The sequence below is a fragment of the Rana temporaria genome, chromosome 3 (assembly GCF_905171775.1).
Source record: "Rana temporaria chromosome 3, aRanTem1.1, whole genome shotgun sequence".
NCBI classification, from domain to species: Eukaryota; Metazoa; Chordata; class Amphibia; order Anura; family Ranidae; genus Rana; species Rana temporaria.
Genome location: NC_053491.1, coordinates 476305954 through 476367238, shown reverse-complemented (window position 1 = coordinate 476367238; position 61285 = coordinate 476305954). Strand labels below are relative to the sequence as shown.

The 61285-nt window shown below is 44.1% G+C and overlaps 1 protein-coding gene across 1 annotated transcript; it reads right to left on the bottom strand.

Moving 5' to 3' along the window:
• Positions 1-5285: 5285 nt before the first annotated feature.
• On the bottom strand, positions 5286-18821 carry LOC120930718 (olfactory receptor 2C3-like). The gene is made up of 2 exons (XM_040341894.1): positions 17948-18821; positions 5286-5453 (listed from the first exon to the last, which is right to left on the bottom strand). Exons 1-2 carry the CDS (start codon positions 18668-18670, stop codon positions 5286-5288), a joined length of 891 nt encoding a protein of 296 aa, XP_040197828.1. The 5' UTR covers positions 18671-18821.
• Between the last annotated feature and the right edge of the window lie 42464 nt (positions 18822-61285).

Genomic DNA, 61285 nt, shown 5'->3' with positions numbered 1-61285 from the left:
CCTTCATCAAAATGAATCAGGCTTGGATCAACACCAGCTACCAAGCACCTGATGCAGATGTAACAGAATATTTTTTTTAAAATGACAGATCTCTTAAAGACTGCCTATGCTGATGCTGAGTGACTGTCCTGTTATGCTGCTGATTGAATATCCTTTTCCTCCTCACTGATCTTGCTGATAGCTAGTAAGAACATTTTTGGTTCTGGGCTCCGTCACCAGTGCCTAAGGCCCAATGTTTCTGCCCCTGTTTAACAATTTTTAATGCAATACTTTGCATGTGGCTCTTTTCTGCGCTCCAATTAAAGTATATGAGGGGTTGCAGTGTTGTGGTGTGCCTAAGGCCCAATGTTTCTGCCCCTGTTTAACAGGGGCATCTAATAACAATTTTTAATGCAATACTTTGCATGTGGCTCTGTCATGGATCTGCCACTTAAGGGTTAATGGTGCAGACTGATTTCAGTGATTAACAGCAGGCTGCCCTATTTAAACACTTCAGCAGCACAGGGTCTTTGCTGCCTGATCTGCAGTTCTGACGTGGATCCTATCTGAGACCTGTTTGCTATCTGAAACCTGATTTGAACACTGAACTTGGCTTGTTTTGACTACTCTACCTGAAACCTGATTTGAACACTGAACCCGGCTTGTCTGACTCCTCTCATCTCTCCTATCCTGACCCGGCTCCGTTTGACCATCCACCTGCTTGACTTCACTGCTGCCAGATCCACCTGCTTGTTTACCGACCATTCTTCAGTCATCTTTCTGCACGATCACCTGTTATGACCCGGCTTTTTTGACCCTGCTTTCCCGGTATACCTGAACTATTACTAACTTGTGCCGCTGTAGTCGCAGCTTCTGTGCGGGTCGCTGACCCATCCTACCTGAACTGTTACCAACTTGTGCCGCTGTAGTCGCAGCTTCTGTGCGGGTCGCTGACCCATCCTACCTGAACTGTTACCAACTTGTGCCGCTGTAGTCGCAGCTTCTGTGCGGGTCGCTGACCCATCCTACCTGAACTGTTACCAACTTGTGCCGCTGTAGTCGCAGCTTCTGTGCGGGTCGCTGACCCATCCTCCGCTGTACGTTCAGCATCTACTTGCCAGAGGTATTCGTCCACCTGCTTCTACACATCACCACCCGGCACTCCTACCCCTCTGTGCTCCGAGCCCGCTGTCCCATATCCAGTGGCTCGCGAACCAGAGTCGTAAGAGAGGCTACCCTGCATCAGACTCTACACACCAGGTACGTTACAGTATCAGGCAGCCATGACAGAGTCTGCAGGTGTAGTTCCGGCCATGGAAGAGGTGTGTAAACATCTAGCTTCCCTTACCCAAGCCGTGAAAAATCTGCAAGATGGCTATCTAAGGTTGGAGGGACAAGTTCAGAACTTAACAGCATCTGGGGACGCAACTTCAGCATCTGCTGCTAGACCATCTACATCTTCATCCGCTTCTGGTCCGTCAGTAGTGATGTTACCGCCCGAACCCAGGGTTCCCATGCCCGAACGATTTTCTGGAGATCGAACCAAATTCCGGGACTTTCGCAACTCCTGTCAGTTGTATTTCGCCTTGCAACCTCGCACATTTTCTTTGGAAGCTACCAAAGTAGGATTTGTTGTTTCTTTGCTTCAAGGGGAACCTTTGAATTGGGCACATCGATTACTGGAGGAGAACAGTGTCCAAACCGAGACTTTGCCATTCTTTTTCCAGGCCATGGCGCAACTTTATGACGACCCTCAGAGAACTGCCACAGCTGAAGCGGCTCTACTCGCTCTCCAACAGGGGCGAAGGGCCGTAGAGGACTATGTTACAGATTTCCGCCGCTGGAGTGCGGACACTCAGTGGAATAGCGCAGCCTTGCGCCATCAATTTCGTTTAGGTTTGTCCGAAGCTTTAAAAGACGAATTGGCCCGTATTGGGGTACCTGACACCCTGGATGACCTGATCGATAAAGCTGTGCAGATCGACCGACGATTAAGGGAGCGCCGAGCAGAACGATCTTCTCAGCCAAGTCGCCCAGTCTGGGTCACTACCCGAGCTCCTTTGCCTCCTTCTCGTTATCAGCCACCAACTTCTTCTAACTCTACTGGCTCTTCCTTGGACACTCCTGAATCCATGCAGTTAGGAGTGATGCGACCTACCTTACCGCCAGAAGAACGCATTCGCCGCCGCCAGCTGAACTTATGCCTGTATTGCGGTGAGGCCGGCCACTACGTTCACAATTGCCCTGTTAAACTACGTAAGTCCCGATCATCAGTTCCTGGTAACATTTCTGCTATCTCTACCAATACCAACCTTCTCCATATCTCCCTTTTGTTACAGCTTCCAGGAAAGACGGTGTCGGTCAAAGCCATCGTTGATTCAGGTGCGTGCAGCTGCTTTATTGACTCCTCATTTGCCGATATGCACAACATCCCTGTCCGCTTAAAGAACTTTACACTTTCAGTTTTTTTGGCTGATGGCTCACATATCAAATCCGGGCAAGTCACCCAGGGAACCTTTCCTTTACCTGCCATCACTGCCTCCAATCATAAGGAACTTTTGATTTTGGACGTTATCTCGTCTCCTTTGTTCCCGGTGATCCTGGGAATACCTTGGCTTAAAGCACATAATCCTCAGATCGACTGGATATCCAAAGAAATCTTGTTTTCATCCCCCTACTGTCAAGTACACTGTCTACCTGGACGCCCTGATCCATCTTCTGCCCTACTTTGTTTGAATACCGATCCAAGTCTGCTACAATCCGTCCCTAAACCATACCACCAATTCCTGGATGTCTTCAGCAAGAAGGGAGCTGACTCCCTTCCACCTCATCGGCCATATGATTGTCCGATCGACCTCCTTCCCGTGGCTGAGATTCCCTTCGGACAAATTTTTCCACTCTCCGAAAAAGAACAGGACGCATTAAAGATCTACCTGGATGAAAATCTGGAAAAGGGATTTATCCGCCCGTCCACTTCACCAGCAGGTGCCGGAATATTTTTTGTTACAAAGAAAGATCAATCTCTCCGTCCCTGCATTGACTACCGGGAACTCAACAATGTTACAGTGAAAAACCGTTACCCCTTACCCCTAATACCGGAACTCTTCCAAAAGCTAAGGTTTGCCGTCATTTTCACGAAATTAGACCTGAGGGGAGCGTATAACCTAATACGTATCAAAGACGGACATGAGTGGAAGACAGCATTTCGTACCCGTTATGGCCACTACGAGTACTTGGTCATGCCCTTCGGGTTATGCAATGCGCCTGCTACATTCCAACATTTTGTTAATGACGTGTTCAGAGATTTCTTGGACATTTTCGTTATTGTTTATTTAGATGACATATTAATTTTCTCTCGTTCCTTAGAAGAACACCGAGGACATGTCTGTAAAGTTTTGGATCGTCTTCGCCAGCACAGTTTGTATGCAAAAGCAGAAAAATGCGAGTTCGAGCAGCAAACCATTCAATTTTTAGGCTTGGTAATTTCTCCAACAGGAATTGAGATGGATCAAAAGAAGGTATCTGCAATCTTAGACTGGCCAACACCTCTAGATAAGAAAGGGGTACAACGCTTCATAGGATTCGCAAATTTTTATAGAAAATTTATTAAAGGTTTTTCTGCTATTGTCGCCCCCATCACACAACTCACAAAACAGAACCTTCGCTTCCGTTGGAACCCTGAAGCCCAGAAGGCCTTCGACACTCTAAAAATACTTTTTACTTCAGCTCCAATTCTCAGACACCCCAATCCAGCGTTACCCTTCCTCCTCGAAGTAGACGCCTCTGAAGTTGCCGTTGGGGCCGTCCTCTCCCAACGTTTAGGAGATAAAGATCTAATACATCCAATAGGATTCTTTTCTCGAAAGCTTTCCCCCACAGAAAAGAACTACGACGTGGGAGATCGGGAATTACTAGCCATTAAGACCGCCTTAGAGGAATGGAGATATTTGCTAGAAGGCGCCGCTCACCCTGTTCTGATCTATACAGATCACACAAATTTGGAATACTTAAAAACTGCCAGATGCCTTAAACCTTGACAAGCTCGTTGGGCTCTTTTCTTTTCTCGTTTTTGTTTTCACATTACTTACCGGCCAGGATCTAATAACGTGAAACCGGATGCATTATCCCGAATGCACGACAATCCGAAGGATGCATCCACTCCTGATACCATTTTACCGGACAACAACTTCCTACTGTTACATACCGACCTACTCTCTATGATCAGAAGGGCCTCTTCCGATCCCTCTAATATCTTACTAACCTCTAGAGACGGACTATTTTGGAGAGGAAGTCAGGTTTTTGTACCAGAAGATATCAGAGTCGAGGTCTTGAAACTTTGCCATGATCATCCATTAGCAGGCCACTTTGGAGTTAATAAAACTCTTGAATTAATACGACGCACATTCTGGTGGCCCAATCTGGAGGACTTCTGTAGGTCATACATCAATTCTTGTCCTATATGCAATCGAAATAAAACACCCCGAAAACAAGCTTGGGGTTTACTAAAACCGTTACCAGTACCCAACCGACCATGGGAAATGATCGCAATGGATTTCATTGTTGAACTTCCTCGTTCCGAGGGATGTACGGCGATCTTTGTTGTTGTGGATCGTTTCACCAAAATGGCCCATTTCTTGCCCCTGAAAAACACGCCTTCTGCAGCGGAGACGGCCCGCGTGTTTATCAAGGAGATTATCAGATTGCATGGAGTACCTTCTAATATCGTCTCTGACAGAGGGGTTCAGTTTACTTCCCGATTCTGGAGAGCTCTCTGCGAAACACTACAAATTCAACTGTCCTTGTCCTCTGCCTATCATCCTCAGTCCAATGGACAAACGGAAAGGACGAATCAAACATTAGAGCAATATATTAGATGTTTCACAACCTTCTCCCAAGACGATTGGGTCTCCCTGCTACCTTTGGCAGAATTTGCATACAACAATGCCAATCATTCAGCTACTGGGCAATCTCCTTTCTTTGCTAATTATGGATTCAATTGAACATTTTTGCCAGATTTCTTTTCAGAGTCACCAGTTCCAGCCGTACAAAGTACTATGGACTTTCTCAGACGCAACAATCAACTTTTGCATGACGCAATTACCAAGGCTCAGGCGGACAGCAAATTTTTTTTCGATAAGAAGAGAAGGGGTGACTTGGATCTAAAACCGGACGATCAGGTATGGCTATCTTCAAATAACCTCAGATTACCTTGTCCGTCTAAAAAGCTAGCACCTAAGTTTTTGGGTCCTTTTCCAGTCAAAAGAAAAATTAATGTAGCCTCTTATGAACTGTTTTTGCCTGACACCCTAAAGATACATCCTGTGTTTCACGTCTCTTTGCTCAAGCCTGCAGTTGCCGATCCTTTTCCCAACAGAGGGTCTAAACCTCCAGAACCCATTCATGTGGACGGATGGGAAGAATACGTGGTAGAAGCCATATTGGACTGTCGGAAGCGACAAGGCCAGAATCAGTTCCTAGTCAAATGGAAGGGGTACGGCCCAGAGGATAATTCTTGGGAGCCAGAAGGTAATATACATGCCAAGAGGTTGTTACGTGCTTTTTTCCTTGCTCATCCTGACAAAGAAGCCTGACTGGGCATCCGGAGGCTGCCCCTTGGGGGGGGGGGGCAATGTCATGGATCTGCCACTTAAGGGTTAATGGTGCAGACTGATTTCAGTGATTAACAGCAGGCTGCCCTATTTAAACACTTCAGCAGCACAGGGTCTTTGCTGCCTGATCTGCAGTTCTGACGTGGATCCTATCTGAGACCTGTTTGCTATCTGAAACCTGATTTGAACACTGAACTTGGCTTGTTTTGACTACTCTACCTAAAACCTGATTTGAACACCGAACCCGGCTTGTCTGACTCCTCTCATCTCTCCTATCCTGACCCGGCTCCGTTTGACCATCCGCCTGCTTGACTTCACTGCTGCCAGATCCACCTGCTTGTTTACCGACCATTCTTCAGTCATCTTTCTGCACGATCACCTGTTATGACCCGGCTTGTTTGACCCTGCTTTCCCGGTATACCTGAACTATTACTAACTTGTGCCGCTGTAGTCGCAGCTTCTGTGCGGGTCGCTAACCCATCCTACCTGAACTGTTACCAACTTGTGCCGCTGTAGTCGCAGCTTCTGTGCGGGTCGCTGACCCATCCTACCTGAACTGTTACCAACTTGTGCCGCTGTAGTCGCAGCTTCTGTGCGGGTCGCTGACCCATCCTCCGCTGTATGTTCAGCATCTACTTGCCAGAGGTATTCGTCCACCTGCTTCTACACATCACCACCCGGCACTCCTACCCCTCTGTGCTCCGAGCCCGCTGTCCCATATCCAGTGGCTTGCAAACCAGAGTCGTAAGAGAGGCTACCCTGCATCAGACTCTACACACCAGGTACGTTACAGGCTCTTTGCTGCGCTCCAATTACAGTATCTGTGAGGGGTTGCAGTGTTGTGACACCGCCACCAGTGCCTAAGGCCCAATTTGTCTGCCCCTGTTCTAGTAATGTTCTTGGTTTGATTCTTTTCTAATTTGAGTCATTCTAGCTTTCTCCTACGTTCTCATAGGGGCTGATTTACCAAGCCTTTACTCCATGACTCATGGAGTAAAAGCAGGAGTAGCAGCCGTTTGGCCATTTACTAAAGAAATACGCTGCTAGTGCAGTGTATTTCCCTAGTTACTAATGTGCTCCGTGCGCCCAGGAGAGGGTGCATTGTGCACCAGTACAGACCTGGCGCACGGCACATTAAACTGTAAATTGCGGGGGTTCGGGCGGGAGTTTATTAGGGGGGAGGTGGGGGGATGCAGGGGAAGTGAAGTGACATGTGTTTTGAAGTGTTTGGCGGGCCGAATTGAAAGGGAAAGTGTTTTTTGAAAACAGATCCCCGTACGCTTGCACAGTGCGCCTGAACCTCGGGAGGTTCATTTGCATACTGGGCATGCACAGAGAGAAAAGTCAGGAATTCCCGTGCGCCTTGTCAGTACGCCGTGAAAATCTTGGTAAATACCAAGCGGCGTACCCGTGAATGCGCTGCGTGACGCGGAGCACGGGAATCTCCGAGCTGTTTTCAGCCCTGAAGGGGAACTCCGCGCCAAATTTCAAACTTGAAATCGGCGCGGGTCCCCCTTCAGGGCTACATTAGGCTCTTAGGCTTGGTCCGGAACGTGAGGGGTTAAACCCGCGCCGATTCGGCGCGGGGGTCCCCCCCCCAGATCCAAACCAAGCCCTCATCCCAAGCATGCAGTCTGGCCCGGACAGGAATGGGGGCGGGGACGAGCGAGCGCCCCCCCCCTCCTGAGCCGTACCAGACCGCATGCCCTCAACATGGGGGAGTGTGTGCTGTGGGGGAGGGGGGCACTGCCCCCCCACCCCACAGCACTCTTGCCCCCATGTCGATAGGGACAAGAGCCTCTTCCCGACAACCCTTGCCATTGGTTGTCGGGGTATGCGGGCGGGGCTAATCGGAATCTGCGAGCTCCCTTTAATAAGGGGGCCCCCAGATGCCGCCCCCCCACCCTATGTGAATGAGTATGGGGTACATCGTACCTCTACCCATTCACATGGGGGAAATGTAAAGTAAAATAAAACACCACACAGAATAAAATATTTTATTAATCTGCTCCGGAGCCCCCCCTTTCTTCTTTAGCTCTCTTAGAAGGGGGGGTTTCTTCTCTCCCGATCTTCTGCCGGGACCCTGGGCTTCGGTGATTTCTGCCGGGGGAGGGCGCCATCCCTCGGTCCTCTCCGGAGCCTTCCGCCGGATGCCCCCACCCCATTTAAGCTCTTTTTCATTAGGGAGGGGCATCCGGACTTCGGGGTCTTCTGCCAGGGGATGGCGCCTATCCCCCGGTCTTTCCGGTGCCTTCCGCCAGGGTTCCGGTCTTCCTGGTCTTCTGCCGGGGGTGCGCCAACTCCCCGGTCTTTTCTCTGCTCCCTCTTCTGCCTGGCTCCCCCGCGGAGCCAGGGCTTTCTTCCGTCTTCTTTCTTCTCTCTTCCTTCTTCTGCCTGTCTCCTCCGGGAGCACAGGGCTTGTCTCCGCTGTCCTCTCCCTTCTCTTCCATTGGATGTTGACATGACGAGGTTCCGCGCTGACATGCCGTGTCAGCGGCGGGCATGGACTTATATAGGGTAATGCCACCATGTGACCTCAACCCATGTGACATCACATTCCCTGGGCATGATGGGAATGTGATGTCACATGGGTTGAGGTCACATGGTGGCATTGCCCTATATAAGTCCATGCCCACTGCTCAGACGGCATTCCAGCGCCGGACCTCGTCGTGTCAACATCGAATGGAAGAGAAGGGAGAAGACAGCGGAGACAAGCCCTGTGCTCCGCGGAGGAGACAGGCAGAAGCGGAAGGCATCGCAGAAGCCCGTGGGTGTCGCCCCCCGGCGGAAGACACCGTACAAGCCCGGGACCCTCCCCCAAAGGCAGGAGCCTCACTGGTGAAGGGGGTCCCGGTGAATTACGTCGCTGAAGACGGGGGTGGGGTGCCAGTGCACCCCCCCCCGCAGAAACCGTTGTGGAAGCCCGGGACCCTCCCCCAAAGGCAGGAGCCTCCCTGGTGAAGGGGGTCCCGGTGAATTACGTCGCTGAAGACGGGGGTGGGGTGCCAGTGCACCCCCCCGCAGAAACCGTCGTGGAAGCCCGGGACCCTCCCCCAAAGGCAGGAGCCTCCCTGGTGAAGGGGGTCCCAGTGAATTACGTCGCTGAAGACGGGGGTGGGGTGCCAGTGCACCCCCCCCCGCAGAAACCGTCGTGGAAGCCCGGGACCCTCCCCCAAAGGCAGGAGCCTCCCTGGTGAAGGGGGTCCCGGTGAATTACGTCGCTGAAGACGGGGGTGGGGTGCCAGTGCACCCCCCCCCCACAGAAACCGTCGTGGAAGCCCGGGACCCTCCCCCAAAGGCAGGAGCCTCCCTGGTGAAGGGGGTCCCGGTGAATTACGTCGCTGAAGACGGGGGTGGGGTGCCTTTCCCCCCCCCCCCCGCAGAAACCGTCGTAGTAGCCCGGGACCCTCCCCCAAAGGCAGGAGCCTCACTGGTGAAGGGGGTTCCGGCAGAAGATGGCGAAGCCCGGGGCCTAATGGGGTGGTGGTGGGGGGCCCCGGCAGAAGACCCCCGGCTGACTAATAAATTAATTTTTAAATGTGTGTGGTGTATTATTTTTTTCCATTTTTTTCCCCAGGTGAATGGGTAGGGGTACAATGTACCCCATACTCATTCACATAGGGTGGGGGGCTGGAATCTGGGGACCCCTTTATTAAAGGGGTCTCTCAGATTCTGATAAGCCCTCCGCCCGCATACCCCGACAACCAACGGCCAGGGTTGTCGGGAAGAGGCTCTTGTCCCTATCGACATGGGGACAAGAGTGCTTCGGGGTGGGGGGGCAGTGCCCCCCTCCCCCACAGCACACACTCCCCCATGTTGAGGGCATGTGGTCTGGTATGGCTCAGGAGGGAGGGGGGCGCTCGCTCGTCCCCACCCCCATTCCTGTCTGACCAGACTGCGTGCCTGGGATAAGGGCTTGGTTTGGATCTTGGGGGGGACCCCACGCTATTTTTTTTAGCGCGGGTTTAACCCCTTATGTTCCAGACCAAGCCTAAGAGCCTGGTATGCACCTGGAGGGAACCCATTTTTTTGGGGGGGGTCTGGAGTTCCCCTTCATGAACAGCGATCTGTCATTTACACATGTAAGTCCCACCCCCCCCTACAGTTAGAACACACCCAGGGAACATATTTAACCCCTCCCTCGCACCTAGTGTTAACCCCTTCCCTGCCAGTGGCATTTTTAGAATAAGCAATGCATTTTTACAGCACTGATCGCTAGAAAAATGCCAATGGTTCCAAAAAAGTGTTCGATGTGTCCGCCATAATGTCGCAGTACCGATAAAAATCGCTGATCGCCCCAATAACTAGTTAAAACAAAAAAATATATATTTTGTAGACGCTATAACTTTTGCCAAAACCAAACACTAAACGCTATTTGCGATTTTTTGGAACCAAAAAGATGTAGAATACGTATCGGCCTAAACTGAGGGTTTTTTTATTTTTTAGAATATATATTTTTGGGGATATTTATTAGAGCAAAAAGTAAAAATAATTTTGACATATGTGGGCAGGACTTACGCAAGTCCCGCCCACATATATAAACATCGTTCAAACCACACATGTGAGGTATTGACGCGTGCGTTAGAGCGAGAGCAATACTTTTACCACTAGACCTTCTTTGTAACTATAAACTGGTAACCTGGAAAAAAAAGAAAAAGGTCGCCTATGGGGATATTCACGGAATTCATTTTGGCCCCATTGCAGGAGTGTTTCCAATAGTAAAGCGTGACATGTAAGGTATCTATTTACTCAGTGTAACATCATCTTTCACATTATCCCCAAAAATTGGGCTCACCTTTGTGTTTTGTTAATTTTTAACCACTTGAGCCCGGACCATATTTCTGGTCAATGACCGGGCAAGTTTTTGTGATTCGGCACGGCGTCGCTTTAACTGACAATTGCGCAGTCGTGCGACGTGGCTCCCAAACAAAATTGGCAACCTTTTTTTTCCCACAAATAGATTATTAAATGTGCGTGTTTACTTCTGTCTTTAACACCTCCCCTTCAGGCTGAAAAGCATCAGATCAGGGGAAACACAAAAAAAAAAAAGCTCTCATTCCATTGCAGCTTGGTTCCTACATGTGTGATGAACTGAGCATGCTCAAACACTTAGAAAAAAAATATCCTTTCTTTTTAAAAGGTGAAAAACATTCCTTGGATGCTCATAGAGCGTGGTTTGGGTTAATTGCAGGCGTGCCCAATTACAAGCTCACCCAAACTAGAGACTGCAATTTGTTCATGTGATTTCAATTGCTTCATTACTAGCACTGTTATAAAAATCTTGGATCGATCAGTCCTCAGCTGCCCTCAGAAGGGGCAGGCTGGCAGAAATGCTGTTGCTAAACACAAATGTGGTTTGTTGCATGGGTTTTGTTTTATTTTGCCAATGGTTTTGGTTTATTTTTAAATGATGTTCACTTTGATGTATTTGTCTATGTGGACTTATTTTATGAAAAATGTGTGAAGCTATGGTTATTTAGAATTTTGAAATGTATTTTTGTTTGTGTTTGTTTGTTTGTCTTTTTTTGCTTTCCTTGTTTTGTTGACCAATAAAAATTACTTTAAAATTTTTAAGTTTGTCTTTTGTTACTTTTTCATGCTACATATGTTGACAGCTGCAGCAGAAATCGGTTTGGGCCTAACAAATTATGTGTGATTTTTGTCTAAGCTTCTTTCCTGGTGTGTAATCATGAAATGTTTGCCATGTTTATTCTCCATGACTTTAAAGACAAAACTGGTAATTATTTTCTTTTTTCTGCAGTGGTCCTCAGCCCTCAAGTACCCCCGACAGGACATGTTTTGTGGATTTCTCTTATCAAGAATTGCTGTCCAGACTGTATTTTAAAGCACATGTGCAAGATGAAGGAAAACCTGCAAACATGGCCTGTGTGGGGGGGGGGGTTGCTATTGGTGGACAGGCTTGACGTGCTGATTTACAGCACTGTGCTTAAATCTAGCGCAAGGCAATCCTATTCAAATTGTGGGTGTTTGAGGGAAGCCAAGTGAGTGTTAGAACCCCTGCTTTGTGTTTTTTTTATTTTTGGGTTGAGCTTTGTGTCCCTTTTCTTAAAATTGGCTTCACTTCCTGTCACACAGCTGAACAGGAAGTGAGGTTAAAACCCTACCAGTGTCATTTCTTGGGGACACAGGTCAATCTAACTAGTGTCCCCATTAGGCAAATTGCACTCCAGCACTGCTGTGTACACCCCAAATCATGGGTCTTCAAACTACGGCCCTCCAGTTGTTCAGGAACTACAATTCCCATCATGCCTAGTCATGTCTGTGAATGTCAGTGCATTACAAGGCCTCATGGGATGTGTAGTTCTACAACAGCTGGAGGGCCGTAGTTTGAGGATCCCTGCCCCAAATGATTATTTAGTTTGGGGTTTAGTAAAGGCAAAGCCACTCTGCAGTACAAGCATAGTTGCTGAAAATCAGAGAGGAAGCACTGATGGTTTTAACATCCAATCCTGTAGAAGCAAAGTTGTTTTGTTTTCTTCCTTGCTTTGCACTTGTAGGAGTGGATTTGCCTTTAGTAAATGGACCCCAAAGTCCAAGATCCCTAATAATTTGGGGTGTACACAGCAAAATGCTAGAGTGCAATTTACATAATGGGAAACTATTTAGATTGATCTCTGTGTCCCCAAGAAAAGATATTAGTAAGGTTTTACCCTCACTTCCTGTTTGGCTATGTGACAGGAAGTGAATGAATTAGAAAGGGTGTAGACACCTCACAAATGTTGTCACTATCAGGGGTGCAGACATCCCCAAAAAAATGAGCAGATAATACTTATTTACAAATTAATAATTTTTTAGTTAACATTGGGTGGGGTGCTCTAACACACACATTCCTACATATTAGCAACGCTGTATCCTGGCCTATTGGCATGGTTATATTTTCTTAGGGCTCTCAATAAAACTCGATGAAATTTGTGCTTAAACTAGAACCAGGGGCGGACTGACAACTCATGGGGCCCCTGGGCAATAGAAGATTATGGGGCCCCTCTGGCTTACAGATGACCACCACGCCAGGAGGTAGTGCAGAGGCGGGCAGCTAAAATCTTGGGATATTCACATTAAAAGCATGTCATTTTCGGACATATCAGGGACAGATCTAAAAAAAACACAGATTTTTACATACTGTCCCTGGTTTTACTGAGCCTGGCAACCCGGATGGGGCCCCCTAGTGGCATGGGGCCCTCGGGCAGTGCCCGAGTGACTCAATGGTCAGTCCGCCCCTGACAAGAACTATAATCAACAAGTTTTATTTTCTTTAATTTTGGATAGAGTGAGGGAGGGTTATAGGCCCTGTCAGTTTATTTTGTATTATCTGTGTCCAATTGGGGAGATTTGCCTTCACTTCCTGCCCCATAGCCAAACAGGAAGTGAGAGAAAAACTATGCAAATTAACCACTTCCCGCCCAGCCTATGGCCGATTTACGTCCGGGAAGTGGTTACACAATCCTGACAGGACGTCCTGCAGGATTTCATGCCGCGCGCGCCTGTGGGGGCACGCAGCGTGGCGATCGGTGATGCGGGGTGTCAGTCTGACACCCTGCATCTCCGATCTCGGTAAAGAGTCTCTCACGGAGACGGAGACTCTTTACCACGTGATCAGCCGTGTCCAATCACAGCTGATCACGATGTAAACAGGAAGAGCCATCGATGGCTCTTCCTCACTTGCGTCTGACAGACGCGAGTATAGGAGAGCCGATCGGCGGCTCTCCTGACAGGGGGCGTTCGCGCTGATTGTTTATCAGCGCAGCCCCCCCTCGGATCACCACACTGGACCACCAGGGATGCCCACCCTGGACAACCAGGGTGTGGAAAAAAAAAACAAAAAGAAAAAAAAAAAAAAAAAAAGCATAAAAAAAAAAGAAAAAATATGCCAATCAGTGCCCACAAATGGGCACTGACTGGCAACCTGGGAAAATCAGTGCCACCACAGTGTCCATCAGTGCCACCCCACAGTGTCCATCAGTGCCACCCCACAGTGCCCATCCATGCACAGTGCCCACCTATCAGTGCCCACCTGTGCCACCCATAAGTATCCATCAGTGCCACCCATAAGTGCCGCCCATGAGTGCCCATCTGTGCCGCCCATGAGTGCCCATCAGTGCCGCCTATGAGTGCCCATCAGTGCCGCATAGCAGCGCCGCCAATCAATGCCACCTCATCTGTGCCCGTCAGTACTACCTCATCGATGTCCATCAGTGCCATCTCATCGGTGCCCATCAGTGCCGCCATATCAGTGCCCGTAATTGAAAGAGAAAAACTTATTTACAAAAAAATTAACCTAAAAAAATAAAAACGTTTTTTTTGTTTCAAAATTTGCAGTCTTTTTTTAGTTGTTGCGCAAAAAAAAAAATTGCAGAGGTGATCAAATAACAACAAAAGAAAGCTCTATTTGTGGGGGAAAAAGGACGCCAATTTTGTTTGGGTACAGTGTTGTATGACCGCGCAATTGCCATTCAAAGTGCGACAGTGTTGAAAGCTGAAAATTGGCTTGGGCGGGAAGGTGCGTAAGTGCCTGGTATGGAAGTGGTTAAGGGAATCCAGTGCCCCCCTCCCCCCCCAGAACTAGTGTGTGGGTCCCCTGAAAATTCCTGGGCGGGTCATACAAAACAGGGTGTGACCTTGACAGGAAGGGGTGGGTCATTTTTCTATTAGGAGGTGCAGATATGTAGTCAGGCCTAGGGCAGAACAAAACCTAAATATACTACTGCATATTAGGGCTTATTTAGACCGGATCCGATTTACAGCGTGTTTTTATATTGTGGGAGGAAACCCACGCAGGCACAGGGAGAACATGCAAACTCTATGCAGATGCTGTCACGGGCGGGATTCGAACCAACGACTCTTTTGCTGCTAGGTCAAAGTGCTATACACTACACCACTGTGCTGAACGAACATGATTGCAGCTGAAAGCATGAGAACTTTTATTTTTTTTTTCAATACCATGCTTTCCAGCCTTATTGACCCCGCCTCTCTCCATAAAGAGGACCTGTCACACACTAGTCCTATTACAAGGGATGTTTACATTCCTTGTAATAGGAAGAAAAGTGATCCAAAATCAAAAAAAGTGTCAAAAAAGTGCAAGAATAAAAATATGAGGTAAAAAAAATAAAAAAATAAATAAAATATCGCCCCTGTCCCTAGAAGCTCGCACTCAGAAGCAAATATGCATGTAAGTCCCGCCCACATATGTAAACACCATTCAAACCACACATGTGAGGTATTGACGCGTGGGTTAGAGCGAGAGCAATAATTCTAGCCCTAGACCTCCTCTGTAACTCTGAACTGGTCACCTGTAAAAAAAAAAACAAGCATCGCCTATGGATATTTTTATGTCCCGAAGTTTGGCGCCATTCCATGAGTGTGTACAATATTAAAGCGTGACAAGTTAGGTATCTATTTACTCGGTGTAACATCATCTTTAACATTATCCATAAAAATTGGGCTAACTTTACTTTTTTTTTTTTTTTTTATTCATGAACCGTGTTTTTTTTTTGGGCCAAAAAAAAGGCGTTTGAAAAATTATTGCGCAAATACCGTTGGAAATCAAATAAAAAATGACCGCTAACTTTATTCCCTAGGGTGTCTGCTAAAAAATTATATATAATGTTTGGGGGTCCTGATTAATTTCCCAGGAACAAAATATAATTTTTACATGAAGGAGAGAAGTGCCAGAATAGGCGCGGTATGGAAGTGGTTAAAGTGAAATAATAAAAGTGAAATATTCCTTTAAATTTCATACAGGGGGGGAGGGGGGTACACACATGTTTCCCGTGCTTAGAACTGTCCCTGTACAAGATGTCATTTCTGAAGTGAAACAAAAAAAAGGAAGTTTAAAGTACTCATGGCTATAAAGAATACAGTCATTGCTCATTAAAAAAAAAAAACAAAAAAAAAAAAGGGGGTCCCTCCAAATTAAATTACCAGGCCCTTCAGGTCTGGAATGGATATTAAGGGGAACCCCGCCGTAAAACCCCAAAAAAAAAAAGACGTGCGGTTCCCGGCAAATATCCATTCCAGGCCCTTCAGGTCTGGTGTGGATTTTAAGGGGAACTCCACCCCAAATTGAAAAAAAAATGGCGTGGAGTCCCCCTAAAAATCCACACCAGACCCTTATCCGAGCACGTTGACCTGGCCGGCCGCAGAAAAGAGGGGGGGACAGAGTGCGCCCCCGCCCCCTCTCCTGAACCGCACCAGGCCACATGCCCTCAACATGGGGAGGATGTCCCCATGTTGATGGGGACAAGGGCCTCATCCCCACAACCCTTGCCCGGTGGTTGTGGGGGTCTGCGGGCGGGGGGCTTATCAGAATCTGGAAGACCCCTTTAACAAAGGGGACCCCCAGATCCTGCCCCCCCTATGTGAAATGGTAATGGGGTACATTGTACCTCTACCATTTCACCCCAAAAAAATGTCAAAGTGTTAAAAATGACAGTAGCCGGTTTTTGACAAATCTTTTAATAAAATCTTCTTTTCTTCTTTCCTTCGGGTTTCTTCCGCTGCTTCTTTCTTGGGTCTTCTCGTCCACATCTTGCCCGACGTCTTCTTCTATCTTCTCCGTCCGTCCTTCAGCCTTCTGGTCCCGCATCTTGCCCGTTGTCTTGTCCTGTCTTCTTCTCCGTCCGTCCGCCAGCCTCCTCGTCCGCATCTTGTATCTTCTCCGGTCTTCTTCTCGGTCCGCCAGCCTTCTCGTCCCCGGACCCAGCATTTGAATTTGATTTGGCCGCCGTGTTCCCGCTCCTGGGACCCGCCCCCCTCTGACGCCACAAGTAAACTCATATGAAAGTCCGCGTGTGGCATATGTGCGTCAGAGGGGGGCGGGGTCACATGAGTGTGACACGGCGGGAACTTCTTCTCCGGGCGGCGCGATTGAAATTGAATTCCCCCGCTGTGTGACGCTCTGTGACCCCGCCCCCCTCTGACGCACATGACCTTCTAAGGAGTTTACTTGTGGCGTCAGAGGGGGGGCGGGTCCCAGGAGCGGGAACACGGCGGCCAAATCAAATTCAAACGCTGGGTCCGGGGACGAGAAGGCTGGCGGACCGAGAAGAAGACCGGAGAAGACACAAGATGCGGACGAGGAGGCTGGCGGACGGACGGAGAAGAAGACAGGACAAGACAACGGGCAAGATGCGGGACCAGAAGGCTGAAGGACGGACGGAGAAGATAGAAGAACACGTCGGGCAAGATGTGGACGAGAAGACCCAAGAAAGAAGCAGCGGAAGAAACCCGAAGGAAAGAAGAAAAGAAGATTTTATTAAAATATTTGTCAAAAACCGGCTACTGTCATTTTTAACACTTTGACATTTTTTTTGGGGTGAAATGGTAGAGGTACAATGTACCCCATTACCATTTCACATAGGGGGGGGCCAGGATCTGGGGGTCCCCTTTGTTAAAGGGGTCTTCCAGATTCTGATAAGCCCCCCGCCCGCAGACCCCCACAACCACCGGGCAAGGGTTGTGGGGATGAGGCCCTTGTCCCCATCAACATGGGGACATCCGCACAGTTCTAAGTGCGGGAAAAATGCGCTATTTCACATGCTGACATTACACCCCCCCTAGGTACGAAATTTAAAGGAATATTTCACTTTTATTGTTTCACTTTAAGAATTATTAATTTCACTGCTCCCGAAAAAACGGCCGTTTTAAAAAATAAAAAAAGCATTGATACATGTTCCCTGGGACAGGACTGAGGTCCCCAAACACTTTTTAGGACAAAACTTGCAGATTAGCCTTTAAAATGAACACTTTTGATTTCTCCCATAGACTTCTATAGGGAGTTCGGCGCGGCTTTACATATTAGTTTCAATGCGCCGGCTGCTACGCTGGTTCATGCGCCCAATTAAGCCTCCACCCGGAGTACTAATTAACGCATGAACCAGCGCAGCGCACAGAGCATAGTAAATCAGGCCCAGTGTCTGCTGGGAAATGCCTATCACAGAAGGGACCAGGAGGAGACCACGACTTTTAAACAATGGACGCCCACAGCCTGTCAAGAATTTCAGGTACACTGACTTGAGTATAAGCCGAGGGGAGTATTTTCAGTCTTAAAAAAGGGCTGAAAAACTTGGCTTATACTAGAGTATACACTGAAACTCATTTTTTAAGAAGTAGCTCCTTCCTTCCACATGGTGCCATTCTTTAACCCCATAATGTGATTTCAACATCTCTATCCCAGTGACTTCACAATTTATAATTTTAGCCGTAGATTTCAATGTATACCACCTATGTATTCTTCTGACATCAAGGATATGCTTATGCACAGATTTTTTTTTTTTTATATTTACTTTTCTATCACATTTGCATTTTTAATTTAAAAAATGTTTTTTTATTTTTTTAATAGCTTTCTTAAAGTCCTTGTTCCTGAATGTGTATATGATGGGATTAAGCAATGGAGTCATTACAGTGTAAAAAAGAGAGAGGAATTTGTTCAGAATATCCAATTGTCCTTTTGTTGGAAACAAATACACAGCGATTATAGTTCCGTAAAAAATGCACACTACGGTCAAGTGAGAGCTGCAGGTGGTGAAGGCTTTTTGTCTTCCTGTAATTGATTTAATTTTGAGGATGGCTAAAACAATATAGATATACGATATAACAATTAATATAAAAGGTGCTACGACAAAGATGAAGCTAAACACATAGATCTGATTATGGATCCATGAAGTATCGGAGCAGACAAGCTCAATTATGGGTTCAAAGTCACAGAAGAAGTGATGAATGATGTTTGGTCCACAGTAGTATAAACTGCACAAAGAAATTGAATCAGCCAATGTCGTTGTAAAACCCAGTAACCAAATGATAATCACTGATTTAATGCAATTTGATTGGTTCATTATAGAGTTGTAATGCAGAGGCTTACAGATGGCCAAATACCGGTCATAGGACATCAAAGTCAGTAGAAAAAACTCTGAGGCCTCAGTATGGGAAAAGAAGAAGAACTGGATGATGCATCCAGCAAGAGACATGGTACATCCATCATGTAAGATAATATAAAGAAAGTTGGGAAGAATATCTGTAGACAGAATTATATCAAGCAATGATAGTTGGGTGATGAAGAGGTACATGGGAGACTGGAGTGTTTTACTCAGATGATATAAAATCACAATGAAGAGATTTCCAGAAATAGTAACACAATATATGAAACACAGCACCAAGAAAAATATAATTTTTATGCTTTTTATATTTGGCAAACCTGTTAGTACAATATAGGTGATGTTATTGTGATAGCCCACCTAGTAAGAGAATATAAAAATACATAATAATTTAGGTTGCAAGCATAAGAAAATGTATGGCAAAACAAAAAGTCTGACATTCATATATAAAATTTTGTTAGGATCCTTCTTCAATATGTTACTACCCAGCTGAGTTTTGGCTGGTTGGCTGAGCTCTTGTACTATACTGAAGACACCCTAATGAGCTTTTGGATTTGACAGGATCTCCCAACCTTTATCTTAGTGCACTATCTGTCTACTGCCCCAATTCCTTCACCAACCCACCAGTGGGGACCAAATGGCTGAAATCAACTTTGTCAACCTTTGCTTAAAGCAATTTGCTCAAAGTCAAGTGAAGAGAAGTTGAGGGTTTACAGGTGACTTAAAACAGCAATGAATTCTCTCTGCCTGGAAATATGTCCTATTCAAAGGCTGGTAGAGGTTGTATGATTTAAAAAAAAAAAACTGGCAATGGACTGAGCAATCTTTGATTCCTGAACGTGCTCCTAGCTTCTTGTTTTCCAGGCCCTAGTATAGACCTGTTCATAATAGGTTTATGCTAGGGCTGGTAATTTTTAGCCAGAAAGGAGCTTGAGTTTTGATGAATGTGGAGCTATAGGTACCGTATGTCTCAGCAGTGGACATATTAGACATCTGCAGAGAGATATGACACTGGAACCGTTTCCTCCACAGGCAACATGTCTGGGAGGTAAACCGACTTTGAACTCCTCACACCCTCTCCAGGCTTCAGACCTGGGAAGCTATGGAAAGAGCTCTTATACCGGCATTATCTCCAGGCCAAGCCTGAGAGGCAAAGACTCTTCTAGAAGGGCTCTCTGTATATATGTATCTCCTTCTTCAGCCCTCATGATTGTCAACAACCCCCTTAGTAAATTGCTGGGTGAAGTAAATACTCAGAACCCCTAATATTTTAACTGTTGCTCTATCTACTGGAGAACACTTCCCAACAGTAGGCAAAAAGCACACAATGCCTAATGCCGCGTACACACAACCGCTTTTCATGGTGTGAAAAATTCAATATTTTTAAATGATCATTAAAAATGATCGTGTGTGGGCTCCAGAGCATTTTTCTCAATGTGAAAAATGGGCATTAAAAATTTAGATGTTAAATGTTCTCTAAATGTTCACGTCATTTTTCATGTTGTCGTTTTCCACATTGTGTGTAGGCTTTAACAACAGGAAAAAATTGCACATGCTCAGAAGCAAGTTATGAGACGGGAGCGCTCGTTCTGGTAAAACTAGCGTTTGTAATGGAGTTAGCACATTTGTCACGCTGTAACTGACTGAAAAGCACGAAGACTGAAAAGCGCAAATCGTCTCTCACCAAACTTTTACTAATACGAAATCAGCAAAAGCAGCCCAAAGGGTGGCACCATCCGAATGGAACTGTGCCGTCGTATGTGTTGTACGTCACTGCGCTTTGCTCAAGCTTTTTTTTTCACGATCGTGTGTAGACAAGGCAGGCTTGAAAAGAATCACAATGAGAAAAACGTTTTTTCTAGTACATTAAAAAACGATCGTGTGTACGCGGCTTTAGGCTTCGGGCAAACACAAATAATGTAGAAAACAATAGCAATCAGAACTTAGGCTAGCCACAGCCTAGCTTGCCTAAAGTTAAATTAGTGTAAGTCAGCTAAATTCAATGCATCAAAGCATTCTAAATTGTACAATTAATTTTCTTTAGAAAGCCAGAGTAGAAATGTCGGTCCTCTGACAGCATTCTGTAGACAAGGAGCCTTGCCTTATACTTGGAATCTATGGTCTCTCTGCAGATGTCTGGTACATCCCCAGTCAGTGAGAGCTAGTACTTCTTACCCAGCAAGGGGAATGAGCTTTTTTGTATGTGAAGCTATAGTTCCAGTTGGACCTCTGCAGAGAGACAACTATTTCCACCCAGAGAGCCAGTCTTCTTCTATGCAGCTTACTGGCTTCTCTATATAGTCCGCAGCTTCTTACCAAAGGAAACCGATCAAGACTTTTTTTTCCTGCATATACCTAAAAAAGCATTTAGTTGATTAAAAAAAAAAATATTTGAACTGGGTGTTAAAAAATAAAAAACATTACTGTGCATTATTTCTAATTTACTTCAAAACTTGAACCTACATTTTAAATTGTTAATTTTAAATTGTTAATTTTTATTCCTGGGCATAAATAACAATAAATACAAGAAGACATGATGTTTCCCTTAAAGGAAGGAAGAAAAGACAGCGGATAGCCAGGAAGTTAGATATTAGACATTGGAAATTAACAGTATTGCAGGTATAAAATGTGAGGAATATTACACTGAACTAGAAAAGCTCAAATTCCAAATGTATAATACAATCTTTTTTTGGCATTAGTTGAGTTGAGTTGCAAATTGCAGTATAAATATTAGAAAATCCCCGGTTAAATTAGGTAATGGAGAGAGGATCTGAAGCAGATAAAATTGTTATACATCTTATACTTGTACATCTACAGTTCTTCATCTGTAAAGAAACACAAAACAGGAATTCTATGATGCGTCTATAATTTAATTTATCTGCAAACATACTGCACCTCAATTCCATGTGCATTTTTAGAGATGACAACTGGATGTAACAGTTCACTTTGAAAATCCCCGGCAAACAGTGTAAGATCAGCCATCAAATGTTTTAGTGGAAATAATATATCACTTACAGGGAATTATTAGTCTCTGTTATTTATTGAGTTGATATGAAACACTTTTATACATTTACTCCTCCTTGGTGGGCTGTTTTTTGCATGGCTAATTTATCTGATTGCTAATAATCTTTTAGGAATTCTTTTTTTTAGATTGTATTTCTCCTGACACACAACCTTTATCAATCTTAATTTGAAAGCAGTAGGGAACTCCATGTTTATTATTTCAACTTTTATCCAATCACCTATTTTCTACCATTGTTTCTGCACATTACTACATGCAGAAACTACAAGGACAATATTGGTTGTTTACTGTATCATGTTTTAATATTAAAATTTCCTCCATAGATATGGAATGTAGTTATTTCTTTTTGCTATGGGTTATCGGTTTGTTAGTACCATCAACATTGTCTGTGAAGGTTCTCGTTGATCCAAGTCACAGTAAAGCTAGTAGTAGTTAGTGACATTTCATTGGAATTGTTCTGTACCATTGAAGATCTGTTTTGTTTTATGTTTCCAAGCCACTACTTCAGCTGTAATGAGTGATATGAATCCCCAGAATTTATTTCCATACAGGTAGAAGGGACACCTTAATCCAATCACCATGGAATGTGTCAAGACAGGTTCTAATATTTAAGGAACATGATGGGGGTTGTGAAAATTATAGAATCACCTTGTTCTAGTTACATAATGTCACCCTATAATTCAAAAATACGGTTTTAGCTTCTCTACCCCAGTGATTTTATAACAACCCACACAGTCGACCATGTGAGTCAATGTATAACCGATATGTATACTTCTTTTTTTACACAGTAATAATATTTAAATTTTCATGGCCAATTGCTTGGCTATGCAATCCTCCCTTTTTTTTTACACTTTACACAATTTTTTTGGCTATGCACTCCTCTTTTTTTACACTTATGCCACGTACACACGATCGGTCAATCCGATGAGAACGGTCTGAGAGAGAAGATCACCGCTCAAGGTAGGTCTATTGTAGGGTCATTTCAAGAATATAGGACTCCAAGGGTGCAGGCAATGCACTAAGGCAAATATTGGTAAAAAGATGAGGGATGGACAGCCGCACTCCAAACCAAACAGGTTGTCTTTATTCAAATCAACAGCAAGAACACAGCAGATCACAGCAATAGGAACAGGAGAATACCGACGTTTCGCACTGGCTTCAGTGCTTATTCATGGCCATGAATAAGCACTGAAGCCAGTGCGAAACGTCGGTATTCTCCTGTTCCTATTGCTGTGATCTGCTGTGTTCTTGCTGTTGATTTGAATAAAGACAACCTGTTTGGTTTGGAGTGCGGCTGTCCATCCCTCATCTTTTTACCGATGAGAACGGTCTGATGGACCGTTTTCATCAGACCATACCGATCGTGTGTAGGCCCCATCGGTTATTTATCCATCGGTTAAAATGTTTTAAACAATCGTATGTAGGCACGTCCATCGGTTAAAAATCAATGCATGCTCACAATCAAGTCGACGCATTCTTGGAAGCATTGAACTTCATTGTTTTCAGCACGTCGTTGTGTTTTACGTCATCGCTGTTTTTTTTCCCCTATTAGACATGGTTGTTTTCAGCTATACTATAATAACATCAATAATATAATCTATTTTGATATGTACTGCATAGGCTTATGTTGTATGTATTTTGTTTGAATAATGTATTTCTCATGTTGTTTATCAGTATTTAGATTTAATTATATTAAAACATAGATCCTGAGGAAGCCCCTCATTTGGGCAAAACACGTCAATCCAGACATATGTATCAAAACCATGCTTTGACTGCACAAAATGGTCAGTTACCATGTTGATAGAACTTTCTAATACAATGCCTAGAAAAAGTATTCATACCCCTTGAAATTTTCCAAATTTTGTCATGTTACAACCAAAAACATTTATGTATTTTATTGGGATTTTATGGTTTAGACCAACTTAAATGGTCACATATTTGTAAAGTGAGGGACAAATGATAAATCGTTTTAATTTTTTTTTCAAATAAATATCTGAAAAGTGTGGTGTGCATTTGTATAGAGCCCCCCTAAGTGAATACTTTGTAGAACCCCCTTTCACTGCAATTACAGCTGCAAGTCTTTTTGGGGATGTCTCTACCAGCTTTTCACATCTAGAGAGTCACATTTTTTATCCATTCTTCTTTTCACAATAGCTAAAGCTCTGTCACATTGTATGGAGAGTGTCTGTGAAGAGCAATTTTTTGCCACAGATTCTCAATTGGATTTAGGTCTAGACTTTGACTAGCTATTCTAACACATGAATATGCTTTGATCTAAATCATTCCATTGTAGCTCTGGCTGTGTGTTTAGGGTTGTTGTCCTGCTGGAAGGTGAACCTCTGTCCCAGTCATAAATCTTTTGCAGACTCTAACAAGTTTTCTAGTAAGATTGCTCTGTATTTGGCCCCATACATTTTCTCATCAACTCTGACCACATTCCGTGTCCCTGCTGAAGAAAAGCATTCCCACAACATTCCTGCCACCACCATGTTTCATGGTGGGAATGGTGTGTTCAGGGTGATGTGCAGTGCTAGTTTTGTGCCACACATAGCATTTTGCCCTAAGGCCACAAAGTTACATTTTGGTCTCATCTGACCCTTCTTTCAACAATGTCTTTCTTCTTGCCACTCTTCCATAAAGGACAGATTTGTGGAGAACACGACTAATAGTTGTCCTGTGGACAGTTTCTCTCTCCTGAGCTGTGGATCTCTGCAGCTCCCCCAGAGTTACCATGGGCCTCTTGGCTGCTCCTCTGATGAATGCTCCCCTTGACCGGCCTGTTCGTTTAGGAGGACAGCCATGTCTTGGTAGGCTTGAATTTGTGCCATAGTCTTTCCATTTTCAGATGATGGATTGAACAGAGCTCTGTAAGGCCTCGTACACACGACAGAGTTTCTCGGCAGAATTCACCGAGAAACTCGGTCAAAACCCGGATTCTGCCGAGAAACTCTGTCGTCTGTACAGTTTTGGCTCGATGGAGCCGCCGAGGAACTCGACGAGAAAATAGAGAACATGTTCTCTATTTTCTCGTTGTCCGCGTTGTTCTATGGGAGAAGGCGGCCCGCCGAGCTCCTCGGCGGCTTCATCCCAAAACTCGACGAGGAACTCGACGTGCCAAGCACGTCGAGTTCCTCTGTCGTGTGTACGGGGCCTAAGATGTTCAAAGCTTGGGGTATTTTTTTTATAACCTAACCCTGCTTTAAATTTCTCCACAACTCTATCCGTGACCTGTCTGGTGCGTTCCTTGGCCTTTGTGATGCTGTTTGTTCACCAAGGTTCTCTAACAAACCTATGGGGACTTCACAGAACAGCTGTATTTATAATGAGATTAAATTACACACAGATGGACTCTATTTACTAATTGGGTGAATTCTGAGGGAATTTGATTCCACTAAATCTTAGTTAGGGGTATCCGAGTAAAGGGGGCTAAATATAAATGCATATTTATTTATAAAATAAATTAAAACCATTTATAATTTTTCTTCCACTTCACAATTATGTGCCTCTTTGTGTTGGTCTATCACATAAAATCACAATAAAATGCAAGTTTTTGATTGTAACATGACAAAATGTGAAAACATTTCAAGGGTTATGAATACTTTTTCAAGGCAATGTATGTTCTGATATTCTGATATTCATGTTTTTTTTTTCTACATCAGCTTCCAACCGAGGACTAGAGACCAGCTCATGGTCAAATGCTTGCCGTTGTCTCCCTTTTCACTTTCGCATCATCTGTTATACATTTGTTTATTACTTCTTTTTTTTTGTCGATATGACATGTGCCTTTCCTTAACAAAGGTCAAACTATTCTTAAGCCCTCCCTACAAAAATAGGTATTTACCCCACGCCCCCCCACCCACCCTCCCCCCGGCTCTCGGGACACTATTAACATTGTGGAATGATTGTTTGCTTATACATTTTTCACTGTTTTATTAACAAGTTAAAATCGTCGGGGTAACACCATTAATAGATCAAAGTCACCATATTCTCCACATGTTTCAACCGTCTACTCTCAGTTTTTCCACATAGCACCATGTTTTTTTTAAACTCTTGCCACTTTTTCCATTTTTCCCTACACTCCTGTGTTCTTCCATCCTATAAGTTTCCTCGACAACGTCAATCCACTCCCATACCTGCGGACTTTCAACCTCCTGCCACTTTCTTGGTATAAGCCTTTTAGCCGCATTTAGCAAATGGGGTATGAGTGATTGCTTGTATCTTTTAATACCCTCCTGGGTACCATGGAAGAGAACTACCCAGCGATCTTTTTTGATCTCATTTACTGTGACCTCCTTTATTTGCCTCAGAATAAGATCCCAATACTTTTGGATTTTAGGACAGGTCCACCACAAATGGGCCATTGTTCCCCTTTCTGAACAGCCTTGCCAGCACTTGGCAGGCTGATCAGTTCTGAATTTACTAATTTTGTCAGGGGTGATGTACCAACCAGCGATACATTTATAATTTGTCTCGGTGGTTCGCGTGTCGGTCGCAGACGAATGAGTTAATTGCATCAACTTTTCAAAGGTATTTTTCCCTCTGGCAGTGCCCAACTCCCTCTCCCATTTCTGAACAAAGTAGGGTTCACCCTGTGAATCTATCTTTATAAGTAATTTGTATAGTTTTGAAACAGTGCCCCTTGAATTCTCTATTCTACATAATTTCTCTAGTGGTGTCAACTCCTCCCCAGTCCGTAAAGGGCGGGAAAGGTGTCAGACAAAATGCTGTAACTGAGAGTACCGCCACCTATCCAATTTCCAAACGTCGGTTCGCGATTTCAGTTCTTCATAAGTCCTAATTTCACCATCCTTTATTATGTCCCCCAAGTGTACTTCATTTTTTTTAATCCAATTCCCCCCGATTTTTTTCCCCTGGTGCAAAATGTGCGTTTTCTTTTAAGTTAATTAGTGGAGAGTTAAATTTAATATCCAGTTGTGCCATGGTCCTATCCCACGCCCTCAAAGTGTCTTGTGTTAGATCAAAAGTTTTATTATTTAAATCTCTAAATTGTGCAGGAATCCAAATTATATTACTTAAATGTGCCCTAGCTTGTGCTTTTTCTATTTGAACCCACCTCTTCCCTTGTCTATCTCTAGCCCATTCTACCACTCGAGACAAAACCGCCGCTTTATTATATTTCCTTATATCGGGAACTGCCAGCCCCCCCATTTTTTTATCTTGTTTTAAAATTGCAAGAGAAATCCTGTGTTTTTTGTTTTTCCAAACGTAATTCAAGAGTAATGAATTCAGGATTCTAAGGTATTGCTGTGGCAGGGCTATAGGGATCAATTGGAAGTTATAGAGTATTTTAGGTACTAAGATCATTTTTACAGTATTAATGCGTCCTATCCAGGATATGGGCCTATTAATTATTTTTTAATCTTATATTTAATCTCGTTTAACAGGGGTATGAAGTTTATTTTATAGATCTTCTTAACCGAATTGGCGAGCCTAATACCCAGGTATTTTAATTATTTTGTCCAAGGGAATTGGCAGATCTCTCTCAGCCTCCTTTCATCCTTTTTATTTAAATTAATATTTAGAATTTCAGACTTTGTAACATTGGGCCAAATTCTCAAAAGAGATACGCAGACTTAACTCAAGTTTTCTAAATTTACACGGCGCGTATCTTTGCGCACGATCTTCAAAACGAGTTAAGCCCAGATTTCCGTATTTTCAGCCGTACCTAAATTAGTTACACCTGCGCATCCCCGGGCGCAAATTACGCTAGTCTCGCCGCTGTTTTTGATAGGCAAAGATGCAAATGAGGGAGTTAGGGCGATTCTCAAAATTAAGTGTGTGCGCCGTATTTTCCGCCCTGTGCGCACCTGTTAGTTTCCCTGACTAAATTTCCACATTATAAAACCAGCCCTAATTTTACACATGCCGTGGAAGGGTTTGCTGTAGGTAGTGACTAGAGCTATAGTTGAGAAGGATCTGTCTTTAAAAATGCCAGGGGCATCTATGATTCTGACGGCACTTGCCGCCTTACAGGCACAAAGGAGGAGGAGGGCACAGAGGAGGAGGATGAGGGCACAGGCGAGAGTTTATCGGCCACGGCGTGATCTTTTCCAAATGCCAGATTATGAGGTGTATGGCAACTACAGGTTTGATAGGGAAGCCATCCTGGAGATCACCCAACTACTTCAGGAGGATCTTATCACCCCAACCATACGCTCCCATGCCCTGACACCTCTACATAAAGTGATGGCAACCTTCCATTTTTTATCCAGTGGCTCATTCCAGCATGCATCTGGAGGTCTGGCTGGGATGGTGCAGTCGACAATGAGCCAATGTGTCCATCAGGTGGTCCCTGCCATACTGCGGCGCATGACCAATCAATTTGTGAAGCCCACCCAGGAGGAGCAGCGTCTGCAAGCCATGACTGACTTCTACAGCATTGCTGGCTTCCCAAGGACCATCGGGGCGATAGACTGCACCCATGTGGCACTACAGCCCCCCCATGAAACTGAACACCTGTTCAGAAACAGGAAAGGCTGACATTCGATCAACGTCCAGATGATTGTAGATGCCCATGGCCTCATCTGGCACGTTTGTGCCAAGTTTCCAGGGTCGTGCCACGACAGCTTCATTCTACGGCAGACCAAGATCTACCAAGACTTGGAGCAGAATGTAGACAGCTGGCTGATTGGTGAGTGACATTGGTGTCAGGTATGCCCCCCCCATGATGCAGACATCACAAGGGGCACATGCATGACTAATATCCTCCTGTCTTTTCCCTTACAGGTGACTCTGGATATTCCTTGGGACCCCACCTGATGACCCCCTTTAGGAACCCCCAAACACCCGGAGAACGGAAATTCAACGCGGTGCACATCCAGACCCGGGCAATAGTAGAGCAGACATTTGGCCTTCTCAAGTCCAGATTCAGATGCATTGACAAGACTGGGGGTACACTCTTGTATTCCCCAGACTTTGTCTGTCAAATTATTGGGGCATGTTGCATCCTCCATAATTTTGCTCTGAGAAGGGGCCTGCATGTTGAGTTATGTCCTGACCTAACCCCCCACCCAGGCAATCCCCCCCCCAAACCCCTCTACCCGGTCTGCTGAGGGCCAGGCAATAAGGAGACAACTGGCTGAAGGCATCTTTGCCCAGTAAATGGACCCTAATTATCTTTATTTTTTTGCTTTTCCAAGAATAAATCACATAGATTATGTAACCTTTAAACAATTTCTTTGCACATAAAATGCACATTACTTATATGTCAATGAGAATGTCTTTTTTGGTACAAAACGCACATTAATTATCTCACAATGAGAATGCATGAATGCACGTCACTGTGGTCCCTAGCACAGACACATCACATGCACATCGAATTGGATTAGATCCAAGTACCCCCCCCCTTTGGTACTTGGGAGCAGTAACGCCCCGCCACGGCTCCAATTATGTCACTGTGCATTCATACACCATTCAGGAACCTAGGGTGACACACTTATGTTTTCAGGAATGCCACCCCCCCACATTCACACATCATTCACAGACATAAACCAAATCATAAGTACAGTATAAAAAAAAAAAAAAAAAAAATCAAAAGTACCCCTGCAACTCAATGATGTTGCCGAGTGCTCCTTCTGGGCTGCCCACGGGCACGACACAGGCACGGCCATGGGGACGGCCACGGCCGACTGGGGGATCTTCACGGGGGGGGGTCTGTGCAGGGGAGGGAGTATTTTCATGGGGGGGTCTGTGCAGGGGAGGGAGTATTTTCATGGGGGGGGGTCTGTGCAGGGGAAGAAGGAGCCTCCCCTGGTGTCTGTCCTCCTGCTGGCCTTCCCTCCAAGGCCACGGCTATCCTTGTCAGACAGGAAGTAATGTCAGCCGTATTAGCCTGGCCAGCCCGGGTATTGGCCTGCACAGCCCGGGTATTGGCCTGCACAGCCTGGGTGAGGGCAGTCACCTCCTGGGCCACGCCTGTTGTTGCGTTTTTCAGGTCCCACAAACACGTGATGACCCCCACTGAGTTGGTGGCCACGTCACCCAGTGACTCCCTCATTGCACCCAGGCTGTGCTCCACCTTGCTCATCGATTTTTTGATCTCAGCCAGACTGCGGGTCTGCCGGGCATTGTCCCTCAACAGACTGACCGGCAGACGCACAAACCCCCCCTGGTTTCCGGGGTCGGCCTCCTACTTGCCCCTGAGGCTTGTGGCCTTGGAGGAGGGGTTGGAGTGACCCATGGGTGCTGCTGCATGTTGGAGGAGGGTTGGGAGGGGCCACCCATGATGGTGGCCTGACTGCTGTGCGCCTCTGGGGTTCCCTCAGGGGATGACTCAAAGGTCATATCTTGGCCCATCATGATTTGCTGGCCAATCTCAATATTGTCATCTTCCTCCCCCTCATCCTCCTCCCACTCAACATCCAAATTAGGGGAGTTGTGGGCACTCCCCTCCCATGGCGAATCCTGCCCTTCTTGGGACTCTGCATCAGCCTGTCTTGGGGGTGGTGCAGCAGCCTGCCCTGATGGGCCAGCAACCTCCTGCCCTGATGGGGCTGCCACCTCCTGACCTGATGGGGCTGCCACCTCCTGACCTGATGGGGCTGCCACCTCCTGGGCTGATGGGGCTGCCACCTCCTGACCTGATGGGGCTGCCACCTCCTGACCTGATGGGGCTGCCACCTCCTGACCTGATGGGGCTGCCACCTCCTGGGCTGATGGGGCTGCCACCTCCTGGGCTGATGACCCAGCAACCTCCTGGGCTGATAGGGCTGCCACCTCCTGGGCTGATGACCCAGCAACCTCCTTGGCTGATGGGGCTGCAACCTCCTGGCCATCTGGGGAGGACACAAAACAATCACAGGTTGGTGGATCCACACACTTGGCACATCTTCCCTTCCCCCACCCACACATGCTAATCACCAGATAGAAAGTATAAAAAATTACCTGTCCTCATAAGAGGATCAGAGTCAAAGCCAGGCAGGCCCACCACCTGCTGTGGGTGGAAACACTGGGCCACTGCCCATTCCTCCTCACTCATCCTGACTGGGCAGGGTCCCCCTCCTCCAGTGCCCCTGGTATGGGCATGCAGCGTTGCCAGCTTGTTCCGGGACACGCTCCTCAAATCATTTTTTTTTTTTTAACTCCAGCGATGGTCCTGGTCTCCCCCCCCCCCCCGCCGCATTGATCCGATCGGTGATATTTTTAAGGATCTCCTTCCTCCTGGCTGGGGTGGTGTTGTGGCTCTCAGGGCCATGGAGAAATCGCCCATATTTTAGGACGCCCTGAGCAAGTATATGCTTCTCTGCCACTGTAAAATTTAGCTTCCTGCGCTTGGGGGCCATGACAGACAACACCCAGCAACAGGGAACTCACCCAAAAAACAATCAACAATACACACACACAACAAAGAAAAGAAAAACAAGCAAAAAAAAAAAAACAGACAGCTACTATAAATTCAAAAACAAACAGGCAAAAAAGGGAAACAAAAAACAATCACACACCAAAAAAGAAACACTTATCAAAAACAAACAGGCAAACAATCAAAACAAAGAACAAATTATCAAAAACAAACACCAACTATACCCTCCAACTCCACAAAAACTTTTCTCACAAACAAATCTTACCAACAAACACTAACAAACGTTCAAAGCAGAAGCAACTTGCTTTAGGAAGGGAACACAGGGAAATACTTTTGCAATAGAAGTGTGTTTGACTGGGGCTATTTAGACACAGGGCGATCCTCAAACTAAGTACGCTTGGCCTTTTACCTATCTCACTGATTGCGATGAGCAAAGTTCTGCACATGCGCAGTGAGGTCCAGATTCGTGCGCGCATGCGCAGTACGGCCGACCCTTCATTTGCATGGGGTCATGGCTCATTACAATGAAGCACGCCCACTTCATTCCCACTTGCCATAACCACGCCTTACGCATTGGAACTTAGGTTAAGGATGGCGCAATTTTGTGCGAAAATGCGCTGTGGATACGGCACTTGCGACACCAACTTAGGGCGCCGTAACTTAAATGACATAAGTTAGATAATACTAAATTTGCACAGCTTTTTGAGAATTTGGCCCATTAATCTTAAAATTCGAAATATCGCCGTATTGTAATAAAACCTTAGTTAGCTTGGGGATTGTGTTTAGGAGATTAGTCACATAAAATAGGATATCACCCGCGAACACCGATAGTTTATGTTCCTCACCCTCCACTTTGACCCCATTGATCCCGGGGTCTCTGCGGATCGTGGCTAATAACGGTTCTAGGGATAGAATAAAAAGAAGTGGAGAGAGAGGGCATCCCTGCCTTGTCCCGTTCTTCATTTCGAAGGAGTCCGAGAGAGTGCCATTAATTTTAATTTTTGCCGAAGGGGCGTAGTAGAGTGTATTAACCCAGCTAATACATTTCTGCCCCAATCCCATCGCCTCGAGGGTTAGGATCATGAGCCCCAGTCTACCCTGTCAAATGCTTTTTCGGCGTCTACTGACAGGAGTAGACCTGGGGACTCATTCTCCCTTATTTTCTGAAGCAGGAGAAGCGCTCTTATACCATTATCTTTACCTTCTCTGTCGGGAACGAACCCCACCTGATCAGGATGGACCAATAAGTGAATAAACTCTTTCAATCGCTCCGCTAGAATTTTGGCAAAGAGCTTTATGTCTGTATTTAATAACAAAACTGGCCGATATCCTGCGCAGGAGGAGCCGTCCTTTACTTCTTTTCAAATTAATGTAATTGCGGCTGCAAGCGCTTCCTTACTCAAGTCAAACTCAACCCCAAGACCATTAAAATAATTGCACAATTTCGGTATTAAGATACTACTACATTTTTTGTAGTATAATACGGTGAACCCATCGGGTCCTGGGCTTTTCCCACTAGCTGTATTTTTCAAGGCAATTTTAATTTCCTCTTCAGTTATTGGTCTATCTAGACTGAGTCTATCAATATCCCCAATCTTCGTAAGTCCTGCCCCTTCTAAGAAATCTCAAATTTTAGCCTCTTTTTCTCCCGTTTGCCACCTATTCTGACTAATCGTATATACCTCTTCGTAATAATTTTTAAATGTTTCTGCAATCTTTTTATTAGAATACACCAACTCCCCGTTTTTCTTCTTAATTTTCTCTATGTAATTTCTCGTTTTCTTTTTTTGAACCATTTTGGCGAGATGTTTACTAGCCTTATTACCCCATAGGTATCTCTCTCTGGCAATACTATTTAATCTTTTGTTGGCTTCTTGTTCTAAAATCTCCTTGAGTTCATCCCTCTTTAATGTTAGATTAAGATACGTCTCTTTTAGACCCCGTTCTTTATGTTTTTGTTCCAGACTCGCTATTTCTTTACTCAAGGCATTGAGCTTGCCCTTTCTCTCTTTTTTCTCCCTCACACCCTCATCAATTAATATCCCTCTAATATACGCTTTATGCGTCTCCCAGAGAGTGGCACTGGAGATCCCTTCCGTGTCATTAGTTAAAAAAAATTGTTTAAGTTCCTCTTCCATCCTTCCTACCCTTTCTTCATCTCTTATCAAATCTTCATTAAGGTGCCAAGGGGGATGTTGATCCAAATGAGCCGAAGTCTTTAAAATCATCGTTATCGGGGCATGATCCGAAATAGTCATAATTTCAATCGCGGTCCTCGTAACCTTGTCTAGTAGCCTGTGGTCTAACAAAATGTAATCTAGCCTAGAGTATGTCCCATGTGGAGGAGAGAAGAACGTGTAATCTCGTGTGTTTGGGTGTAGTACCCTCCATACATCAACCAGCTGGCAGTCCTGCATCTTGCGTCTTCATTTTTTAAGCTGTGCGTTACTTGCCTCCTTCACTCGGGACGTACTGTCAACGGCCGGACTCATAGACAAGTGGAGATCTCCCATAAGAATTGTATAGCCCTCCGCAAAATTCTTTAGCCTTCCGAGGATTCTATCTAAATATGTTAATGAGTTTGTATTAGGGGCGTAGATGTTTGCAAGTGTATACCTGGTATTCCCCAATTTCCCTTTTAGGAATAAAAACAGACAGTCTCGCCTCTAGGGCGAACCCTGTCCCTCTTGCAAATCCAATCGCTACGCCCCTAGCACGTTTAGAAATAGAATCCCTGTAAAACCTTGTTGGAAACATGGGAGAATATAGTTTGACATTAGACTCCAGTGTCAAATGTGACTCCTGTATAAATACTACATTTGCTCTGTAACGACCCACCTCGTCTAGTATCTTGTGTCTTTTCCCCAGAGAGTTTAACCCTTTAACATTGTATGATAAAAACTTTAACTCGCCCATAACTTCCTAATCAGCGATTCCCCATAATTTGTGTACAGAGTCCCTAAGGGCCCCCTTCCCCTCCCCCTCGCCCACCCCCCCTAGGCCTAAACCTGACCTCTGAACCGTTGATGGTCTCATTACCCATTATCCACCGATTCATTTGTGATGAGGTAGGTTTTAGGAAGCACCACCCCCAACGCCAGTTCCCCTCGGAGACTGGGGTACCAGGGGGTATAGGCGGAAGTCCCACCCCCCCGACACCCCACTCCCCCCCACCCCCATGTGCCACCCACACCACCTCCCCGCACCTATCCAATCATGACATTACAATACAGAATGCACTCTATTCTATCCACTCAGGCAAATCTATAACCGGCATGCCTAGTTTATGGCAAAAAAACTCCAGATCTTCAGGGAAAGTTAGCCTGGCCGACACGCCATCTTTCTTCCCAATAAGACAGGCAGGAAAGCCCCATTGGTAGACAATCTCCGATTAGACGCATTTGTGCAAGAAGTGGTTTCAATAGCCTCCTTCGTGCCAGGGTTTCCCAGGCTAAATCTGTAAAGATCTGTATTTCTGTCCCTTTATACCTCAGAGGTGTTTTACGTCTTAAATTTGCCCAGATTTCCTCTTTATCTTCATAAAAACTAAATCAGACTATTATGTCCCTGGGCCATTCCCTCTCATGATTCTTTACTCTCCCTATACGGTGAACTCGTTCAATTTTAAGATGATCTTCGGAATCTTTACCCAATAAAGGTAATAAAATGTCGTTCATAACCTCCCTCAGATTTTCCCCTCTTTCTTCTTTGATTGAGCGGATTCTTAAATTTTTTCTCCTATTGCGGTTTTCCTGATCCTCTAATCGATACTGTAATCTCCTCTGATTCAATTTCATTGCAAGGCACTGCTCCTTTAATTGACTCTTGTTGTTCCACCTTTGCTTCCGTCTCCTCTACCCGTGACAGAAGATGACCCAGGTCTGCTCTCAACAAATTAATATGGATGTTAATTTGGGAATTTATTGATTCCTCCAATTTACTAAGCATGTCGCACATCTCTCCCTTGAATAGAGCTTGTGAGTCAGACCTTGACGCTCCCACATGGCTCGTGTCTTGCTCCCCCTCTGTGGATGTATCCGTATTAACTGAGGGCTGGTCACTGACCCCCTTTTTTACCGTCCCCTTTTTTTCTATTTTTTTTAAGGGACCCGGGCTCTTGACACCCCCCTCCTGTGTTAGGTACTGTCTTATTGTGGAAGTGGCAACATTGTCCTTAGGATTCTTGGGGGCCGAGCCCCTTGTAGACATGTTCATATTATCTTTTCTCCTAGCTCTTATCCGTTTCCCCAGTTTCGACAGTAGTTTAGGGGTATATTAAGAAGGAACAGTAGGGTGTTCCGGTTTCCAATCTGTTTATAATTAGGAGGCGCCTGAGGGGGATTTCCACTCTTTGAGGGCCTTGAAATAGAAAGCAAAGGCGGCCAGGGGGCCGACAGAGGGGGTATATAGTGTACAACCCCACAAACGCGGGGTGGTCCGCTTGGTATCCGTACACCTCAATAAATGAGGAGCTGATAACAACCCCCACCTACCCAGCTCTACCAAATACACCTCCCATCAACAGAAGTCAAACATTTTTTTTTTTTCAGACCAGGGGACGTGAGAGGTACAAGAGCTATTTTTAAATACCCGCCGTTACACGTATTGGCTCATCCGTGAAGCCCATACACTATGTCCCCCTGATGTTATTATTCTCTGAATCTCATGTTTGCACAGCACAGGCAGTTCATAACCACATCAGTAATCCACAATACTGACACACATTTAAATGGAGACTTGCTGGCTCACCATCCAGCACTTAAAAGAGCGCAAAAGTACACCTCAGGCCGTAGAGACGTATGTTCCAATTTTAAAGCCCTGAAGCTATTCGGACTAGATCATCTAGCATAAATCCTCCATGTATCCACCTGCTAGGGATCTGTTATAGTCAGGGCGTGTGAATTTTGGCCAAAGCGAAGCAGCATACACCTGTCAAGCATCATCATCCATCAATTCAAAGAAGCAGTGCTTTAGATTTCATACATAAAGTCTTTCTTACCCCTCCATTAGAACAATGTTGTTTTGTCCGGGTATATAGATCAGGATGCAGAGCCTCCGTGCAAGCTGCTGCAGACCCGGAGGTCTGCGTTAATATTACCTGAGCAACCCCAGGACAAGGGGTGGGGGTGTGGATCCAGTAGGTGCGGGGAGATGCGCTCCGTTCCTTGGTGCTTCAGGAGCCCCTCGGCACCCACGCTACTTACTTCCTAATTGCGGGAGCTAGCTCCGGGTGTCAGTGGTGACAGCGGTGGGGGGAGCGGGGCTTGCCACAGGATTACTGCGTATCACAAGCGGGCGGATCGAGAGGACGGAGAACGATCCGACGGCGTTGCAGCCTCTCACGCTGCGCTGACATCCTGATCTCCGGCGTGGCGTGGCGCAGACCCATGCCCTCCTCAACATGCACGCCTCACATGCTGCACACGTCCAGGGCATCTGCTGATATTCATGTTTAAAGGACTTTTGTATGAATACAACATGTGGTTTTTAGAACAAATTGTATTTGTGTGGTACTCATTGTGGCACATAAAAATCCCCTTTTCACAGCACCTCCTCTCAGTAAGAAGATGTGGAGACTTAAAGTACCTTCTATTTACTGTATATACTCGAGTATAAGCCGAGGTACCTAATTTTACCACAAAAAATGGGAAAACTTATTGACCCGAGTATAAGCCTAGGGTGAGAATGCAGCAGCTACTGTAAGCGAAAAAGAGGGTCAACAATGCCCATTTTCAGCTTCACTGTGTCCATTTGCACGCCTCACTGTGCCCATTTGCACGCCTAACTGTGCCCATTGCAACCTCACTGTGCCCATTGCTACCTCACTGTGCCCAACCTCACTGTGCCCATTGAAACCTCCCTGTGCCAATTGCAACCTCACTGTGCCCATTTCAACCTCAATGTGCCCAACCTCACTGTGCCTATTGCAACCTCACTGTGCCCAACTTCAGTGTGCCCATTTCAGCCTCACTGTGCCCGAGTCAGTGTACCTAAAATTCTTGACAGGCTGCGGGCGTCCATTCATTGTTTAAAAGCCGCGGCCTCCTCCTGGTCCGGTTCCGTGCCAATCAGGGACAAGAGGACATCCGTGATTGGCGGAACACTGAACACAGTGTCTGCTGGGAAACTGAGTCCGAGGATGAGAGAAGGTCTGTGATAGGGGGAACACTGAACACAATGGCCCGGATTCACGTAGGAGAGCGCATCTTTGTATCCTATTTACGTTACGCCTCTGCAACTTTGAGAGGCAAGTGCAGTATTCTCAAAGCAAAGTTGCAGCGGCGTAGCGTAAATAGGCCGGAGTAAGCCCGCCTAATTCAAATGTGGAAGATGTGGGCGTGTATTATGTAAATGTATTGTGACCCCACGTAAACAACGCTTTCTCCGAACGGCGCATGAGCCGTCCGTGAAAGTATCCCAGTGCGTATGCTCCAAATTAACCCGCAAAAAGCCAATGCTTTCGACGTGAACATAAATTACGCACAGCCCTATTCGCGAACGACTTATGCAAACAAGTAATCAACGGAAAATTTGACGCTGACCCGACGTCCATACTTAACATTGGTACGCCTCATATAGCAGGGGTAACTTTACGCCGGGAAAAGCCTAACGTAAACGGCGTATCTGTAATGCAACGGCCGGGCATATGTTCGTGAATTGGCGTATCTAGCTGATTTACATATTTCTAGGCGTAAATCAGCATACACGCCCCTAGCGGCCAGCGTAAATATGCAGTTAAGATACGACGGCGTAGGAGACTTACGCTGGTCGTATCTTATACAAATTCTGGCGTATCTGATTCTTTGAATCAGGCGCCAAGATACGACGGCTCAGACTCAGAGATACGTATCTCCTACGTTAATCTGGGCCAGTGTCTGCTGGGAAATGCCTATCACGGAAGGGACCAGGAGGAGACCGCGACTTTAAAACAATGGACGCCCGCAGCCTGCCAAGAATTTCAGGTACACTAACTCGAGTATAAGCCGAGGGGGGTATTTTCAGCCTTAAAAAAATACTGAAAGAAGGGGGCGGAGCTAGCCAGGGACCGCAATGGACGCCTGAGAGCTGAGCTCCGACAATAGCAGGCAGATAACGGCTAATAGCAGCCCATCCGAGCGGCGAACACAGCATCCTGCATGGCGGATTCACTGCAGAGAAGGTTCCCTACATAGCGGGCATGACTAAGCTTAAGAAGCCGGGGAACCGCCCCCAGAAGCTGACGGAGTTCTATCCCCTCGAGGCCAAACAACATGGTGCCGGAGCGGCATCCGCGCCGACGGCGGGACCACGCTCACAGCAGAACCCAGCCAGCAGAAACAATAAACGGAGCAGCCCTCCTAGATCACCCACCTCTCCACCACCTACACCCTCTTCGGGGAGCCCTGAGAAGTCCAGGTTTAGGACGGATGCAGCGGATGATGAGGTGAGCGCATTACATGTCTCAGGGGAGGATTCCAGGGAGGACACAAGGGAGCTCCCTGACTCCATTGATACATTCCCCACGGCCAACCAACCAGTTATGGACACTGTCCTGAAGGAGATGCTGGTCTCCTTGAGGAGCTCTTTACACACTGACATGGTGTCATGTCTCCACAAGTTTAGTAAAGAACTGGGCTCAGTTGCAGAAAGAGTGACACACGTGGAAGTCAAAATGGGAGAGTTTGCTGACACGATAAATGACCTGGTTGATGCCAATGATGGGAGGGAGGATGAGCTGGAAGCACTTAAAACGAAAATGGCAGATTTAGAGGATAGGAGCAGAAGGAACAACGTTAAGATAAGGGGGATCCCTGAGACAGTCCAACAAGCTGAACTACGTCTATATGTCTCCCAACTCCTGGCTGCAACCCTCCCTGACATGTCCGAGCTGGACTTTAATGTGGACAGAATCCACCGACTACCTAAGCCCTCATACCTATCAGACAATATACCCAGGGATGTTATTATGAGACTCCATTTTTATCATACCAAGGAAAAGTTGATGGCAGCATCCAGGGTGAAAGGAAAAATTCCAGCGCCATACGCCAATCTGCAATTGTATGCGGACTTGTCGCAGTTCACGCTGCAGAAGCGCAGGAATTTAAATACAATAACGAAGGCTCTCAGGAACCATAATCTTAGCTACAAGTGGGGCTTCCCGACAAAACTGATTGTCACTAAAGAGGGGATGGACTATCTGATTGATTCTATGGCAAGGGGGCTAGCCTTCCTGAAATCATGGGGGATCACGCCTGACCCTCAGACCCAAGATCCAGTGAAAACCAATCGTTCTACACCACCTCAAGATTGGCATACAGTGAATTCAAAAAATGCCCGCACCCACAAATAATCCGGATGGGCATGACATGCCACATATTCACCTGCTGAGGAAGAAGTCCGTGTGGTCCGTGTTACACTTATAGCTCAGACTTTCTTACCCCAGTTCACCTTCCATTAGTTGGGCTATTCGCCTATGTTGGACTTTATTTTTTTTTTACATTATTGTTTTTCTCCCCAATTGGATTAGATCGACATTTCTTTGAGTGCTACAAGCCCTTACCAGCAGGACTCCTGGCTCCCCGAAGGCCTCAACAGACCTCTCAGTCTGCAAAGACATGGATGAACAATCTTCTGACAGTGAGTAGGATTTATCCACCTTATGCTATCCAACCCCCTCACACACTCAAATGGCGTTAAAATTTCTGTCAATAAATGCCAAGGGCCTTAACCACCCGGCGAAAAGGCGTTCATTGTGGAAAGAAGCCTTACACCAACATTGTGATGTACTGTGCGTTCAGGAGACCCACTTCACACTGAAATCTCCCCCTAAGTGCTATCACCCCAAATTCCCACACTACGTTCACGCCAACGCTGACATGAAAAAAAGGGGGTAATGAGAGCCATAAAGGACTCCATAGCCTTCAAGCTTCACTCATTGGTGGCGGACCCTCAGGGTTGTTTTTTGATCTTGATCTGTCACATTGACTCTATCACGTACACAGTAGTGAACATCTATGCACCAAACCAGGGGCAAATTCGATTCTTCAACAAGGTTATGAAGAAAATAAGGGCTGTGGAGAGGGGAAGAGTTTTATTGTATGGAGACTTCAACATCACCCCAGACCCCTCTGTGGACTGTACATAAAAGATCTCCACCGTCCTTGGGAGATTCCCTGAGGACTCATGAAGTATTTGACTCCTGGAGATGCCTCAATGTGAATGAGAGGGACTATTCCTTTTTTTCCAATAGCCATAGAACGTATAGCAGGATTGACCTGTTCCTAGTAGATAAATGCTTATTGTTTGAATGTAAAGGTGCCACCATCAATACCATTACCTGGTCGGACCATGCCTCGATCACGCTATCTATAGGGAACAACACTAAAAGCGGAGGAAAAGGTATCTGGAGAGTAAATCCCAGATTATTCCAGGATGGTCCGACTAGGTCTAGTATTGACGATCAGCTAAGGGAATTCTTCGCATTTAACTGTCCATCAATGTCAGATTCTTGTGTGATATGGAATGCTCATAAGGCATTTGCGAGAGAGATATTGATACAGCAGGGAGCTAGGAGTAAGAGGTTGAGTAAACTGTCCCCACTCATTACAGCTCGACTGACGCAGCTCCGTACTGATCTACGACTGCTGTTTCAGGAGGACTTTGAAAAGTCCTCAAGGAGACTGAAACTACAATATTATACAAGTGGCAAGAGAGCGGGTAAGATGCTTGCAAATAAGCTTAGAGGGCAGAGACACAAGACACAGATCCCTTTTATTATCCACCCTGTGACGAAAGCCAAGCTCTATCATCCACAGGCAATAGCAGACGCTTTTAGCCAATATTATAGTATGTTATATAATCTTAAAGACAACCCCAATATCCCCCAGCCTCCCTGATAGATTTGTTCCTTCAACACATAGATCTCCCAGAGCTCACTTCTGAACACATGGAGGAGTTAAATTCTCTGATTTCAGAGAGGGAAGTAGGTCACATTATCAGAAATCTCCCCAATAAGTAAATCTCCTGGGCCGGATGGCTTTACGGGAGAATACTTTAAATACTTTCAAGACACCCTAGTCCCACATCTGGTGAGACTCTTTAATTCAGCGACTGCAGAGTCCCTTTTCCCTCCAGAGATGTTGAAAGCTATGATAGTGGCCCTGCCAAAACCCGGAAAAGACCCGGACACTCCTCAAAATTTTAGGCCGATTTCACTGCTCAACAACGACATAAAGATATACGCCAAGTTACTTGCCAATATGCTGGTAGACATATTGGCCGGGTTTATAGATATGGATCAATCTGGATTTACTAAAGGGCGCCAGACGTCAGACTCCACTCGCCGTTTGATCAACGTGATTCATGTGGAGGGTGGTAGGGGAACGCCTTCTCTGCTCCTGGCATTGGACGCAGAGAAGGCGTTCAATAGGATTCACTGGCGATTTCTCTCAAGGGTACTGTGTACGTTTGGGTTCAAGGGATTTATCTACTCAGCGATAATGGCACTGTATATCCTCCCTTCTGCACAGGTCTATATATCAGGGGTATTGTCTATACCATTCGCCATAATCAATGGGACAAGGCGGGGGTGTCCTCTCTCGGCATTGATTTTTAATTTATTAATGGAGCCACTAGCTTCCTACCTGCACAACCACCCTGATATTTCGGGCATCACGGAGGGGGGGAGGAGCACGTCATTAGCCTTTTTGCTGATGACGTCATCCTGATGCTATCAAATGCGGACACTTCCTTACCAGCGGTACATAGGGTGTTACATACGTTTAATACTGTATAAGGTTAACGAATCAAAATCATACATTCTAAATTTGGGTATTCCAGCAGCGGTTGAGTGCTCTCTTAGGAACAAAGTTCCCTATACGTGGAAACAAGAAGGTATCACGTACCTAGGCATCACCCTGACACCTAAGACAGGGGACCTCCTGCGGTCCAACTTCACACCCTTTATGGATGCATTACGGTCCAAATTGTCGGTTCTAGCAAAAACAGAACTGTCATGGCTGGGCAGACTGGCAGCCTTTAAAATGCAAATCCTTCCACAGGTGTTATACCTGTTTCGTGCAATCCCCATAGTATTATCAAACTCTTATTTTAAAACTATACAATCCGTGATAAACAACTACTTATGGCAGGGGGAGGGCAAGGTGTGCATTTGGCAAACTCATCAAGCATAGGAAGGTGGGTGGAATAGGCCATGTCCACATCCAGGATTATTACTTCGCAACCATATTGGCCCAACTTCAGCTGTGGTTTTTGCCACATTCAAAGGCTTTATGGAAAGATCTAGAAGAGGTTCAGGTCCCACAGAATAATCTAGTGAACTTTCTGATGACAGCCCCAATTGCAGGCTTGCTTGCTACTAAACTAGCACCCCCTATTCAGGCCTCGGTCAGAGCATGGATATACTAGAAACACAAAAGGGGATGCCGACATATCACCTATGAAACTTCCCATGTCGGCACTAGGACTCTTGATTAGGGTTGAGCGAACTGTATAGTTCGGGTTCGGTACAGACTTTGGGTTTTTCCCGAACCCGGACCCGAACCCGAATAGTTGGAAAAAGTCTGGGTTCGGGTTTGGAGTGCGGGTATGTTTTGGCGTGCTGCACGGCAGCCAATCGCCATTCGTGTTACTACTGTGACTGGGAACTGATCACAGCCATGCCTACTTATGGCATGGCTGTGATTGGCCAGTGCAGCATGTGACCCATCATGTGACGTGCCTCTATATTAGATAGAGGCACACAGCACAGATCGTCACTCTGCTTCACTCTAGATAGGGAAAGGCTGCTGGAATCTGCTGCTTAGGGAAAGTCTTAGGTGTATCTGGCTCGTTTTCACTGTATTTCACTTATGTGAGGGAAAGGTTGCTGAATCTGCTCAGGGAAAGTGTTAGGCCCCGTACACACCATAGAATCCATCCGCTGAAAAATCTCAGCGGATCGGTTTCAGCGGATAGATTCTATGGTGTGTACAATCCAGCGGATCTGTTTCCGCGGATTTTTCTCCCATGCAATGGATTTCCAGCAGATAAATATTTGAAGACATGTCTTTAAATCTATCCGCTGGAATCCATCCCAACGGATTGATCCGCTGGTCTGTACAGACTCACCGGATCAATCCGTCCAAAGGGATCCCCCGCATGCGTCGTAATGATTCGACGCATGCGTGGAATTCCTTATATTACTGCGTCGCGAACATCGCCGCGTCATCATCGCGGCGACGGCGCGACACGTCATCGCCAGAGGATTTCAGCGCGGATTCAGAGCGGATCGATGGTGAGTACACTCCATCGCATCAAAATCCGCGCAAATTCTCGAGAGGATTTATCCGTGGAAACGGTCCGCTGGACCGTATCCGCGGATAAATCCTCCCGTGTGTACGGGGCCTTAGGTCTATGCTGTTATACTGCTCCAGAAATATTTATTTGATATCTGCATCATCTTATGGCATCTGGCTCGTTGTCACTGCTTCACTTATGTGAGGGAAAGGTTGCTGAATCATCGGGACAGTTTTAGGTGTATGTTGCTCCAGAAATATCAACAAGCACTAGATATGTGCATTCCCGTTCGTACGAATGTTATTTTCATACGAAAATGTTCATTTTCGTACCCGCAGAATAATGTGTACATACGAAAAAAATAAAGCACCAAAATACGAAAACGACAGGATTACGAATGAGCCGCATAATGAACAACCGCAAATACGAACGAACGATCTGACGAAAATACGACAAAACGAAAACGGCAAAAGAACAAAAATTACATCTATAACAAAAGATTTGCATTCTGTATCCTGTTTGAATCCCCTCTCTGTTCGTATCCTCAGCCGTATGTTCACACGACATCCACAACAAAAGACCCGCACCCTGTATTTTGAATTCCTTTTTTCTGTTTGTATTTTGGATTCAACAGAATGCAAATCTTTTGCCACAGATGTCACACGAACACACAACCGAAAACACCAAAAGAAAAAGGACCCAAAATACAGAATAGAAATCTTTTATTATAGATGTCATTTTCGTTTTTTTGAATGGGCAGTGAGTGTAGTTAGTAAAGCAGCTTCTCTTTTGTGCTGAGTAGTACAGTAAAGCCAAATAAACTTTTCTGTGGATTTTCATCTGAAGGGAGATCAGTTGGCCAGACTTTTGAACCCAAAAATGGTTTTCTGATGGAGTTTAAAAATGAACAAATTTTCTGAGAACGAACGGAAAACGATCGTTTTTATGTTTGTTGTTAAAAAAGTCTGACCAAGTGTATGGGGCTTAACAATCGTTAATATGGATGAGCCGCGTGTTGAAAGTGCCGCGAATTCCCGCGATATATTTACGAAAGTACAAAATGATGAAAATCCTTTTTCTGTTCGTATCTTCAGTCGCATGCCCACACGAACCCGAACATCCAGGTGTCCGCTCAACTTTACTCTTGATACCAAACATTAATGTCTCTGCTTGGATAGATAAGGGGATTAATTATATAGAAGATATGGTAGAGGGGCCCCATCTTAAATCTTTTGCTAAACTCCAGATTGAAAATAACTTGACAGCCTCTGAACAGTATACTTTCATGCAAATAGACCACTTGTGGAGAAACACCCCAGGACTACTTACGGGTATACCGGGGAAGATTTTGAGGTTCTATCGGGACCCTCTGGGCTCGGTTGGAGGAATTTATATTGTGTATACTACCTTACAAAACAAGCTCCTATGTGGGAATGGGAAAGATCATTTAGACTCACATATGCCTCTACGAGGAGTACCAATTTACGGGAGATGCAACAAAAAATCACACTCAGATGGTACCTCACCCCATATAGGTTGTCGAGGATTTTCCCGGGGACTTCCCCACTCTGCTGGAGAGTCTGCGGTGAAAAGTGTTCACTGTGCCACATCTTATGGTCATGCCCCAAATTGCACCAACTTTGGAAGCAGATTGAAAGGTTGATAGCTGTGGTGACGAGTGCTCACCACGTGTTATCACCGGGCATGTCGATACTCTCATTGGATCTCGATTGTATACCAGCATCATATAGGACCATTGTATCGCATATTATTATGGCTGCCCGTCTTGCTATTCTGAGGCACTGGAAATCCGTAGAGATACCCACGATTACGGAGATCATACACATCATACACACACATGGCACGTATGAAGTGCTTCATTCCTCAGCCATGGGGAATTATGATAAGACCTCTCAAGACTGGAGTACATGGATGAAATGGTATAAGGGAGGAGCACGTATGTAATGGATAACTGGACACTGTTGTGGATATAGGACGGGTGACAATATTAATGTTAAACTTAATATTGCTATTAACATTCAGCACTCAATACCCATAGATCTGACTGCGGGAGAATTTTGTTTTGTTTTGTTGATTTTATTCCTTTGCATAGGTATTCATTTATTTTAGTTTTCTTTGTTCAACTAGCATCTGTTTACTGAATATACTTCTTACGGATTTAGGTATCAATGTTCTAAGAGTTTTCACCACAAACAGGAACTTATCTCCAAACAGGAGGCAATACATTTACTACCTGTGCACCCTAAAGCGACCAATGAGTGGGATCGCGAGGGGGGGACAGGTTGCACTGTTCATGTCCTAGGCCTCGCACCGACACCTTGTACTATTGTTTGTATATGAATCAACTGGAGATGTTCTTCCTGTACCCATTGCCTTGCTTACTTTTTGGATGCATGTATGTTTTGAAAAACTTTTTCAATAAAAATTATTGGAACTAAAAAATACTGAAAAACTCTGCTTATACTCGAGTATATACGGAAACTCATTTTTTAAGAAGTAGCTCCTTTCTTTACATGGTGATTAATGCCATTCTTTAACCCCATAATGTGATTTCAACATCTCTATCCCAGTGACTTCACAATTTATACCTTTAGCCGTAGATTTCAATGTACACCACCTATGTATTCTTCTAAATTCAAGGATATGCTTATGCACAGATTTTTTTTAAATATTTACTTTTCTATCACATTTGCATTTTTAATTTCAGAAAATTATTTTATTTTTTCAGTGGCTTTCTTAAAGTCCTTGTTCCTGAAGGTGTATATGATGGGATTAAGCAATGGAGTCATTACAGTGTAAAAGAGAGAGAGGACCCTGTTCAGAATATTTAGTTGTCCTTTTGTTGGAAACAAATACACAGCAACTATAGTCCCGTAAAAAATGCACACTGCGGTCAAGTGAGAGCTGCAGGTGGTGAAGGCTTTTTGTCTTCCTGTAATTGATTTAATTTTGAGGATGGTTATAACAATATAGATATATGATATAACAATTAATATAAAAGGTGCTACGACAAAGATGAAACCAAACACATAGATCTGATTATGGATCCATGAAGTATCGGAGCAGGCAAGCTCAATTATGGGTTCAAAGTCACAGAAGAAGTGATGAATGATGTTTGGTCCACAGTAGTATAAACTGCACAAAGAAATTGAATCAGCCAATGCCGTTGTAAAACCCAGTAACCAAATGATAATCACTGATTTAATGCAATTTGATTGGTTCATTATAGAGTTGTAATGCAGAGGCTTACAGATGGCCAAATACCGGTCATAGGACATCACAGTCAGTAGAACAAACTCTGAGGTCTCAGCATGTGCAAAGAAGGAGAACTGGAAGATACATCCAGCAAAAGACATGGTACATCCATTATGTAAGATAATATAAAGAAAGTTGGGAAGAATATCTGTAGACAGAATTATATCAAGCAATGATAGTTGGGTGATGAAGAGGTACATGGGAGACTGAAGTGTTTTACTCAGATGATATAAAATCACAATGAAGAGATTTCCAGAAATAGTAACACAATATATGAAACACAGCACCAAGAAAAATAGAATTGTTATGCTTTTTATATTTGAGAAACCTGTTAGTACAATATAGGTGATGTTATTGTGATAGCCCACCTAGTAAGAGAATATAAAAATGCATAATATTTTAGGTTGCAAGCATAAGAAAATGTATGGCAAAACAAAAAGTCTGCCATTCATCCATTACATTTTGTTAGGATCCTTCTTCAATATGTTACTACCCAGCTGAGTTTTGGCTGGTTGGCTGAGCTTTTGTACTATACTGAAGAAATCCTAATGAGCCTTTGGATTTGACAGACTCCCCCAACCTTTATCTTAGTGCACTATCTGTCTACTGCCCCAATTCCCTCACCAACCCACCAGTGGGGACCAAATGGCTGAAATCAACTCTGTCAACCTTTGCTTAAAGCAATTTGCTCAAAGTCAAGTGAAGAGAAGTTGAGGGTTTACAGGTTACTTAAAGCAGCAATGAATTCTCTCTGCCTGGAAATATGTCCTTCTCAAAGGCTAGTAGAGGTTGTATGATTTTTAAACAAAACTGGCAATGGACTGGGCAATCTTTGATTCCTGAACGTGCTCCTACCTTCTTGTTTTCCAGACCCTAGCATAGACCTGTTCATAATAGGTTTATGCTAGGGCTGGTGCTTTTTAGCCAGAAAGGAGCTTGAGTTTTGATGAATGTGGATCTATATGTACCGTATTTCTCAGCAGTGGGCATATTAGGCATATGCAGAGAGATATGACACTGGAACCGTTTCCTCCACAGGCAACAGGTCTGGGAGGTAAACCGACTTTGAACTCCTCAACCCTCTCCAGGCATCAGACCTGGGAAGCTATGGAAAGAGCTCTTATACCGGCATCATCTCCAGGCCAAGCCTGAGAGTCAAAGGCTCTTCTAGAAGGGCTCTCTGTATATATTTATCTCCTTCTTTAGCCCTCATGATTGTCAACAACCCCCCTAGTAAATTGCTGGGTGAAGTAAATGCTCAGAACCCCTAACATTTTAACTTTTGCTCTATCTACTGGAGAACACTTCCCAACACTAGGCAAAAAGCACACAATGCCTAATGTCGCGTACGCACGACCGCTTTTCATGAGGGGAAAAATGCAAATTTTTAAAATGATCAATAAAAATGATCATGTGTGGGCACCAGAGCATTTTTCTTGACGTGAAAAATGGGCATTAAAAATGTAGAACATGCTCTAAATTTTCGCGTTGTTTTTCACGTTGTCGTTTTTCACGTTGTGTGTAGGCTTTAACAACGGGAAAAAAATGCACATGCTCAGAAGCAAATTATGAGATGGGAGCGCTTGTTCTGGTAAAACTAGCGTTTGTAATGGAGATAGCACATTCATCACGCTGTAACAGACTGAAAAGCACAAAGACTGAAAAGCGCAAATCGTCTCTCACCAAACTTTTACTAATACGAAATCAGCAAAAGCAGCCCAAAGGGTGGCGCCATCCGAATGGAACTTCCCCTTTATAGTGCCGTTGTATGTGTTGTACATCACCACGCTTTTCTCGAGCATTTTTTTTTCACGATTGTGTGTATGCAAGGCAGGCTTGACAAGAATCACGACGAGAAAAAAAAAAGTTTTTTTTCTAGTACATTATTTTTTTTCAAATTTTCCTTTTTATTTCGTTTCTTTTCCAAGAAAACAAAAAGCAAGAAAGTGATACAGGAAACATAAGAAGAGGACTAAGCATAGTCCTATACATCAACATATGTATGGAAATTATATTTATTCTCTCTCTTCAACTCTATTTACTATTCATAATATCTGTATCACTACTAGTTTCAATCCATTCCTCTATAATAGACCAAATACTTTCTACTTCTAAACTAAATTTCAGACTACCCGAGTATTCCATCTCCCACTAAATATCCATTTATTCTTTATCTAAAGTACTAATTCCCTCCTTATTCCCGCAGCACTTCCTTCCTCATTTTATCCCCCCTTTCCCTCCCCCTTATCCCTACCTCTAGACCCCCTTCTTCCCCCATTCCCCTCCTCCAGCCGTCTATCCTCAGGCCGGAGAGAAGAATTAGGAGAAGAGAAGAAAAAAAAAAAAAAAAAAAAAAAATTCTTAATAAGACAATACAATACACCCCTCCCCTCCTCCGCTGTCCTCCAACCGTGCGCAAAATGTTCTCTCTCCTATTTTCCTTCTTTCTTCCATCTACTACCCTTTATCTTATTCTCCTATTAGCTTTTTACCTTCCTCCGACTGTAAAAATAATTCCCAAGGTGCCCATATCATTTTAATTTGCACTTTCTTATCTATTGTTTTTGGGAGGAGTTTCTCCATTATCCCTATTTTCCTTACTTTTTTCAGCCACATAGATATTGGAGGTGCCTCGGGGTCTTTCCATTTTGTTGCAATGCAACTTTTCGCCGCATTTATCAAATGACACATCATTGATCCCTTATATCTCACCGGATATATTTCAGCATGATGTAGTAGAAAAAACGATGGGTCAACTGGAATATGATATTCCGTAAATACTTGTGTGATTCTCCGTACTGTTTCCCAGAATTGTTGTATTATTGGACATCCCCAAAATGTATGTAGCATTGTCCCTTTCTCCCCACAGCCTCTCCAACATCTATCTGACATTTCAGGAAAAAATGTGTTTAAACGCGCTGGCGTATAGTACCATCTTGTTAATATTTTATAATTTAATTCTTGTATTTTCGTGCATCTTGAAGAGTTTAATGCTAAATTTATAATATTTTGGCTTTGTATTGGGGAAAAAACTTGGCCTAAATCTCTCTCCCATTTTACTAGGCTCGACATTCTAAAGTCTTCTGGTGGTGCAGTCAATAATATATACATTTTAGAGACCATATGGGCTAGTGGTTCCTTTCCTCCACAGTACTCCTCAAACTTTGTGAGTGCCCGTTTATACTTTTCTGCACCATCCAGAGTCTCCAGAAAGTGTCGTACCTGTCGCGCTTGCCATATCGGTATCTCACCGCTCCCTCCCCTTTGTGCTATTTCTCCTATTGTCATCCACCCCCTTTCACCCAGAAAGTGGGAGGCTTGAAATCTACCCTTTTCTTTTAATTTCTTGAGTATATGGGATTCCAAACCAGGCTGGAATTCTGGATTTCCTATTATTGGGTAGAGGGGGGAATTATTAGTTGAGAAATTCGGATTATGACATATTTTATTTCCAATCCATAAAGTTGGTCCTATCGTTGGGTGAGTTTTAACTGTAAGGGGTAACGCAGAATAGCACCATATTGCCCTATCTAACGGTACAGGGCACATTTGTTGCTCTATAGTGATCCACAATTTATAATCCCCATGTCTACTCCAATCTGCTATCCTTCCCAACTGGACTGCGTGATAGTACTTTAACATATCCGGTGCTGATATCCCTCCCACCTTCTTGGGTAGGATCAATAATTTCCTACCGATCCTGGGCCTTTTACTCCCCCATATAAATTTTGTAAATAAGGCCCGAATTTGATTGAAGTACGACATGGGGATCTGAATTGGTAGAGCTTGAAAAAGATATAAAAACTTTGGCACTACACTCATTTTCAAAATATTAGATCTCCCAAACCAAGAGTGCATCCCTCTACTCCATCCATCTAACATTGTTCTGATTGTACCCAATAATGGTTTAAAATTTAGTTCAAAAGTATCCTTTAAATCTGGTGGCATTTGAGTGCCCAAATAATTCAATGCCCTCGTCGTCCACTTAAACTTAAAACTAAATTCCAAACCATTCTTAAATGACCCTGGCAGAGCGACCCCCATTGCTTCAGATTTATTATAATTTATTTTAAAGTTTGACATCCTCCCGTAGAGTTCTACTTCTTTCATTAAATTTGGAAGGGATATCTGTGGTTTTGTTAGGGAGAAGAGCATGTCATCTGCGTAAGCCGATACTTTATGTTCCCTCCCTCCCAATTGAATACCCACTATATCTCTGTTCTGTCGAATCTTGTTTAATAATGGTTCTAATGTCAATGCAAATAATAAAGGCGACAGGGGGCAGCCCTGCCTAGTACCATTTGTGATTGCTAGAGGCTCAGAGTACACCCCATTCACTTTTACCAAAGCTCTGGGTCCCGCATACACCCCCGCTATCCACTGAACCATTCGCTCTCCTAATCCCATTTGTTTTACTGTTCCCAACATAAATTCCCAATTCACTCGATTGAATGCCTTCTCTGCATCTGAGTTCAAGAAAACACTCGATATCTTCTTTTCTTTTACTTGGTTTATTAAGTTTAACACTTTAATAGTACTATCCCTTGCTTCTCTATTTGGTATGAACCCAACCTGATCCAAATGTACCAGTTTAGATAGATAGGGCTGTATACGTGATGCCAAAATCTTTGTCAAAATTTTAATGTCTACATTTATTAATGATATTGGTCTATAACTAGTGCATGCCCCTGGATCCTTCCCTTCTTTTGGGATAATCGTAATATGTGCTAGTAACGTCTCCGGGGGTAACATTCTTATTTGTCCTACTGTATTAAACAATTTAGTCATATGGGTCCCTAATAGTGTACTAAAGCTTTTATAATATTGTATGGTGAACCCGTCTGGGCCTGGGGCTTTACCATGTTTTATTGTTTTCATTATTGATTGTACTTCCTCCAGAGTAATTGGTTTTCCCAAATCCCTTCTTTTTCTAGTACATTAAAACGATTGTGTGTACGCGGCTTTAGGCTTAGGGCAAACACAAATAATGTAGAAAACAATAGCAATCAGAACTTAGGCTAGTCACAGCCTAGCTTGCCTAAAGTTAAATTAGTGTAAATCAGCTAAATTCAATGCATCAAAGCATTCTAAATTGTACAATTAATTTTCTTTAGAAAGCCAGAGTAGAAATGTTGGTCCTCTGACAGCATTCTGTAGACAAGGAGCCTTGCCTTATACTTGGAATCTATGGTCTCTCTGCAGATGTCTGGTACATCCCCAGACAGTGAGGCCCCATACACACGTCCGAGGAACTCGACGGGCAAAACTCATCGTTTTGCTCGTCGAGTTCTGTGTGAAGCCGCCGAGGATCTCGGCAAGCCAACTTTCCTCATTGAACAACGAGGAAATAGAGAACATGTTCTCTATTTGGCTCGTCGGCTTCCTCGGCCGAAAGTGTACACACGCCGGGTTTCTCGGCAGAATTCAGCTCCGACCGAGTTTCTGGCTGAATTCTGCCGAGAAACTCGGTCGTGTGTACGGTGCCTGAGAGCTAGTACTTCTTACCCAGCAAGGGGAGTGAGCTTTTTTGAATGTGAAGCTATAGTTCCAGTTGGACCTCTGCAGAGAGACAACTATTTCCACCCAGAGAGCCAGTCTTCTTCTATGCAGCTAACTGGCTTCTCTATATAGTCCGCAGCTATTTACCAAAGGAAACCGATCAAGACTTTTTTTTCCTGCATATACCTAAAAAAGCATTTAGCTGATTTAAAAAAAAAAAAATTTAACTGTGCGTTAATAAATAAAAATATTACTGTGCATTATTTCTAATTTACTTCACTAAAACTTGAACCTACATTTTAAATTGTTAATTTTTATTCCTGGGCATAAATAACAACAATAAATACAAGAAGACATGATGTTTCCCTTAAAGGAAGGAAGAAAATACAGCGAATAGTCAGGAAGTTAGATATTAGACATTGGAAATTAACAGTATTGCAGGTATAAAACGTGAGGAATATTACACTGAACCAGAAAAGCTCAAATTCCAAATGTATAATAAAACATTTTTTGGCATTAGTTGAGTTGAGTTGCAAATTGCAGTATAAATATTGTAAAATCCCCAGTTAAATTAGGTAAAGGAGAGAGGCTCTGAAGCAGATAAAAATGTTATAATCTTATAATTGTACATCTACAGTTTTTTTTCTGTATGGAAACACAAAACAGGAATTCTATGATGTGTCTATAATTTCATTTATCTACAAACATACTGTACCTCAATTCCATGTGCATTTTTAGAGATGACATCTGGATGTGACCGTTCACTTTGAAAATCCCCGGCAAACAGTGTAAGATCAGCCATCAAATGCTTTAGTGGAAATAATTTATCACTTACAGGGAATTATTAGTCTCTGTTATTTATTGAGTTGATATGAAACCCTTTTATACATTTACTCCTCCTTGGTGGGATGTTTTTTGCATGACTAATTTATCTGATTGCTAATAATCTTTTAGAAATTAGTCTTTTAGATTGTATTTCTCCTGACACACACCCTTTATTAATCTTAATTTGAAAGCAGTAGGGAACTCCATGTTTATTATTTCAACTTTTATCCAATCACCTATTTTCTACCTATGCCTCTGCACATTACTACATGCAGAAACTACAAGGACAATATTGGTTGTTTATTGTATCATGTTTTAATATTTACATTTCTTATATAAATATGGAATGTAGTTTATTTTTCACCCTATAATTCAAAAATATGGTTTTAGCTTATCTACCCCAATGATTTTATAACAACCCACACGGTCGACCATGTGATTCACAGTATAACAGATATGTATACTTCTGGCAGGAAGGATATACTTATATGCATTAGCTGGCAATGAGCCATCCAGGCCAAATAAATATTTGTGCAATCCTAGATACACTATATCTGTATGTAAGTCCTGGAGGTGAGCATGGGGGGAGGGGAAGAGGGAAATATAGAGCAGAAGATCTTGGGAGGAATTAGAGAACAATTTGGTTGGTATTTGGAGACTAGGTTAAAATGTAGTTGGGGGCAGAGCTGTGGATGGAGTTGTAAAATGCAGATTTTTAAGGGTAAAAGTTTGACGTCATTCCACGAGCGGGCGCAATTTTGAAGTGTGACATGTTGGGTATCAATTTACTCGATTTCACAATATAAAAAAAAAATGGGCTAACTTTACTGTTGTCTTATTTTTTTATTCAAAATAGTCAATTTTTTCCAAAGAAAATGCACTTGTAAGACCGCTGCGCAAATACGGTGTGACAAAAAGTATTGCAATGACCGCTATTTTATTCTCTAGGGTGTATAAATGTATAAAATTTATAATGTTTGGGGGTTCTAAGTAATTTTCCAGCAAAAAAAATGTGTTTTTAACGTGTAAACACTGATTCTTAAAAACAGGCAAGGTCCTTAAGTGGTTAAAGGGGGCTTCCAGATTGTGATAAGCCCCCCGCCACCAGGCCAGGGTTGTGGGGACGAGGCCCTTGTCCCCATCAACACGGGGACAATATGCTTTGGTTCAGGAGGCCAATTATTTATTTATTTTTTTGGCATGGAGTTCCCCTAAAATCAATGGCAGACCTTAAGGGCCTGGTATGGATTTTGAGGGGGACCCCCACGCTGTTTTTTTTTCTAATTTTGCCGTGGAGTTTCCCTTAAAATCCATACCAGACCCAAAGGGAGCCGGCAATACATTAAAGCCTATAGAAATAAACAAAAACCAAAAGGTTGACGCTGCGCTAAATTAAATATTGAATTATAAATGTAAATAGCTGCTAGCACTAAATTGTGTACAACAACTTGGTAACATAAAAAAGAAAAAAACAGTGCAGCGCTAGTGAGTGATATTGTGCTCATATAAATTAATAATAAACAAAAAAAGTCATTCTGGAATAAACTGAAAATTTAGCCAGAATAAAAATGCAGATGGATATATGAAGAAAAAGTCTTAAAAAGCCACGAAACAAAGTTCATATGACTCTATCCAGTAATTTTCCTTGTGAAAGAGAAGTGGATTGTGCAGACAATGTGAAAGACTCTTGATTGATGTGAGGTAAGCTGTCACCAATACACCCGTGAGGAAGGATAAGATTGCCTGCTTACCAGATGAAAAGACTGTTTTGCATCAGTCTAATAGGGCCTGTGGGAAGTCTGGTCTCCCAATACCTTAGCCGTCAAGATAACCACGGTATAGCTCAGCATACAATCCGAAGAGTCATAAACCAAAAAAAAGAAGAAGGACCTCTCATAGCGTATAACGTTTGAAAATAGAAGAGGGTTTAATAAAAATTGCACTTACAATTAGGCAATATAAATACAGCATGGATAGCAAAACGTCTCCAATCTCTTGTTCCGATGCTTCTCGCTACTCGGTCAGGAAAACACAGCCGGCGTTCAGGACGGAACGCGATGACGTCACGGCACCCTACGATCGTTTCGTCGCTAATGGACTTCAACGGGGGAGTAAGCCGGATGTTGACATCAACATCCGGCTTACTCCCCCGTTGAAGTCCATTAGCGACGAAACGATCGTAGGGTGCCGTGACGTCATCGCGTTCCGTCCTGAACGCCGGCTGTGTTTTCCTGACCGAGTAGCGAGAAGCATCGGAACAAGAGATTGGAGACGTTTTGCTATCCATGCTGTATTTATATTGCCTAATTGTAAGTGCAATTTTTATTAAACCCTCTTCTATTTTCAAACGTTATACGCTATGAGAGGTCCTTCTTCTTTTTTTTGGTTTATGACTCTTCGGATTGTATGCTGAGCTATACCGTGGTTATCTTGACGGCTAAGGTATTGGGAGACCAGACTTCCCACAGGCCCTATTAGACTGATGCAAAACAGTCTTTTCATCTGGTAAGCAGGCAATCTTATCCTTCCTCACGGGTGTATTGGTGACAGCTTACCTCACATCAATCAAGAGTCTTTCACATTGTCTGCACAATCCACTTCTCTTTCACAAGGAAAATTACTGGATAGAGTCATATGAACTTTGTTTCGTGGCTTTTTAAGACTTTTTCTTCATATATCCATCTGCATTTTTATTCTGGCTAAATTTTCAGTTTATTCCAGAATGACTTTTTTTGTTTATTATTAATTTATATGAGCACAATATCACTCACTAGCGCTGCACTGTTTTTTTCTTTTTTAATACATTAAAGCCGCAAGCAATTTTAAATGACATTTTTTCTTTAGAAATTTAATTAAAACACATCACACAGATGCGCCAATTTACAGGCAGACTAAAGGGACCCCCAGGCACAATATTTAAAGGAATATTTATTTTTTATTGTTTCACTTTATATCCCATAAGCCTATACAGTACATATCAAAATAGATTACATTATATATGTTGAAGAAAAGGAAATTTACCCCTAGGGGCTTTGTATTGCAGCACGGTATAAATAATGTACAAGTAGGTAAAAAAGTATACATTTATTGATAGGGTATCAAAAACAGAGCCCCTAGACAAAAAAGGGGAACTCAGGATATGAGCTTTGATAAAATCAATCCATAAACAGAAAATCAAAGAAATACATCACAACATGGTAACAATGATAATTCAAATTTGAACAGTACTATATGCATATAAGCACTATGTGCGAAAAAAGCCCCTACGCGTTTCGACCTTCGTAGTAGTGGTCTTCTTCAGGGAGCCAATGTTTTTACGCAGATATAGGTTCTATGTAGAAAATATATGCAGATAAATCAAAAAGTAAACAACAAACATAATCATAAACAGGACCTGTCCACCCCAACTTGAAAATAAAAGTGGGGGTGCATGGTCTCCTCCCATAACAATATAATAAACAATGATGTACACAAATCGAAATGCCACTCACCAAGACACATATCGAAAAACAGACCGGGATCGGACACCGAGTCACACCATCGAGAGCAAGGCTGGGTAGATGGGAAGGCAGACAGGGGAAAATAGGAACAGGCCCGGGGTCAGATAGAAAAGTGACTCCAGGGCAGAAACCAAGAGGCCAAATCACTATTGGGCCTATGAGAGGTCACACATGCGTGTCGTGACCTGCACCACAGGATGACACACAGGGGAGGCAGGGCAAGGGAGAGGAGGCGGGAGGCAGAAGGAAGGGGGAAGGGCGGCCACAGAAGGGGCGGGGCAAACCGGCCCAGGGGGGAGAAACCAAGTCCAACCCACCAGGGCCAAGCGTGACCCAGCACGCAGGGCAGGCGGGGGTGGGCGTGGTCGGGCCAAGTCAAATGCCACCCTCCTCAAGGCGGGACAGGAAACCCTAAAAAGAAAATATGAAACTACCGTATTTTCCGGCGTATAAGACGACTCGGCGTATAAGACGACCCCCTAATTTTCCAGGAAAAATTTTGGTTTTGGGATATACTCACTGTATAAGACTACCCCCTTTTTTTCAAGCCCCACTGTGCCATTACATGCCCCCACTGTGCCATTACATGCCCCCACTGTGCCATTACATGCCCCCACTGTGCCATTACTTGCCCCCACAGTGCCATCACATTACATGCCCCCACAGTGCCATCACATTACATGCCCCCACAGTGCCATCACATTAAATGCCACCACAGTGCCATCACATTACTTTCCCCCATAGTGCCATCACATTGCATGCCCCCACAGTGCCATCACATTACATGCCCCCACTTCCCCCCCCACTGTGCCATCACTCACGTTTTGCAGGCCGGTGACAGTCTCCGTCTGCTGCGAGCGTCCATGATTTCAAAGCCGCGCGCCGTCTTCTCAGCGTGTCCTGTGATTGGCAGAACACAAATTTTCCCAGTAGCGCCTCTATTCTATGTTCCGCCAATCACGGATGCCTTCTCATCTCGTCCGAGGATGAGAAGGCATCCGTGATAGGCGGAAAACAGAACAGAGGCGCTGCTGGGAAGATTTCTGTTCCGCCTATCACAGGACAGCGAGGACGCGCTGAGAAGACGGCGCGCAGCTTTGAAATTATGACGATCGCAGCTGCACGGAGACCGTACCCGGCGTATAAGACGACCCCCGACTTTGGATGCATTTTTTTGCATCCAAAAAGTCGTCTTATACGCCGGAAAATACGGTAATAATAATATTTGAACAGGTGGTAATATCACCGCAATTGTTAGGTATATAACAACGTACACTAGCACCTACACACATGCACACAATGATCATGCATGTGTGTATGTGTGCACATATACTGTATATCTATTTAGGAGAGTCTACAAGGTACATAAAAGAGGAGAAAAAAGAAGAATAAAAAGGGGAGAAGAAAAGGATGAAGGGAAATGGAATAGTGAACGAAGAAGTGGAAGTGTGAATATATAAATGAACTGACATGATGTAATAAAGACCAATGCCTAATGAAAAAACAAAAACAGTGAAAGAAAAGACAAAGTATGAAATGAGTGTGTGGAGTGGAGAAAGGGAATGTGGAGGAGGAATTAAACATGTGAAGATGTGGCTGTATGGTGCACTGGGCATGGAAAGGGTGCTATAGTATGAAAAAAAAGGTGGGATGTGAATGGGCTGGGAAGAGAAATAAGAAGGAAGGTGATGAGGAAACAATAGTGGAAATAGTAAGATAGGAAAGATTGAAAAAACATTGAAAAAACACAGGAAAGAAGATGAACAAGGGGAAAACATGAGAGGTGAAATGTGCCTGGACTGTCCTTATGGATGGCAGGAGTAAAAATGTCAGGCAGTAATGAAACAATGGGAACCAACACCCCCGTTGTGGAGAGCAGTCCTGCAATCCTCGTCTGTTACAGAGACAAGTATATAAGGGAATATAAATAAGGATGAAAAATATTGGCAATTGGTAACAAAGCAAGAGAGGGAAAAAAGCAGGCCAAAGCATATGCTTACCCCCCAGTAGCTGCAGTATGTCCAACCAGCCGGGTTCAGATCACCATGGGATTAAAATCCACTCCCCAGGTGCTGATGATTTATATATATATGTGAGCACCAGCCCTCTAATTGAGGGTGTGTGTGCACCGACATGGAGACCCACCCCCCCCCCCCACCCACAAAAAAAAAAACCTGTGCGAAGGAGCAGCCAAGCCCGGTCGAAGGGAACCAGACAAACCCCCCAAAAAGCGCACAGACCCCGCACCCTCCTAAACCACCCCACGCCAAACAAAACACCCCCTCCCACCATGGAAAAAAAAACATTATATATGTTATTATAGTATAGCTAAAAACAACCATGTCCAATAGGGGGAAAAAACAGGGTGGAAAGAAGGGAGAGAAAGAAGGGGAAAACAAAAATAAAAATCTGAAACAATACGGAGGACATTATAGAGTCGGCAGATTGGGGGAAGGAGAGGCAAACAAAGAGAGAGGAATGCTGTTATCATCACAACAAAAAATTGGTAAAATAATTTTCGATATAGATCACCAAATGTGACCGATTCATCACACTCTATATGGCCACAGTCACACAGGAGATATATGTACACCAATATGCCCATACTCATTAAAACCAAATGAAGAGTTGCCACTAAATAATCACCATGTAATAAAGCTCCACTTCCCCCGATCTGTGTACTCTATAATGTCCTCCATATTGTTTCAGATTTTTATTTATGTTTTCCCTTTCTTTTCCCTCCCTTCTTTTCCCCACTTTTTCTACCCTATTAGACATGGTTGTTTTCAGCTATACTATAATAACATAAATAATATAATCTATTTTGATATGTACTGCATTGGCTTATTTTTTATGTATTTTGTTAGAATAATGTATTGCGTGTGTTTTTTATCAGTATTTCGATTTAATTATATTTAAACATGGATCCTGAGGAAGCCCCTCATGTGGGTGAAACAAGTCAATCCATAGCCGATCCATATGTATCAAAACCACTCTTTGACTGCACAAAATGGTCATAAAACATGTTGATTGTACTTGTTAATACGGTGCCTAGAAAAAGTATTCATACCTCTTGAAATTTTTCAAATTTTGTCATGTTACAACCAAAATCACTAAATGTATTTTATTGGGATTTGATGTGATAGACCAACACAAAGTGGCACATGATTGTGAAGTGAAGGAAAAATGATAAATGGTTTTCAATTTTTTTTTGCAAATAAATATGTGAAAAGTGTGGTGTGCATTTGTATTCAGCCCCCCTGAGTCAATACTTTGTAGAACCGCCTTTCTCTACAATTACAGCTGCAAGTCTTTTTGGGGATGTCTCTACCAGCTTTTCACATAAAGGTGTCCTTTTATGAAACTGCGGTAAAATACCGCTATTCAGTTCTCAGGCATTCTCAGGGGAGATCGCTCTCCTCTGAGTGCCTGTTTATGAGGCTCTGTAGATCAGTTCTCATGTTGAGATGAGGAGCGATCTACAAACGCCGGGAACTCCTGAGAACGGCTCCTTTCACTGTAATCTCGCGTGATGTAGCGGGATTACAGCATGAGGAAGTGAAAAATACAAAAGTTGAACACGAATCAGCACACATTATACACCACATATTAACCACTTCATTACTGGGCACTTAAACCCCCTTAGTGCCCAGACCAATTTTCAGCTTTCAGCGCTGACGCATTTTGAATGACAATTGCGCGGTCATACAACACGAAAATTATATTTTTATCATTTTTTTCTACACATAGAGCTTTCTTTTGGTGGTATTTGATCATCTCTGTGATTTTTATTTTTTGCGCTATAAACATAAAAAAAATGAAAATTTTGAAAAAAAACACAATATTTTTTACTTTTTGTTATAATAATATCCCAATTTTTTTTTAAAAAAATAAAAATTTCCTTCAGTTTAGGCCGATACGTATTCTTCTACATATTTTTGTTAAAAAAATCGCAATAAGCGTATATTGATTGGTTTGCGCAAAAGTTCTAGCGCCTACAAAATAGGGGATAGATTTATGATTTTTTTTTTTTTTTTTTTACTAGTAATTGCTGTGATTTGCGATTTTTTTGTCAGGCCTGCGATATTGCGACGGACATGTCGGACACTTTTGACACAATTTTTGGGACCATTCACATTTATACAGCGATCAGTGCTATAAAAATGCACTATTTACTGTATAAATGTGACTGGCAGGGAAGGGGTTAACACTAGGGGGTGAGGAAGGGATTAAATATATTCCCTCATTGTGTTCTTACTGTGTGTGGGGAGGGGACTGACTGGGGGGGGTGACCGATGCTGTGTCCCTATGTAAAGGGACACAGATCGGTCTCCTCTCTCCCTGACAGCACGTGGAGCTCTGTGTTTACACACAGAACTCCACGTCCTGCTGTGTCACCGACGATTGTGGGTGTCTGGCGGACATCGCGGCCGTCAGGCACACGCATCGGCTCCCAAGCGATGCGCCGGGCACGTTGTTTCCCCGCTGTGCGCCCCCAGCGGCGCACACGGGGAATCACAACAACAGGACGTCTAAAGACGTCAACTCGGCACTTGAGAGCCGCGCTGTGGACGTCTTTCATCTATAGAGCGGCCCTCTAGTGGATAATAAAATAATAAAGTTACATTCCCACCACACAATATACATTAACCTAATTATTAAAAAACTGTTTTTATCAATATTTAAAGCTCATACATGTGCCTATTTAAATGTGAATGGTGTATAGTAAATGAATGGAATCCCACATATGTAATGCAGCTATACACCACTCATATAAATAAAAAAATACATTTATAATCATTATTTTTTTTCATAAAGTATGCAAATATAAACAGTTCATGGGTAAAACCATATTTTAGGGTTTACATTTTTTTTTTTACTAATAAATTAAAAATGATATAAAAATGACTTATGACTTTAATAATAGCATTTTAATGCAGGTAGAATTATATATATGTGTGTGTGTGTATTAGGGATGAGCTTCGCGTTCGATACGAACGTATGTTCGACTGGAACATCGGTCGTTCGACCGTTCATCAAAACTCGAACAAAACGGGTCATTCACGCCAAATTCGAGTGACGCAAAACGT

Coding starts and splice junctions, on each gene's coding strand:
- LOC120930718 (XM_040341894.1), bottom strand. CDS start 18,670: ATGTACCTCTTCATCACCCAACTATCATTGCTTGATATAATTCTGTCT. Junction 5,454..17,947: donor GGAACAAGGACTTTAAGAAA/GCTATTAAAAAA, acceptor CCATTTGACTAG/GAACTGATTCTGGCCTTGTC.